The 72,089-nt window shown below is 43.6% G+C and overlaps 4 protein-coding genes across 7 annotated transcripts in view; 3 read left to right on the top strand and 1 right to left on the bottom strand.

Annotated features, from left to right (window-relative positions):
• Positions 1-13,445: 13,445 nt before the first annotated feature.
• LOC118393404 (forkhead box protein Q1-like) lies at positions 13,446-15,516 on the top strand. The gene has a single exon (XM_035786048.2). It carries the CDS (start codon positions 13,733-13,735, stop codon positions 14,789-14,791), a length of 1,059 nt encoding a protein of 352 aa, XP_035641941.1. The 5' UTR covers positions 13,446-13,732; the 3' UTR covers positions 14,792-15,516.
• Positions 15,517-21,482: 5,966 nt separating this feature from the next.
• LOC118393396 (forkhead box protein F2-like) lies at positions 21,483-27,038 on the top strand. Its single transcript, XM_035786037.2, has 2 exons — positions 21,483-23,035; positions 25,900-27,038. Exons 1-2 carry the CDS (start codon positions 22,063-22,065, stop codon positions 26,076-26,078), a joined length of 1,152 nt encoding a protein of 383 aa, XP_035641930.1. The 5' UTR covers positions 21,483-22,062; the 3' UTR covers positions 26,079-27,038.
• A 28,254-nt stretch (positions 27,039-55,292) lies between these two features.
• Positions 55,293-57,466, top strand: LOC118393387 (forkhead box C1-A-like). Its single transcript, XM_035786029.1, has one exon. It carries the CDS (start codon positions 55,531-55,533, stop codon positions 56,944-56,946), a length of 1,416 nt encoding a protein of 471 aa, XP_035641922.1. The 5' UTR covers positions 55,293-55,530; the 3' UTR covers positions 56,947-57,466.
• A 7,337-nt stretch (positions 57,467-64,803) lies between these two features.
• Positions 64,804-72,089, bottom strand: part of gmds (GDP-mannose 4,6-dehydratase) — a 273,238-nt gene continuing 265,952 nt past the window's right edge. For all 4 annotated transcript variants that reach the window (XM_052461433.1, XM_052461429.1, XM_052461437.1 and 1 more), the window contains 2 exons: positions 66,075-66,143; positions 64,804-65,448 (listed from right to left, as the gene is read on the bottom strand). In XM_052461433.1, coding sequence (XP_052317393.1) covers positions 65,386-65,448; positions 66,075-66,143 — 132 coding nt within the window. In that variant the 3' untranslated portion in view covers positions 64,804-65,385. The remainder of the gene's footprint in view (positions 65,449-66,074; positions 66,144-72,089) is intronic.

The following is a 72,089-nucleotide window of genomic DNA, read 5'->3' as shown; positions in this document are numbered from 1 at the left end:
TTAGTTGTTTCTGTGTCTGTGTTGCACCTCAACAGAGCCATTTATAAAGGCCTATATAACTCTCTTACACACAGGTGTCAGGATATTTGCCTTGCATTGGCATATAGACACAAGCACCACATATTATAAACATTTTAAACCATAATGGCTGTTCAAGAAGGGGAGCCATGAAACCTTTAGGCTAATCAATTTGTCACTTCCCCCTCCTACTCATGTTAGGTCAAGAGCCCTGCTGTTAAACTGCACATATATATGGACAGAGAGAGGGGGGATACTAAGGTGAAAGGGTGTGAATAGTTAACGTACAGGGAGGCAGGTAGAGATTGAGAGACAGAGAGAATAGGGAGTAGGAAATGGATTGTAAAAGGGGCCAAGAGAGATGCCTATACATCTGAGCTATAACACGTATAGAACATGTATCCATACCGCTGGTACTAAACACCAGGCTTAACCTGGTGTTTGGTACTGGCGTAGCAGTAGGACGTGTGTATATGTCTTTGTCTTATCCTGTGTCTAAACCCGTGTAAATAGCCGGTTCTTTTTGAGTAATATCTTAATCTCACTTTCTATCTACGAAGTAAATATACTTTCCTGCAAACCGCCTCACACAATGTGGTACGGATCGGCTATTTTTATTCCTTATAACTGGAACTTCCATCAGGAGCTAGCCAGCTAACTAGCGACTAGTCTTTGTTAGCCACGACAAGCGGTCTTCAACTTTTTCCCTGTCATCAGCTAGCCTTAGTTCGGACAACACCTGCCAGTCTGCACAGCGCGATATCAACCCAGAGCATATCGGACTGCTTTTCTCTACCATATCACCAGATTCCTGCCGCTCCGGATTATTAGACTGGATCATCGCAGCTAGCTAGCTGCAAACGAGTGGCTACTGTTAGCTAACGCCTCTGTTCCGAAACAAGCACCAACACCAGCTAGCACCAGTGTAACGGATGTGAAATGGCGAGCTTAGTTAGTGGTGCACGCTAAGTAGCGTTTCAATCGGTTACGTCACTTGCTCTGAGACCTGAGACCTCTGCTCTTGTGGAGCGATGGGTAACAACGATGCTTCGTGGATGACTGTTGTTGATGTGTGCAGAAGGTCCCTGGTTCGCGCCCGGGTATGGGCGAGGGGATGGTTTAAAATTTTACTGTTACACCAGCTAGCCTTGAGCTAGCCTCGAGCTAGGCCCATATACCAGCTAATTCTAGGGCTACAATGCCTTTATTGTTGACACAAAGCCCCGCCGATCCATCACGACTGGACTACCGATGTGATCGCCCGATATGGTCTCAACAGGCTATTCTTTTACGAAGAACCATTTACTAGCCCCGGCCCGATAGCTTTTCTGAACACTGTGTCCCCTGCTCGCCTAGCGTAGTAGTGACTACCGAACGGCACCCTGACTCACCTATTGCTGCTCTTTTGACCCTATGATCACTCGGCTGCACAGCTGATGTTCCCTGGACTGTTCCAATAATACGGTACCTCATTTTGTTTACCTGTCGGCCCCAGCCTCGTACTCAGGTCCTGTATGTATCTAACTGACCAGTTCTGTCCATTCATCACCATTTACCCGTTGTTGTCTTAGCCCTCCTGATCAACACCTGTGATTGCTTTATGCCTCTTTCTAATGTCAATATGCCTTGTCTACTGCTATCTTGGCTAGTTCTTATTGTTTTATTTCACTGTAGAGCCCTCAGTCCAGCTCAACGTGCCTCAGATAGCTCTTTTGTCCCACCCCACACACATGCAGAGACCTCACCTGTCTTAACTGGTGCCTCCAGAGACGAAACCTCTCTCATCGTCACTCAACGCCTAGGTTTACCTTCATTGTACTCACATCCTACCATACCCTTGTCTGTATGTAATATATTCTACCACGCCCAGATATCTGCTCCTTTTATTCTCTGTCCCCAACCCACTAGAAGACCAGTTCGTATGGCCTTTAGCCATAACCTTATCCTACTCCTCCTCTGTTCTTCTGGTTATGTAGAGGTTAACCCAGGTCCTGTAGCCCCAGTTCCACTCCTATTCCCCAGGTGCTATCATTTGTTGACTTCTGTAACCGTAAAAGCCTGTTTGTTTAAAAAAGTTTGTTTAATTCACTGCTTTAGCACACTCCGACAACCCTACTGTCCTAGTCTCCTGAATCCTGGCTTAGGAAGGTCACCAAAAAGTCTGAAATTTCCATCCCCAACTACAACATTTTCTGCTAAGATAGAACTGCCAAAAGGGGTGGAGTTGCAATCTACTGCAGAGACAACCTGCAGAGTTCTGTCATGCTATCCAGGTCTGTGCCCAAACAGTTCAAGCTTCTACTTTAAAAAATGTTCCTTTCCAGAAATAAGTCTCTCACTGTTGCCGCGTGTTAAAGACCCCCCTCAGCCCCCAGCTGTGCCCTGGACAACATATGTGAATTAATTGCCACCCATTTATCTTCAGAGTTTGTACTGTCAGGTGACCTAAACTGGGATATGCTTAACACCCCGGCCATCCTACAATCTAAGCTAGATGCCCTCAATCTCACACAAATTATCATGGAACCTACCAGGTACAACCCTAAATCCGTAAACTTGGACACCCTCATAGATATCATCCTGACCAACCTGCCCTCTAAATACACCTCTGCTGTCTTCAACCAGGATGTAAGCGATCACTGCCTCATTGCCTGTGTCCGTAATGGGCCCAAGGTCAAACGACCACCCCTCATCCCTGTGAAACGCTCCGTAAAACACTTCAGCAAGCAGGCCTTTCTAATCGACGGGGCTGAGGTATCCTGGAAGGATATTGAACTAATTCTGTCAGTAGAGGATGCCTGGTTGTTCTTTAAAAGTGATTTCCTCACCATCTTAAATAAGCATGCCCCATTAAAAAAATGTAAATCAAATCAAATAAAATTGTATTTCTCACATACACATGGTTAGCAGATGTTAATGCGAGTGTAGCGAAATGCTTGTGCTTCTAGTTCCGACAATGCAGTAATAACCAACGAGTAATCTAACATAACAATTCCACAACAACTACCTTATACACACAAGTGTAAAGGGATGAAGAATATGTACATAAAAATATATGAATGAGTGATGGTACAGAACGGCATAGGCAAGATGCAGTAGATGGTATAGAGTACAGTATATACATATGAAATGAGTAATGTTGGGTATGTAAACATTATATTAAGTGGTATTGTTTAAAGTGGCTAGTGATACATTTTTCATCAATTTTTCCATTATTAAAGTGGCTAGAGATGAGTCAATATGTTGGCAGCAGTCACTCAATGTTAGTGATGGCTATATAACAGTCTGATGGCCTTGAGATAGACGCTGTTTTTCATTCTCTCGGTCCATGCTTTAATGCACCTGTTCTGACCTCGCCTTCTGGATGATAGCGGGGTGAACAGGCAGTGGCTCGGGTGGTTGCTGTCCTTGAAGATCTTGAAGATCCTGGAGGGCAGGTAGTTTGCCCCCGGTGATGCGTTGTGCAGACCTCACTACCCTCTGGGGAGCCTTACGGTTGTGGGCAGAGCAGTTACCGTACCAGGCGGTGATACAAGCCGACAGGATGCTCTCGATTGTGCATCTGTAAAAGATAGGGGAGTGCTCTCACTGCTGTTTCCTGAAGTCCACGATCATCTCCTTTGTTTTGTTGACGTTGAGTGTGAGGTTATTTTCCTGACACCACACTCCGAGGGTCCTCACCTCCTCCCTGTAGGCCGTCTCGTCGTTGTTGGTAATCAAGCCTACCACTGTAGTATCATCTGCAAACTTGATGATTGAGTTGGAGGCGTGCGTGGCCACGCAGTCGTGGGTGAACAGGGAGTACAGGAGAGGGCTCAGAACGCACCCTTGTGGGGTCCCAGTGTTGAGGATCAGCGGGGTGGAGATGTTGTTACCTACCCTCACCACCCGGGGGCGGCCCGTCAGGAAGTCCAGCACCCAGTTGCACAGGGTGGGGTCGAGACCCAGGGTCGAGACTCAGGGTCTCGAGCTTGATGATGAGTTTGGAGGGTACTATGGTGTTAAATGCTGAGCTGTAGTCGATGAACAGCATTCTCACATAGGTATTCCTCTTGTCCAGATGGGTTAGGGCAGTGTGCAGTGTGGTTGCGATTGCGTCGTCTCTGGACTTATTGGGGTGGTAAGCAAATTAGAGTGGGTCTAGGGTGTCAGGTAGGGTGGAGGTGATATGGTCCTTGACTAGTCTCTCAAAGCACTTCATGATGACGGATGATGTAGAACTAAGAACAGATATAGCCCTTGGTTCACTCCAGACATGACTGCCCTTGACCAGCACAAAAACATCATGTGGTTGTACTGCATTAGCATTGAATAGCCGCAGTGATATACAACTTTTCAGGGAAGTTAGAAAGCAATATACACAGGCAGTTAGGAAAGCAAAGGCTAGATTTTTCAAACAGAAATGTGCATCCTGTAGCACAAACTCCCAAAAGTTCTTGGACACTGTAAAGTCCATGGAAAATAAGAGCACCTCCTCCCAGCTGCCCACTGCACTGAGGCTAGGAAACACTGTCACCACTTATAAATCTACGATAATTGAGAATTTCAATAAGCATTTTTCTACGGCTGGCCATGCTTTCCACCTGGCTACCCCTACCCAGGTCAACAGCTCTGTACCCCCCACAGCAACTTTCAACCTCTCTTTCTAATCTTCTGAGATCCCTAAAGATTGGAAAGCTGCCGCTGTCTTCCCTCTATTCAAAGGGGGAGACACTCTAGACCCAAACTGTTATAGACCTATATCTATCCTACCCTGCCTTTCTAAATCACCGACCATTTCGAATCCCACCGAACCTTCTCCGCTATGCAATCTGGTTTCCGAGCTGGTCATGGGTGCACCTCAGCCACGCTCAAGGCCATTGATTAAAGACAATATTGTGCAGCTGTATTCATCGACCTGGCCAAGGCTTTCGACACTGTCAATCACCGCATTCTTATCAGCAGACTCAACAGCCTTGGTTTCTCAAATGACTGCCTCACCTGGTTCACTAACTACTTCTCAGATAGAGTTCAGTGTGTCAAATCGGAGGGCCTGTTGTTCGAACCTCTGGCAGTCTCTATGTGGGTGCCACAGGGTTCAATTCTCGGACTGACTCTTTTCTCAGTATACCTGTATATCAATGATGTTGCTCTTGCTGCTGGTGATTCTCTGATCCACCTCTACACAGACGACCATTCTGTATACTTCTGGCCCTTCTTTGGACACTGTGTTAACAAACCTCCAGACGAGCTTCAATGCCATACAACACTTCCGTGGTCTCCAACTGCTCTTAAATGCTAGTAAAACTAAATGCATGCACTTCAACCGATCGCTGCCCGCACCCGCCCGCCCATCTATCATCACTACTCTGGACGGTTCTGACTTAGAATATGTGGACAACTACAAATACCTAGATGTCTGGTTAGACTGTAAACTCTCCTTCCAGACTAACATTAAGCATCTCCAATCCAAAATTAAATCTAGAATCGGCTTCCTATTTCGCAACAATGCTGTCCCGTTCTGACCTTAGTTCCTTTGTGTTGTCTTTGTTTTAGTATGGTCAGGGCGTGAGTTGGGTGGGCAGTCTATGTTCTTTTTTCTATGATTTGGTATTTTTGTGTTTGGCCTGGTATGGTTCTCAATCAGAGGCAGCTGTCAATCGTTGTCCTTGATTGAGAACCATACTTAGGCAGCTTGTTTTCACCCTTGAGTTGTGGGTGATTATATTTTCTGTTTAGTGTGTTTTGCACCTGATGGAGCTGTTTCGGTTGTGCTTTTTTTGTTTCTTTGTTTGATAGTGTTCAGTGTAAATAAATAACATGAACAAGTACCACGCTGCGCTTTGGTCCTCACCTTCTTCCACCGACGACCGTTACAAAAGCATCCTTCACTCATGCTGCCAAACAGGCCATTGTAAAACTGACTATCCTGCCGATCCTTGACTTCGGCGATGTCATTTACAAAATAGCCTCCAACACTCTACTCAGCAAATTAGATGTAGTCTATCACAGTGCCATCCGTTTTATCACCAAAGCCCCATATACTACCCACCACTGCGACCTTTATGCTCTCTTTGGCTGGCCCTTGCTTCATAGTCGTAGCCAAACCCACTGGCTCCAGGTCATCTATAAGTATTTGCAAGGTAAAGCCCCGCCTTATCTCAGCTCACTGGTCACCATAGCAGCACCCACCCGTAGCACGCGCTCCAGCAGGTATATTTCACTTGTCGTCCCCAAAGCCAACTCCCCCTTTGTTCGCCTTTCCTTCCTGTTCTCTGCTGCCAATGACTGGAACGAATTGCAAAAATCACTGAAGCTGGAGACTTATATCTCCCTCACTAACTTTAAGCATCAGCTGTCATAGCAGCTTACTGATCATTGCACCTGTACACAGCCCATCTGTAAATAGCCCACCCAACTACCTCATCCCAAAATGTGTATTTATTTTTTGCTCCTTTGCACCCCAGTATCTTTACTTGCACATTCATCTTCTGCACTTCTATCACTCCAGTGTTTAATTGCTCAATTGTAATTATTTTGCCACTATGGCCTATTTATTGCCTTTACCTCTCTAATCTTACTACATTTGAACACACTGTATATAGACTTTTCTATTGTGTTATTGACTGTACGTTTGTTTACTCCATGTGTAACTCTGTGTTGTTTGTGTTGTACCGCTTTGCTTTATCTTGGCTTGGTCACAATTGTAAATGAGAACTTGTTCTCAACTGCCGTACCTTGTTAAATAAAGGGTAAATAAAATATAATAATCTGAACAGTGTAAATCTGAGCTCTAGGGGCTGTGTTAGCTTTAGGTAATCGCTCACATATACAACACACAGCAAGTGTGTTTGTGTATGTATGTATGTATGTATGTATGTATGTATGTATGTATGTATGTATGTATGTATGTATGTATGTATGTATGTATGTATGTATGTGTGTGTGTGTGTGTGTGTGTGTGTGTGTGTGTGTGTGTGTGTGTGTGTGTGTGTGTGTGTGTGTGTGTGTGTGTGTGTGTGTGTGTATGTATGTATATATATGTGTGTGTGTAGGGGGGTCAGAGAGACATAATATGACATTTGAATTGTCTTTATTCCTTTGGAGCTTTGGTGAGTGTAATATTTACTGTTAATTTGTATTGTTTATTTCACTTTTGTTTATTGAGAGAGAGGGAGAGAGAGAGAGAGAGAGAGAGAGAGAGAACTATGGTAAAACAAGGTTACTCTGTACCTCAAAATATCAATTATTTCAGTGAAGCTGTATCTTGTGTGAGGCAAATAGCAATTTTCTGAGCTGTATATTATTAATATATAATCAATCTCAATGCTCTTTCAAGGAAGGCTGCTTAATCTTATCCTGATAGCATTTTTGCTTGAATTAGGCTCTGTAAGTTTACACTGACCAGAAACATTCTCTAACTGTAAACAGCTCTGTTTATGTATGTTGTTGGCCCATTCACTCAGAATTGCTGGAAACAATTTTGTTTTGGAAACACAACCAGAGGGGAATTATATACCTGGAGCAGCTGTAACTCTATCCAGACATTATGCTACAGCCATGTATACTGTACTGTGCGACTGGCTCCAGTTTCAGCATAGGCCTATTCCTACTGTAAACCAAATCATGAAACACACTGCATATTATTTGAGTTAAGACCATCAAACCAGACAAACATTTTCAATAGGATAGGCATGTTTCCCTTGATATAGCATACCACGTTTGAGAAACATGGATGAACGTCTAATTCTGACATGAGACTGTAAAGGCTATAGTTGCAGCCGAGATCTAGAGGGACTGGATGAGATGTATCTAGGAGTTGGAGTAATAAGATATGTATAATGATATGTGAATTGATATAGGCCTACTGTGGTGGATAAGTTAAAGTATTCTGTTAACATCGTTCAGAGCTATATTTCTCTCCAATACACAAATATTCGCTTTGCACTGTTGCCTATAGGTTTTCGAGTAGATAGGAATGTTATGCGTCATTTTCTGTACGTTTACCGGTGGATTGGAACGTTAATTAAACCGTATATACAGATTACTTAGATGATTTACTATAGACCCGGTGTATGGGAGTAGGCTAGGCCTATGCCACCATGTTCGGACGTTCCCGGGTGAATACATTTAACCCTGACAGATTACCGCCTTCGCAAATGAGCAGTAGCAACAAGGTGGATTTATTGCGAGGAAGAAAATTACCTGGGAAATATAGAAATAGAAATACATAATCTACTGTTGATATAGGCTACTGTGATGTTATTTTCCAGAAGGAGGAAACAGGGCACGTATAATTTATTAACCTCCATCAGGAACTTATTAAATCAGACGAGTATTGTGTTTGGTTCCAGCGCGCGTGGCACGTAGCCCGGTGTCCCCTCTGTACCCATGGGTCGTGGAAGGGTCTGATCGTGACTTATAATGAGTCGAGAGAAAGTCTGCTAAGGAGAGGTATGCTAAGGAGTAAGGTCGGGGGTGAGATAACGGGCAATGGACATCAGTGGCCGCTGTCTGAACGCAACGGTTGAGATGCGCAAACTTGGTCAGGTTTTTATGGAAAGGAAGGGAACATCTTTCTCCAAGAAAATATCAAATATTGCGCGCTGCTTTGCGTATGTGAGAAATAAACAGGCCTAAGTGGTATCAAAGGGGTAATCATTGAACCACGTCTCGCTCACTCGCTCGCTTTCTCTCTCTATGTATATATATATATTTCGCTCTCTATTAGACACACATACGACGTGAAACAAACAAGACACAGAAACACAGCATCCAATACAGTCTATTTAGTATCCTCAACACAACAGACCAGACTCCACAGGTGCATCTTTTGACTTGAAGCCAGGTGCTCAGAGTCGCTGTGTTCCGGGTACTGCACCTCACGCATGCCGCGTCTTGCGTGCCCAAGGTGATAATTACGCACTGACTACGTGTTTACTGAAGTCTCGAGCTATCTCCTGACGTGGGAAAATGTCGACGTGTGTTAAAGAATGCAGACACATTAAAAATAGCGTTCCAGAATGCGTTCATCGTTCTATCTGTTTGGTAGTAGGCTGAGGTAGGAGTCTCATGGCACGGTCAGTGTCAGGCCTACTGACAAGTGATTTTGGAGTGAGGCCGTGAGAGAAAGCCACAGCAAACATACAGGACTGTGTGTGTGTGTGTGTGTGTGTGTGTGTGTGTGTGTGTGTGTGTGTGTGTGTGTGTGTGTGTGTGTGTGTGTGTGTGTGTGTGTGTGTGTGTGTGTGTGTGTGTGTGTGTGTGTGTGTGTGTGTGTGTGTGTGTGTGTGTGTGTGTGTGTGTGTGTGTGTCAAATGTGCGCATCCAGCCAGCAGAACCAACCGCGGGTCGCGCGGGCTTGTTTGCCTGCCCGGTGAACCCGGTAACTCACACAGGCAGGCAACGGAGCGCGAGGGAATATTTCACATTCATCCTAAGTCCAAATAACCTCCGGGCTGCGAAGAGGTGTGGCGGAGAAGACAGTTTAATGATTATCACTCACCCCGGGCCAAGCTCATAACTCATGTAACTTTCCGACCTTTTGCTGCGTCGTTACCCCTGCTTAGAGAGAGAGAGATTGAGATTTTCACTTTTGTACTTTAACTATTTGCACATCATGACAACACTGTATATAGACATAATATTACATTTGAAATGTCTTTATTATTTTGTAACTTTTGTGAGTGTAATGTTTGCTGTTCATTTTTATTGTTTATTTCACTTTTTTAATTTTCTATTTCACTTGCTTTGGCAATGTAAATATACGTTTTCCACGCCAATAAAGCCCTTAATTGAAATTGAACTGAGAGAGAGAGAGAGAGAGAGAGAGAGAGAGAGAGAGAGAGAGAGAGAGAGAGAGAGAGAGAGAGAGAGAGAGAGAGAGAGAGAGAGAGAGAGAGAGAGAGAGAGAGAGAGAGAGAGAGAGAGAGAGAGAGAGAGAGAGAGAGAGAGAATTCTGAGAAGTGATAAAATGAGATAAATAATGCTGATATAGGCTATAGGTCAAGAGTTAAAAATCTCAGACCACCCATGTCGCCAAGTGGTCTCATCACTCTCCTGGTCTCGTTGGTATAAACTACCTCATGTCAAGCACTAATCCACTGGGCACAAACTTCAATTCAACGTTTTGTTTCCCTTTCATTTGAACTTCTGTGCCATTCTGTGAACTATACATGACCTTTCAGGTAATCCTCGCTTTGCAAATGCAGGCCTTGCCTTTATTTTAACCAGAGTTGACATATTTCATTACTATGGAGCTAACCTAATCCCATCTATTTTTACTGTGTTGTCATCTCGGTATTGACTCAGCAGTACTTCCCCTTTCCAGAGAAGTCATATGTTGATGGAGGAGGCCCCAACACCTTGTATTATCATGGGGCCTGAACTTAAGAATGTCAAATGTACTTTAAGATTAGGCTACAAACTGTGTATGTGTGTGTGTATGCATGTGTGTGTTTAATGCACAACCTTTGATATAGCTCTTAAGCTTTGTGGGAGGGGGGTGTTATTGTCTGGAAGGAACTTTCAGAGCTCCTAACATTAAAGACAGATTAAGATGCCTGATAGACACATAACAGAAGAGGGGATGATTCAAAGACTTCTTTCCTCTTTTGTTGATCTTTGGTTTTTTTCAAGAGTCAATTTGCATACGAACTTCCGTCCACTTTCTGTGAATGGTGCAGGATAGTTTCTTGGCTTTGGAACATTCTCAACACATTTAAGGAACTTGACAAAAAAACATTATTTTCTTGGTATTTTATTACTTCAAACATGGTTACAATTAATTTCAATATTGGTAATGTTCTAGGAACGTTCTCCACTGGTGGGAATTTCAGTACTTCAGCATAAGGATTTCCTACAGGTTTCCTCATGGGTCTATTGAAATGTAATTGTTTCGAGAACGTTAAGAAAACTTTCCATGAAAACCACAAGAAAACTTGAAAAGTTATAAGAATGTTATTTAAAAACATATACATTCCGTTCTCAGCATAAACAAAACTTTTATTTTCTACCTTGTTGAGTATGTTCAGGTGTGTTGGCGGGCCCACTCAATGGTCACACCTGATCTTAATGACTGCTTGTTTCCTTTGAAATGGGGTCTGTTTGAATAGACTAAAATGAACAGCGTTGTATGACTTTAAAAAACATGGCACGCTATCTCCATCCTGGTTGTGCAGTGGTCTAATTCCATCGATAAAGAACAGAAGATCATAAATTCGAATCTCACTGACACTGTGTGACAATAAAAAATACATGTGTTTGCATGATTAATGCCTAAACAAATGAATTTCCTTGTGTCCTATCTGTGCTTGCAGTTAAGAACAGTTAACCCAAACTAAGCTACACTACACGACCAATGTGGACACCTGCTTGTTGAACATGTCATTCTAAAATCATGGGCATTAAACATGGATTTGGTCCCCCTTTGCTGCTATAACAGCCTCCACTCTTCTGGGAAGGCTTTCCACTAGATGTTTGAACAATACTGTGGGGACTTGATTCCATTTAGCCACAGGAGCATTAGTGAGGTCGGGCACTGATGTTGGGTGATTAGGCCTGGCTCGCAGTCGACGTTCCAATTCATCCCAAAGGTATTTGATGGGGTTGAGGACAAGGCTCTGTGCAGGCCAGTCAAGTTCTTCCACACCGATCTCGACAAAACCATTTCTGTATGGACCTCGCTTTGTGCACAGGGCAACATGCTGAAACAGGAAAGGGCCTTCCCTAAACTGTTGCCACAAAGTTGGAAGCACAGAATCGTCTAGAATGCTGTAGCGTTAAGATTTCCCTTCCCTGGAACTAAGGGTTCTAGCCTGAACCATGAAAAACAGCCCGAGACCATTTTTCCTCCTCCACCAAACTTTACAGTTGGTACCATGCATGGGGGCAGGTAGTGTTCTCCTGGCAGCCGCCAAACCCAGATTTGCCTGTCGGACTGCCAGATGGTGAAGCCTGATTCATCACTCCAGAGAACGCATTTCCACTGCTCCAGAGTCCAATGGCGACAAGCTTTTACACCACTCCAGCCGATGCTTGGCCTTGCCTATGGTGATCTTAGGCTGGTGTTGGCTAGGCCATGAAAACCTATTTAATGAAGCTACCGACAAACAGTTATTGTGCTGACGTTGATTCCAGAGGCAGTTTGGAACTTGGTAGTGAATGTTGCAACTGAAGACAGATGACTTTTACGCTTTACGTGCTTTAGAAATTGCCGGTAACGTTCTGTAAGCATGTGTGGCCTTCCACTTCACTGGTGAGACGTTTTTGCTCCTAGACGTTTCCACTTCACAATAACAACACTTACAGTTGCAGGGCAGCTCTAGCAGGTCAGAAATTTGATGAACTGACTTGTTGGAAAGGTGACATCCTATGACGTGCCACGTTGAAAGTCACTAAGCTCTTCAGTACATTCTATTGCCAATGTTTGTTTATGGAGATTGCATGGCTGTTTGCTAGATTTGATACACCTGTCAGTGACGGGTGTGGCTGAAATCGCCGAATCCACTAATTTGAAGGGCTGTCCACCTACTTTTGGCCAGCAGTGTTATAAAACGTCTTAATGAAATATGTTCTCAGAACTTTAAGTACTTTCAAATAACCTATCATTTTCATTCTCAGAATGTTAATTAAACCTCCCATGAAAACTTTCAGAAAACCATAGTAAAACGTAGTACATAGTAGAACCTCCTTGCAACCTAAAAATGTTTGTTCGCAGAACAGGCAATATTTTTACTTCCATTCTCAGAATGTTTAAAATTCTTTCCATTTTATGTTCCCAGAACTTCCAAGGAACCAAATGTGCTAGTTAGGTGGTTATTATGCAAAGGAACGGAAAAGTTAGATTAGACCTCGAGCAAGGTGTTTTAGTTCAGAACCTCCGTAAATGTATCGATTAAATATAACTGTAAATCAATTCAAGAGTGACCTGAGATTCTCTACAAACATAAACATTACAAACGTAAACACATCTGTGTGCCTGTCTGGTAAATGCATGCCATCTAAGGCGAAACTATTTTCTGGTACACAATCTACAGTCACGCAGGTGAGTCACTCACTCAGGTGTGTGTGTGTGTGTGTGTGTGTGTGTGTGTGTGTGTGTGTGTGTGTGTGTGTGTGTGTGTGTGTGTGTGTGTGTGTGTGTGTGTGTGTGTGTGTGTGTGTGTGTGTGTGTGTGAGAGAGAGAGAGAGAGAGAGAGAGAGAGAGAGAGATTGGAGCTCTTTAAAATATATGAACAATACACATAGTTCTTCTACCCTCCTCCTTCTAACTTTAGCTTTCTATATGTTTATGCTTGTTTTACATACTCCTGTGTGGCACAAAGGAGCGTGCAATCATAAATCCCTCAATCGCTTCAATGGATTTGAGATTACTCTGAGTTTGAGACGCTAGACCACGCCCCCCGTGGGCTGTCCCTCGCGGAGGGATTATATTATAACAGGGCGCGTGTGTCTCCGGAGACAAATCTACTTTCAGCTGCTAAACAGGCACGAGTTTGGGTGCCTCCTGTTCCTCTGTACATCGGAGCTCCTCGGACCGAAACAGACAGACAGGTGCACTGACTCCACCACTGAAACAGACTCACTGGCTACACCTGCGCCTCTCTAAAGAACAACAACAGACAGACAGATTTTCTTACTTTCTGATTAGGAGAATCGCGCTGTACTGCAACGAACTCTGTCAGCTACACACTGACAGGTGAGAGGAGAAGGGGGAAAGCAATAAATATAAAAAATGAAACTTGAAGTGTTCTCCGCAAGCCACTTCGTTCAGAAGCCTATGGAGGTTTGCAGTCACAGTGATGCGGAAGGTAGCGTCCCCTCTCCCCTATCCGGGGACGAGCTGGGCTCAGACGGGGACTGCGTGGCCAACAGCCCGGCACCTGCTACCCCGAGCAGCAGCGATGGCAAGGGAAAGCCCTACACCCGCAGACCCAAGCCGCCCTACTCCTACATCGCACTCATCGCCATGGCCATCCGGGACTCCGGCAGCGGCCGGTTGACTCTGGCCGAGATCAACGACTACTTGATGAAGAAGTTCCCGTTCTTCCGGGGCAGCTACACCGGGTGGAGGAACTCAGTGCGCCACAACCTGTCGCTGAACGACTGTTTCCTCAAAGTGCTCCGGGACCCTTCCAGGCCATGGGGCAAGGACAACTACTGGATGCTGAACCCGCACAGCGAGTACACCTTCGCTGACGGGGTGTTCCGTCGCAGGAGGAAGCGCATCACTAAGGGCCGGTCCGGTGGTTCCAATAAGGACACCGAGACCTCTGACATCCAGACGCCAGGCGAGGAGACTCGCATCTCGGCCCCTGCTTCTGTTCCCTCCCGGGAGGAGAGGGTGATGGGGGCCAAGTTCTCCAGCTCTTCCAGCTCCTTCTCCATCGATAGCATCCTCAGCAAGCCCTTCATACGTAGGGAGGACAGAGACCACACCGATAGAGACAGTGCACAACATGCCAACCCCGGTGCCCACCGGCTCTACTGGCCCGCGGGTTCTCACCACATGCTGCCCTACACACTGGCCTACCCACCGCTACCCGCTGTTATGGCACACGCACATGCACAGCACTCTTACCACCAGGTCAGCGCCGGCGCGTCACACATGTTGAACGTGTACAGGTGCAGCCTCGCTGAGCACGCAGAGCACACCAGGGACCCACTTACAGCTCTCCACATGACGTCGCAGGGCCACATGCCAAACTCCGAGGCTGCTTTCTCCCCTGTGAAAATGCCCACAGCGCGAGTTGGCAGCTGTCATCCTTTCCAGATAGATTCATTGCTCTCCTAAAGCCAACGTAACAGACGATAATGTAATTATGTATCTTAAATTTGCCATGTGCACTTTCCTATGCGCTCTACGTTTTTCGAATGTCTTAAAAAAGGCATTTCAGTGCATTTAACTGTTTCTGATTATAACAAGTCGTTTAGTGGTGATGAATAACGTAATGTGTTTTTGTTGTCATGACTTTATTTCTATCTGGTTACTACTAGGACGAAGCAAATGAGTTGCAATCTGACATGCCTTTCCACTGTGTGTGTGTGTGTGTGTGTGTGTGTGTGTGTGTGTGTGTGTGTGTGTGTGTGTGTGTGTGTGTGTGTGTGTGTGTGTGTGTGTGTGTGTGTGTGTGTGTGTGTGTGTGTGTGTGTGTGTTACGTGGTTCTTAGGTCATTTCTAATGTAAACGACGGCTATCATGTGCCAACGATTTGAAAAATATAGTAATATGTATGTGTTGATGTAGTTTTGTATGACTTGCTGAAAAATATTGTGTTTTAAAATATTTGTTGGATTGTTGATTACTCCATGTAAGGAGGCTGCACAAAAAGAAAGGAAATACACTGTCTGTTTTCCTAAACATTGATTCATGCATGGACAATATTTTTTATGAGAGAAAATAAAAACTCATTGGGGAAAAATTATCGAAGCAAACCAGGAGTATTTAATTTGTTATATTGCTCTTGCCTTATCTTTACCTAAAGGAAAATAAAGCATAATCTATATTTTTCCATTAAATATAGGCCTACTTGAAATGTGTTTGGAATCAGAGGGCGGAAAAAGTTTGCATGGGTGATTGATCAGAGGAAGATCCGATATCTATCTGCCTGGAACTGGAAAGGCGTAGCGCCTGGCAACACTGGCGCTGTTTTGGCATCCTCACCACGTAAACGAGCATGCTGAAGTACCAGAGGAATGAAGAAAAAGATATACAATCATTTCAGACATCTGCCTACTCTGCACGGCAAGGCACAATTAGGAAACAGCAGTGTTAGGCACAGAGAGGGATATACATTCACAGATTTACAATACTTACATCTCACCCCTCTGTCTTCCTCTCTGCCTGCACCGCACGGAACAGCACAGCTAAGGAAGCAACACTGTTAGGCACAAATTACAGCTCGGTTGAGCTATTTCTAAATATTTAAGGGTGGTGAGATCCGTCCCAGAATGGGGAGTGCTGAATTATGTCAAGTAAATCATAGAATCTGACGCTTTACACGAAGGATCATTAACTTTAACTGCAACACACGTCTAGGAAGGTTGTTCCGAGTGAGGGGGTTTGAGTTTTAGCTGCACAATAGCAAATCATGTGTAGTTATAATGTACAGTATCTATTAAGCACAGTGAAAACATACACGTCTCCTCAAGCTCTTCTGTATAGGTTCGAGGATGAAATCTCAGACTTGGGACAAATGCACTCTCTCTAAATGTAAACTATGGTTTATGCTTAAGTATAAATTGTAGGCCTACCATAGCATGCCACCCAAGCTATGGTGTACTCATTAAACATGATCTGTTCTGTGCCGTTCACACGAGGGTAAGAAACGTGCCTGCGATCTGGGTCTCCAATAAGCATTGTACAAACAAATATAGCTTGTTCAAATATGACATTTGAATTTACTCTGCCTTGTAGCTTGTTCTCGTTTCAAGTCACGCAATTCAACATGTCATACTGAAATAATAGGCTAATACATACTACTACTAATTATTATTATTATTATTATTACTATAAAACAGTGCATTTCATGTTTTTTTTTAATCACCAACATTTGAAAAATATATATTAGACCTTTTTCATCCTGCTATAGGCTATGTTGAGGATTTTTTTAAACACATGACAAACATTAAATAAATGTCCTGATTTTCTGAGTAAGATTTACAACAATATCTTTAGAATATAAAAAAGATGTGGGATGAATTGCGACATTTAGCTTACCTGTCCACAACAACGAAGACACAGACCTGCGTATGCTAAACGATAAGCTATACAAATAACTTTTACCAAAACAATGTTTCAAAATGAAATGACCAAAAGACAGGTTGGACTATTGTAAGGGTTTAATAATGAGAAACAATCATTTTGGCTGGCTACTTCATGCGCCAAGTCTATTAATGATCACAACACACTTCCAATAAAAACTAAATGATTAGACCTTTCAACACCGACAGGGGATATATGGGGGTTATCCATAGAAGCAAGGATGCAGTCCATACGCGATGTCTCGAGCTGTCCACTGTCCAGACGTCATCACATGTAGTGTTGCCCACATTAATTACGATTCCCGTTACCCTAACAATGTTAGGCCTAATGCTATTGACAAAGTTGTAGACTATCACTAGCAAGTGCTCTATCTAGACAACAATTGTAAAATAGTATACACAGAAAATATCGTGACTAGTACAATATTTTATTGTGGACCAATGAGAAATGAGCCTATAGGCTAATGAGAAAGACAATCTCAAAAATTGCTGAATTGATAAACGATCAAATCTGAAAAGTAAAAGAGTATGTGTTGATACATTTGCCATTTACCATTTGCATTTGACCCTGTCTTTCTTGCGAGGGGTTATCAGTCCCTCGTCGATCTGGGCACAAATAGAACGGAAGACATTCTTGCTTAGGCCCATACATGTTTCTACAAATACAATGCATGTGTACAAATATTTTGACATAAAACATTACCTGTCCGTCCTCCTCAATCATGCACATGGATGCATAGACCTAGGACTATACTATGCTAACAAAAATAAAAAACGTCACGATAGTTTTACTCAGCAGTCTGCAAACTCGGTCCTGGGACCCCCCTTGGATGCACGTTTAGTTTTTCCCCCTGTCACTACACAGCTGATTCAAATAACCAACTCATCATCAAGCTTTGTTTAGCTGTGTAGTGCTAGAGCAAAAACCAAAACGTGCACCCGGCGGTCTAGGTGACAGGTAAGAGGGTTGAGTCCCGTTCCAGGAACAATGCTGCAACCTGCAGGTGAAATCCCGGAACAGCACACCTGTATGTTACGCACTGGGCAGAGCACTAGCACCGACGGCAATAACAGGTGAACGCTCCATCAATGGAGGCCACCGTTATGTTTTCATTCTGTCGCCTAGGACTAGCTCTCTCTGGTGTGTGGAACAGGAACCAGTTAAAGATATGGCGTATCCTAATAAACTGATAACATGCCTGAATCTGAGAGCAGTAGATACTGTGCTCCGTTCAATCCGTATCGCCGAAGTATCCCGGAAGATCCGCGTTCAAATATCATTTCCGATTGAACCGACGTAGCAGTGTTTACCGTGAAAGCAGTCTCCGCCACCGCGGGAACATTGCCTTTAATTGTCAATCGCGATATATAATACGGATCTTCGGCGCTATTGATTGAATAGAAACCTAAATATTATGTCGTTCTGGAGCAGGGTTTAGGCCTGGAATCCAGGCACAATGTTAGGAAGTTCAAACAGTCAGTCACTCTGCAGGCCGCTGAACCGTGCCTGAGCTTCTGGAGAAAGAACCTGGTACTCTCAGCACAAAAGCCAGAGTTGAGCTGGACAGGAAGCGCGGCTGCTGGGGCGCCTGAAAGAAGACATAAAGACGCACATTGCCGTTAAAATACGCTGGAAAGAGCTATTTAAACTATATTTAAACTCTTCAAAATTAGTGAAAAAAATGTTCAGGCAAGATGTAGGCACTTGTCAAAAGAAGTGAGGAGTCAAAGTAGGCTATAGGCCTATGAGAAGGTGCAAAGTACTTCATTAAACATACTTGAAAGTACTACTTAACTTGTTTTTTGGGGTATCTGTACTTTACTATTTATATTTTTGACAACTTTTACTTTTACTTAATTACATTCCTAAAGAAAATAATGTACTTTTTACTCCATATATTTTCCCTGACACCCAAAAGTACTCATTACATTTTGAATGCTTAGCAGGACAGGACATGGTCCAATTCACACACTTATCAAGATAACAACACTCCTCATCCCTGATAAACAAGAGAATTGTGCCGTCTGGTTTGCTTAATATAATGTTTTTTTTTTTTATTATTCACACTTTTACTTTGACTTTTGATACTTAAGTATATTTAAAACCAAATGCTTTTAGACTTTTACTCAAGTAGTATTTTACTGGGTGACTTTCACTTTTACTTGAGTCATTTTCTATGAAGTTATCTTGACTTTTACTCAAATATGACACCTTATTTATTTTTCCACCACTGCCAACAACCAGCAGGCCTGTGTTTCGATGGAAAGAGTGTGTCGTTTTATGGCGTATCAAAACAAAAACAAAAAGTCAAACAATATAAAGCAACATTTTAATTTATGTAATGCACCGCTGCATTCATTTATTATTCAGCAATATCCTACATATTAAATACACATTCATAAACAGAATTCTGAGCCACATTTTTCATGAACTAATATTTGAATGGTGTAAGCCTTTGTATAAATAATCAGGGACGTTAAAGCAATATTAGCTATAATATTATAGTTGACACTTCAATATTTACCAAAGATAAAAACAACAATTTATATTGTTCAAGGCTGGTGTTCTTCAGGCTAAAAGGATCAAACTCGGACAGAAATGCCAAAGGATATCCATCACTATTAAAAACCAGAACCCATGTAAATATGTGATATAATTGTTGTTTACTAGATATTTCAAAATGGCTATAATAAGAGCTCCTATACGCGCTTTGCTGTGAACTCGTAAAAGCAGTGGCCAGTCTTCAAAGTGCTCTCGCGCAGAACAAAGTTTCCTCCTAGCAGCGGAGGCATCCTGATCACTGCGGGGGTCATACGTTCTGATGTCGCAGGAAATTCTAAGGCCATTAGGTTCCACAAACTTCTCTGTGTCACGGTGGAAAATGATTTTATCCTCACATCCTTTGTTGTGAAGTGTAAAGGTTATTGTTGATGGCCATTGTTTGAAAATCCTTTATATCTAAGGACTACACATGAAAGGACGGGGGTAATGTTAGACAGACACACAAATAGATGAGGAGCTGATTAGTTTATTACATATTTTATTTTCTGTCGACTTTCTAAAGCTCGACTATTCCAATATAAAATGCCCGTATCATAAATGCAGAAATGAAATCCCGTAGCCCCAGCTTGAACCTTCAATGATTATATTCTGATATGAGGTTTAGGCCTAGTCTACTGTATACAGTTGTTTACTCTTTCCTTCTAACTGTTTCAATTCAGCGGCATAAAACAAAATAAAGCTCAGTGTAAAACAAATCCAGGTGGTAGAAATGAAATGAGGGAGACTAGGCATACAAACAGAATGGGGTGATGTGATTTCGGTACAAATTAAGATTGATAATCTAAATTTTACGTTATATTAGTAATTTTTTGCCTATGACCAATTTTTGACAAATATTGTTTGTAGTCTTTTTGTATTTCTGTATAGCCTAGACCTACTCAACTGTAACAATGAGCTGTTTATTATAAACGTATACAACTACCAAACATAACAGGTCGGCTATTTACAAAGCATATACATACTGAAAAATGACTGAAAATGATTGCATTATTTAACTACTAGGCTATATAAACGAATATTTAGCTCAATATGTTTAAAAAATATATATAACATTAGGTAGTTGAATTGAAAACGAGGAAGTGTAGGCCCTATCAAATGCAGGCATAACAAAGGTAACCATAAAAGTCATCACAGTATAAATATTAAACAAGCTATCTGCATGATGCAGGCCTGCAATATAGTGTCATATAGTGTCAACCTTGTAACAGGATTAATACACTCTGAATCTGTAGGCAACGTTTCTGAAAAAAATCATATTTCTCTCGTTGTTATCATTATTGATCATAGGGCTTTTATCTTTTAAGACTAAATAATTGCATTATGTTGGACAAATCTGTATTATGGTCTGTCTTCATAGGGGAGGAAGCTGTCGACGCCCGCGCTCCTAATTTCGGTTCTCTCTCTAATGAACGCGGGGCCCAGGGGACGGCCTCGAGCCTAGGGCTGTAAACTGACACTGGTGCGCTGTGTGTGGTATCCAAGGCAGGCCGCTCTTGATGGAAAAAGCCTGCTTCCACTCATGTCAAAGTCATTTACTCAGAACCCCCCTCCCGCTCATGCATGCACCCCAGCGAAATACAACCACCTTTCCCCCGGTAGTGACTCTTACGGTTGGGTTCTGAGCGAACTAGGAAAACATGAGATAGGATTTATACTACGAGATTTATGAGCCTACACAGTTTGTTCTATGTGTCGCTTCTACAACACCGCCTTTACTGGATCGGTAGGCCATCCAACATGATATTGTTGCATGGCAACACAGAGGAGCAATTTACATTTTTTTAAGAGGCCTACTCTTATATATAATTGCCTATACTGGTATACCCTCATTATTTCATTACAGAAAATGTTTCCGTTATTCAGTATAATGACACTTAGCAACAGGCAACAACATGTAAGAAGAGTGTTGGAGATGGAGCTCTTTGCCTTGTGTGCTGGCGTGTGACGCTGTTGATTGGAATGTCTGGAGAGGTTTGATAGATGGCATAATTTCGTGTTTTTGAGATGTCAGAGAGCAGGGGAAAGAGGGAGGGGGTGCGAGATAGAGAGAGAGGGGCTTGACTCTGCTGCAGCGACTGGCGGTGGAAGGGGAGGGGAGGGGGGCTGTAGTCGTCACTGATTTCAGGGGGGGTTTGGTGATGGGGGGTCTTAGAGGAAAGAAAGATTTACGAAATGATAGGTGGTCGCGTTTTGTTTGGCTGAGCGGCCTCGCGCACTAAATTGAGGAGTCTTCGCGTTTCCTCCCCTTTAGGGATTAAGGCGGGCGATGGCCACCCGGTGCGCCGCAGAGCTGCACTCACCGCCACGGTGATACCGAACCGCACCGGAGCCTCTGTGTCGAACTGAACCTCCGCAAAACGCTGCATTATAGCGAGCGCTCCAGCCCTCACTGCTTACTCTGCTCTCATCTCTCTCCCACATTCTGACACTGCGAACTCGCTGCAGATTTTCTGCGTAATAGGAGAGTCCGGCAGAACGGAAGATAGTTTTTCCTCTCCAATACATTTTTTGTTGAATTCCGAAGACCAACGGCGTGTGTGATTTGTAGAGGACTTTGAGTAGACGTGACATTACTTGCTATCACCTTCTTTGAATCATATACGTCCCTTTTTCTTTCTCTAGATCTCTTGCTCAATCTCACTCTCCTCTTTCCCCCATCTCTCTTTCTCATCTTTCCCCCATCTCTCTTTCTCTCTTCACGTCACTGCTCAGCTACGCAGTGCGTCAGCGGAGCAGAGATGACGACCGAGACCTCTCAGCAGCAGCTGGACCAACCGCCTCCCCTGAGGTCCAGCCCGGCCTCCGGTGTCCTGCACCCCGCCATGATAAGCCCACAGGCCTCCATGGACAGTTCCTCGACCGGGGCCAAAGGCAAGAAGGCGAGTTCCGGACTGAGGCGACCAGAGAAGCCTCCCTACTCCTACATTGCGCTCATCGTCATGGCGATACAGAGCTCACCCACCAAGAGGCTGACTCTAAGTGAGATCTATCAGTTTCTCCAGGCCCGGTTCCCCTTCTTCAGAGGATCCTACCAGGGCTGGAAGAACTCCGTCCGGCACAACCTTTCCCTAAACGAGTGCTTTATCAAGCTGCCAAAAGGGCTGGGCAGGCCAGGCAAAGGCCACTACTGGACCATCGACCCGGCCAGCGAGTTCATGTTCGAAGAGGGCTCGTTCCGCCGCAGACCCAGGGGCTTCCGGAGAAAATGCCAAGCCCTAAAGCCCATGTACCGGATGATGAACGGGATAGGCTTCGGTACGTCCATTTTGCCGCAGAGCTTTGAGTTTCAGGCGCCGGGGTCTCTGGCGTGTCATAGCAACAGTTACAACTTGGACATGATGACCAACTCCATGGCAGGTGGCTACGACGGGCTTAGCGGCCACCACGTACCTCACATGTCCCCGAGCCCCGGGTCCACGTACATGGCCAGCTGTCCGGTAACGTCCAACGGGGAATACGGTGGACCGGACAGTAGTAGCAGCCCTGTGCCCTCGTCCCCGGCAATGGCCAGTGCGTTGGACGGTCACGGTCATTCTCCATATGCCAGTACCTCCGGACACTGGGCGTCTCCCGGCGGCTCCCCGTACATCAAGCAGCAGCCTCTGGCCTCCAGCAGCCCGGCGTCCTCTGGGCTACACTCTGGTATGTCCCCCTACTCCCTGGAGCAGAGCTACCTCCACCAGAACGCCAGGGACACCGCCGATATCTCAGGTAATAAACGTTGTGTAAATCAAGTCCTAACACGTTAATAAATAGATGTGAAATGTCATGCGTAATTGCAGGTTGACAATTTACTTGCTCTTTGGTCAGTCATGCTGTTTTCTGGAGGCTAAAAACACAACTTTACGCAATGCGTAATAGCCTATAAAATGGCTACATTTGTATTTGTGAAAATAATAGTTGGCCTACCTTACAGACAATATTCCGAACATCTTATAGACGGTCTTTTAGACAATCTCCTACATGCAGAACCAAATATAGTCTAGTTGAATATCATTAACAGTTACAACTTTGATATGTGTGACGCAGATGAATCAAAACTTTGGCAAATAAAATAATTAGACTAATATAAAAGTGAGTTGTTGCGACCTAAATATGTAATGACTTGCATTTGTAATACATCTATAAAACTATGTTGGAGATGCATATGTCTCTTAATGCATTTTCGATGTAATGTTATATTCATAGAATTTAATTAAAATGACTGGTTCACGTGGATGCATCTCCTTCACATTGCAGGTTGTGTTATGGCAAAATAGCTTCCCAATGTTATGGGTTAAAATAATTATATTGTATTTCTGATTATTAGTTTGCAACTATATTCTGTTGTGGAACTGAGGAAACAATTTGAATGACATAGGCCGAAATAATCCTATTTTGAGGGACTCAAAGACACAAATATGCATGCATTATTATAAGGACAATTCAGATGAGGTGGGAAATATAAGAGCAACCACAGCTTCTTACAACGGAAATGAATAAAATAGTTGAAAACTGTTCTTGAATATATAGGCTAGGCCTTAGGAAAAAATAATGTATGGGGCTGCGTTCTTGTTTACATAAATGTTTGGATAGGAGCTCGACGCAATGGGCCATAATGAAAACTGTAGCCACATTATACGCATTGCTCCGTAAGCCAGTTGACCACTTGTAATTTAGTTCATGTTCATCTGGTTTAAAATGCTTCTAATTTATCGAGGCTTTAACAAAAGTCCAAGGGATTTCTGAGAGCGGAATTATTCCTTCTAAAGCCTCGGGGGTTACCTAAACAAAGGCTGTGCGAGTCGGACCACACTGAAGAAGAGGATTTAAACAAGCGCATAGGCCTATACCTACCCACAGGAGACTTCAAGCCGTGTTAAACTTTACGCCACTTCTTGTAACTATTTAGAGGATAAGCTGTTATCTGTGCTAGCGGGGTCTAACACGCCTGGTGACGACTGTCAATCACGGCGGGTGTGTTGTCTCTGAAAATGGGGCGCAAAGGCTGCAGCGCGAGGCAGAACAATCAGGATAAATGCCTGCAGTCTCGAGGAGAGAAAACACCGCACACTGCGGGTACAGGCGTCACATCTGGAGTCCTTATGAACTTGACGAGGATCACGCTCTCTGTCACTCTCCCGCTTTCCTTCTCCTTACTCTCACTCTGACAGTGTAGCTGTCCTGATATATACATACATATCTATGACAGGACCTATGTTCTTATTTTACCGATTCAATTATTTGTCTGAAAAGAATTTTAGGCCGTAAGGCCTATAATTATGATGAATTAGCACGTGTGATGTTGCTACTGCAGATCTCGAGGATAAACAGTGTAATGTGTCTATATGGCCCTCAGGAGAAATGGACAATCAAGGAGGGAAAACATAAGCACACTGACCTAATTAATATTTCATACCTCTTTGTGAACGATATGGAGGCCAATTGGTGTAGAAAGCACTGAAACATAACGAGGCTGTTCGATTATTATATGCCTATCAAATCACTCTTAACTTCAGTCTAACCAGATCATGTTAAGTTAAAGACTAAACATTCTCGAGGTCAAATATCTGTGTACACATACTACAACAGTCACAAATGAGAGGGATTCACGCAAAATATGTGCACCAACTCAACTAAATTAAACAAACATTAGAGATGCTAGCATTGAGAATGCAGAGATTCAGAAGTCAAGTCATGATAGTGGTTTCCGTTTGGCTGATGTTTTAATTAAAGGAGACTGCTGCTCGAATGTATATTTAGCTCAGCATGAGCAGAGGCTACATGTCTAGGGTCTATGCATCTAATTTGCACACATCCAAATAACATATTGTATACAGTGAATGAATTGCATGGTTCAATTTGAATAATTCTGAAGAGGAAATAGGCATAACACACGCAGTATCTTTGGATTGATTGTTTTAGTGGCATTCTCCTGAAATGGAAATACTGCGGAAAAGGGCATTATTTGACCTATTCTCAAAAGGCCAGCAAATCCTTATTTATTCAGCAATTAATAATGTATTACAGGTCAACATAACATAATATAACATAGCCTAGTAAGATAACAAATTAACAAATGTCCCTACCGTGATCGATTAGGTTTAATATATAGATTCACTGAGAGTGATTTCTTATTTATTCGCGTGGTGTTATGGGACTACGTCTCCGCATTGTTTACTGGCCAAATTATTGGAAGATGTGTCAATTTCAAACCTTAAAATCTATATAAGAAAAATAGGCTACATAATACACTGAATAGTACAAAATATGTTTTACACATAGTCAATGTAATGCAAAAACGTCAGAGTGTTATTATCCTATATTCTGAAAGAAAACTTTTTTTTTGTTGTTGTTGAAAAGTCAAGCATTTACAATATATAAATATTTCTGAATAATACTAATATTTCTGACTGCTCCTCTATGCCACACACGAGTATGTAAAAACAATTATAGAAACTTAGAAGGAGGGGAGAAGAACTGTATTGTTCATATATTTTGAAGAGCTTCTCTCTCTCTCTCTCTCTCTCTCTCTCTCTCTCCCTCCCTCTCTCTCTCTCTCTCTCTCTCTCTCTCTCTCTCTCTCTCTCTCTCAGTGGGGATCCCTCGCTACCAAAGCCACTCCTCACCGGTGGTCGACAGGAAGGATTTTGTCCTGAATTTTAACGGCATCTCCTCGTTCCATCCCTCAGCCAGTGGATCGTACTATCATCATCATCACCATCACCACCATCACCAAAGCCTTTGTCAAGACGTCAAACCGTGCGTGATGTGAGCAGGAAATGTAGTGCGCGTAAAGGCCCAAACTGTGCTCTGGAGATGAGAATGAACACAAAATCGAGCAATTTAAACTGATTCTATACATGTCTGGCGACAGTTTAAACCCAAATAAATGGCCTGTCATCTTTCTGATGAGATCGAACAATGGGGACAGTAGCCTATTTTTGAGAGTCTGGAAAAACTTTTCAGTGGCCTTCGTCGTCTTGATTGGTCTAAATGAAGGACAGTATATTATGCACTAACTGTTTCTGAAGTGAAGGACCCACTGGGCACAGATGTCAGTTCAACCTCTAATTTTTATTTACATTTGTTTGAGTTGTCAACTATTGTGAACTCAACGGGAAATCCCCCCAAAAATCACCATGTCATTGGGTTCAGGTTAAAAGTTAGGGGGGGAAAAGACAAAACCCGCTTGGCACAGACATCAATTCAACTTCTATTCCATGTTGGTTCAACTTAATTTCATTGACATGATGTGGAAACAACGTTGATTCAACCAGTGCGTGCTCAGTGGGAAAGCCCTTATGTTGATTACTTTTTGCCAATCCAATGGGGTTTCCACGTTGATTCGACGTCATCACATAGAATTTTTTTGTTTGGTTGAACTGATGTGGAAACAACGTTCAACCCGTTTTTGCCCAGTGGGAAAGCACAAAAGCTTATGACAATGAAACCACTTTGCCTTATTCTGTTCTCTATTGGCCAACGTTTTCTTCTTCAAAAGAAGTTTCAAAACGATTTTAATTATGTGTTTGCTGTCATTACTTGTGCAAACAAATAGCCTATATTTTATGTAACTAGGCCTCTGTTCTGATCTATAAAAGTACATGCACATACACAAAGCTTTTTATAACAAAAATTGCAACAAATTTGCACTTATTGTATACCCTTTTTGAGATTAGCTTAATTTTCCTCGTTGTAAAGTGTTTCAATAAAGCTGATATATTTTCCGCTATACCTGCCTGCTTGTCTCTCAGAAATATAGCATGCTAATTATAGGCTTATCATTGGAATTTACTATATTATAGGCCTATTATCTTTGTTGATAATTTATGGTTATTTGTGATTCATAATAGATTTGAGTCGGTGTAAATTTGATTATTTGGCATTCACAGGCATACTTTTAATAACCAAATTCAACGTCTTTTTTTTCGATGATAACACTTTGTAACGTAAAAAAACGTGCTTAAAGAAGGTGAAGCAAAGGTAAATTTGTAAGTCGCTCTGGATAAGAGCGTCTGCTAAATGACTTAAATGTAATGTAAATGTAAATCAAAAGCGTGGATTCTTGGTCAATTTTAAAACAATCCCATTTAATAACTAGATATACATGTTGTGGAAAACGAATGATCATTTGAAGAGAAGCATTGTGTACTTTGAGCCACGGGGATAATTATGTAAGGATTTTTATCTTATGGTATAGTGAGAATGGGGGGAAATGAAATAAGGCGACGGCTACACAACTCGCTGCATGTCTTTATCGTAGACAGTGAGTTGCATTATCAATATTTACCCATAGACTTCGTGAGATCAAAGGCAGCTGGTGTTTAATACAATCTAATGTACTTTTTCCGAATACTTGGTGACTGTTAAGTAGAGTAGGCCTAGGTCGTTTATATTTACGTAGGCTTACAACAGTTTAGATTGTTTACAAACTCGACTGACGACGTTGGCGACTTAGGAATTGCCATGTTTTGTGTTGTCTCATTGCGCCATCTACAGCCTGGGCCAGCCTGCCTGGTTCTACAACGGAAAGTCTTCCGCGTCACCAGACCTCTACCCCCCGGCCTCGTAGCAGATTTTTCAGGATTGCAAACTTTTTAAGAACTTGTAAACAAACGTGCTGCAGAGGGCCACATTTATGGAGATGTGACCGCACAGTGTTTTTAGAACTGCAGTAAACAGAACACACGTATAGAGTAAGAAGCTGTTTTTTTTTTAGAAAAACAGATTAGAGAGAGACAGAGGGGCAGAGAGAGAGAGAGAGAGATAGAGGGGAGCGGGGGAAAATGCCCGAAACATTCTCACAAAGATGCACGGTGGAGAAATCTCCCCGCCATTTCCAGGTTGCTATAATTCTAATAGTTCGCCTAATTTCAGTTTATATGATACAACAAGCAAGTATAGTGTAGATAATCATTGTACCATCTAAACCACTGTGAAATATATTGTCAATAACCAAACATATTGTATTTTCAGCTCTTTGAAGCTGACGTACAAAACTGAAAGTAAAATAAGCAAAAACAAAACTTAAAAACGGGAAGCATAGAAATAGTGCACATAGAACAGATATACTGCCTCTTAGACTTGCTTTCAATGAGAATGATAGAACTCACCCTTTCTATATGAATTTTGTAGGGTCACCAGAAAAGTTACATATTGCAGCTTTAAGTGGGTAAATTATTTGAGTTTTCTGTTTGTGTACAAATATATCAACATCAACAATAACAATACAATAGCAGCAGATTTGGGATGCTCATTCTGTCTATGTCCCTGTCTTTCTCTCTCTCACTGGTCTGTGTGGTCTCTGTGATAGTTACAATTCATGTTGAATAAAACTGCAAAGAGAAACACTCATGCACGCACGTACACACACACACACACACACACACACACACACACACACACACACACACACACACACACACACACACACACACACACACACACACACACACACACACACACACACACACCTCATCACAGTTCATTCATCAGCTCCAAAAATATACATTTTTCGGTTGGATATATTATGATGGGTTTGGTTGCTCCACTGCTGATTGACATGTCGGCCTACTTTTAAGGTGGAAGACTGATATAAATGGACTATGGCTCCATCTAGTGGCCATCCTACCAGCTTGAGGTCAAATCAAATTGTATTCATTACATGCTTAATAAACAACAGGTGTGGACTAACAGTGAAATGCTTACTTATGGGGCCTTCCCAACAATGCAGTGAGAAAGAAAATAGAAAAAGAAAAGAAAAGCAAAACACGTAATAATTAAAGTAATAATAGATACACAATGAGTAATGATAACTTGGCTATATACACTGGGTACCAGTACAGAGTCAATGTGCAGGGGTGCGAGGTCATTGAGGTAGATATGTACAAACAACTAGGAATAAAGTGACAAATAGTAAATAGTAGCAGCAGCGTATGTGACGAGTCAAAAATGTTAGTGCAAAAAGGGTCAATGCAGATTGTTAAATAGTTTACCAAATATCTGCCCAAACTATTTGCAGTCTTATGGATTGGGGGTAGAAGCTGTTCAGGGTCCTGTTGGTTCCAGACTTGGTGCAATGGTACTGCTTCCCATGCAGTAGCGGAGAGAACAGTTTATGCCTTGGGTAGCTGGAATCTTTGAACATTTCTAGGGCCATCCTCTGACACCGCTTGGTATAGAGGTCCTGGATAGCCGGGAGCTCGACCCCATTGATGTACTGGGCCTTAAGCACTACCTTCTGTAGCACCTTGCAATTGTTAGCCAGCATACAAAATGGTGATGCAGTCAGTCAAGATGAGCTATTTGAGGATCTGAGGGCCCGGGCCAAATCTTTTCAGTCTCCAGAAGGGAAAGAGGCTTTGTCGTGCCCTCTTCACAACTGTGTTGGTGTGTTTGGACCATGATAGATACTTAGTGATGTGGACATCTCAGTGATGTGAACAGGGAGTACAGGAGGGGACTAAGCACCCCTGAGGGGCCCCCATGTTGAGGGTCAGCATAGCGATGTATTGTTGCCTAACCTTACCACCAGGGGGGCGTCTGTCAGGAGGTCCAGGATCCAGTTGCAGAGGGAGGTGTTCATTCACAGAGTCCTTAGCTTAGTGATGAGCTTGGAGGGCACTATGGTGTTGAAAGCTGAGCTGTAGTCAATTAACAGCATTCTCCTGTAGGTGTTCCTTTTGTCCAAGTGGGAAAGGGAAGAGTAGAGTGCAATAAAGATTGCCTCATCCGTGGATCTGTTGGGATGGTATACGTATTGGAGTGGGTCCAGAGTGTCTGGGATAATGGTGTTGATGTGAGCCATGACCAGCCTTTCAAAGCATTTCATGGCTTCAGATGTGAGTGCGACGGGCGGTAGTCATTTAGACAGGTTACCTTGGCGTTCTTGGTCAAAGGGACTCTGGTGGTCTGCTTGAAACATTTAGGTATGACTGGGTCAGGAAGAGTCTGAAAATGTCAGTGAAGACACTTGCCAGCTGGTTAGCCCTGCTGCCTTATGAATGTTAACATGTTTAATATTTTCATGTGTGAGTTCCAAATATCTCTAACTGTCCCCCCAGTGTGAGTTGTTCTATGCGCATGATGAATGCACACACGGTTCCAAAATGTGATTGTTATGCAACAGGACAGTTAACCCGTGCTGCTCTCAAACCAAGGCACATCAATTTCAAATGATTTTTAAACAGGTGTTATTTAACAACAGCAAGCACTTCTCCAGTCTCTTTCTTTTACTAGTGTCAGGAGGGGTATACTTCTAAGAAAGCTAGAAGGAAACTAAGATGTGGAGTCAAACTGTATTCACATTCCAGCCAGGCCTACAATGGTAGATATTACTCATCAGCCTGCCGCTAACTCTAGCAGGCTTGTAACTGCACGTGCATGTCGCTCGCATGTGGCTAGCTTAACGCTTTATTGACAAAATTCTGAAATATCAATCCATGGGAGAGTCAGTATTCAGTGCCACATTTTAAATTGTGCTGAAATCAAAATGAAAAAAAAAGGTTATCTTGCAAAATCAGCAGGCTATGGTGTGAAATAGGCCTTTTTTAGTGTTGCCTGTATTTTTATTGCTTATCTTTAATGCCGTCTTTGGTGTGCTTCTAAATGCAGGAGCACATTTTTCCCACTCCTATCGCTGCTTCTATCTGTGGAACAGCTTGTTGCGATGTGGCCATAGAAATATCATCCATAGAAGGATTTACAGCCTCAAAACCTTTGCAAATTGACTCATGGGAAGGGCTACTCTAGCAAAGGCTTGCAGTCTAGACTTGAATGGAAACTGCCATCTATGCATTATATGTCCATGTTTGGTTGCGGCTGTCACTTTGCCTTTTGCAAATTTCAAAATACAATCGCCTAGAAAAAGTACAGTTTGGAAAGCAAATGTTGTCATTACTAAATGTGTAATGCGATAGGTATCTTGACATTACTGTTTTTTTACACGCAAAAAGACGTTTAATTCATCAAATATTTCATCATCAAATGACAGCCCGGTTTCATACACTAGACCTAACACCGTAAATGTAAAACCCGAGATAGGTATTGTTACATAAGATAGATGGTTACTTAAGCCAAAAACAAAAGGAGGGTGGGTAGTGTCCCTTGAGTGGTGACCCTCGCCGCTAACCTTGGCCTAGGAAACCTAACAACGGGCCCCACTGTACTGAGGTAGCTCAGGACTGAGGGGAAGCTCGGGACCGAGGGGAAGCTCGGGACCGAGGGGAAGCTCAGGAGTGAGAGGAAGCTCAGGCAGGTTGATGGATCTACCAGATGGCTGGCTGGTGGTTCCGGCAGATCCTGGTTGACTGGCAGATCCTGGCTGACTGGCGGATCCTGGCTGACTAGCGGATCTGGCAGATCCTGGCTGACTGGCACTTCTGGCGGATCCTGGCTGACTGGTGGATCCTGGCAGACTGGCGGGTCCTGGCTAAATGGTGGATCTAACTGATCCTGGCCGACTGGCAGATTCTGGCCGACTGGCAGTTCTGGCGGATCCTGGCCGACTGGCGGATCCTGGCCGACTGGCAGATCCTGGCCGACTGGCAGATCCTGGCCGACTGGCAGATCCTGGCTGACTGGCAGATCCTGGCTGACTGGCAGATCCTGGCCGACTGGCAGATCCTGGCCGACTGGCAGTTCTGGCGGATCCTGGCCGACTGGCGGATCCTGGCCGACTGGCAGATCCTGGCCGACTGGCAGATCCTGGCCGACTGGCTGACTGGCGGATCCTGGCAGACTGGCGAATCCTGGCAGACTGGCAGATCCTGGCTGACTGGCAGTTCTGGTGGATCCTGGCTGACTGGTAGTTCTGGCGGATCCTGGCTGACTGGCGGATCCTGGCTGACTGGCGGATCCTGGCTGACTGGCGGATCCTGGCTGACTGGTAGTTCTGGCAGATCCTGGCTGACTGGCGGATCCTGGCAGACTGGCGGATCCTGGCTGACTGGTGGATCCTGGCTGACTGGCGGATCCTGGCAGACGGTCGGATCCTGGCAGACTGGCGGATCCTGGCTGACTGGTGGATCCTGGCACACTGGCGGATCCTGGCTGAATGGCGGATCTAACTGATCCTGGCAGACTGGCGGACCCTGGCTGACTGGCAGATCCTGGCCGACTGGCAGATCTGGCAGATCCTGGCCGACTGGCGGATCCTGGCAGACTGGCGGATCCTGGCTGACTGGCAGTTCTGGAAGATCCTGGCTGACTGGCACTTCTGGCGGATCCTGGCTGACTGGTGGATCCTGGCAGACTGGCGGATCCTGGCTGAATGGCGGATCTAACTGATCCTGGCTGACTGGCAGATCCTGGCCGACTGGCGGATCCTGGCTGACTGGCATATCCTGGCCGACTGGCAGATCCTGGCCAACTGGCAGATCCTGGCCGACTGGCAGATCCTGGCCGACTGGCAGTTCTGGCGGATCCTGGCCGACTGGTGGATCCTGGCCGACTGGCGGATCCTGGCTGACTGGCAGATCCTGGCCGACTGGCAGTTCTGGCAGCGCTGGGCAGACTGGCGGCGCTGGGCAGACTGGCGGCGCTGGGCAGACTGGCGGCACTCGTGGCGCTGGGCAGACTGGCGGCACTGGCGGATCCTGGCTGACTGGTGGATCCTGGCAGACTGGTGGATCCTGGCTGAATGGCGGATCTAACTGATCCTGGCTGACTGGCAGATCCTGGCCAACTGGCAGATCCTGGCCGACTGGCAGATCCTGGCCGACTGGCAGTTCTGGCGTATCCTGGCCGACTGGCAGATCCTGGCCGACTGGCAGATCCTGGCCGACTGGCAGTTCTGGCGGATCCTGGCTGACTGGCGGATTCTGGCAGACTGGCGGATCCTGGCTGACTGGTAGTTCTGGCAGATCCTGGCCGACTGGCGGATCCTGGCAGACTGGTGGATCCTGGCAGACTGGCGGATCCTGGCAGACTGGCGGCACTGGCGGCGCTGGGCAGACTGGCGGCACTGGCGGCGCTGGGCAGACTGGCGGCACTGGCGGCACTGGGCAGACTGGCGGCACTGGCGGCGCTGGGCAGACGGGTAGCTCTGGCGGCGCTGGGCAGACTGGCGGCACTGGCGGCGCTGGGCAGACTGGTAGCTCAGACGGCGCTGGGCAGACGGGTAGCTCAGATGGCGCTGGGCAGACTGGCGGCACTGGCGCCTCTGGAATGAGGGGCTCTGGCGCCTTTGGCATGAGGGGCGGTAGCTCTGACAGCGCCGGACAGGCGGGAGACTCTGGCTGCGCTGGAGAGGAGGAAGGCTCCGGCAGCGCTGGACAGGCGGGACGCACTGTAGGCCTGATGCGTGGTGCTGGCACTGGTATGCCGTGCATACTATGCCAAACCAACAGCTTTCTTTCTACTCTGTCCAATACATCCTCCACACTCTCAGACTCAGCACTCTGCTTCGCCGACAGCTCCAATTCCATCCATGGCTCCTTACGGTAAACAGGGGGAGTTGGCTCAGGTCTGACACCTGACTCTGCCACACTCTCCCTGTGCCCCCCCCCCCCCAAAACATTTTTAGGGGTGCCTCTCGGGCTTCCAGCCGCTCTGCCGTGCTAGCTCCTCATAATGCCGCCTCTCTGCTTTCGCTGCCTCCAGCTCGGCTTTGGGGCGGCAATATTCCCCTGGCTCTGCCCAGGGTCCTTTTCCGTCAAGGATCTCCTCCCAAGTCCATTTATCCAAATAGTGCAGCCTCTCCCACTGCTGCTGCTGCCTCTGTTGCTTCTCATGCTGCTGCCTTTGCTGCTGCTGCTGTTGCTCCTGCTGCACCTGTCGCTTCTCCTGCTGCTGCTGTTGCTGCTGCCTCTGTTTACCACGCCGCTTTTTCAGTTCTGCCCACAAATCTTTTATAGGAGTGAGGTCACGCTTTTTAATGGCCACTCCAATACCTTGACTTTGTTGTCCTTAAGTCATTTTGCCACAACTTTGAAAGTATGCTTGGGGTCATTGTCCATTTGGAAGACCCATTTGCGACCAAGCTTAAACTTCCTGACTGATGTCTTGAGATGTTGCTTCAATATATGCACATAATATTTCTTTCTCGTGATGCCATCTATTTTGTGATGTGCACCAGTCCCTCCTGTAGCAAAGCACCCCCACAACATGATGCTGCCACCCCCGTGCTTCACGGTTGGGATGGTGTTCTTCGGCTTGCAAGCCTCCCCTTTTTCCTCCAAACATAACGATTCTAGCAGTTCTATTTTTGTTTCATCAGACCAGAGGACATTTCTCCAACAAGTACGATCTTTGTCCCCATGTGCAGTTGTAAAACGTAGTCTGGCTTTTTTATTGCGGTTTTGGAGCAATGGCTTCTTCCTTGCTGAGCGCCCTTTAAGGTTATGTCGATATAGGACTCGTTTTATTGTGGATATAGATAATTTTGTACCTGTTTCCTCCAGCATCTTCACAAGGTCCTTTGCTGTTGTTCTGGGATTGATTTGCACTTTTCATACCAAAGTACATTAATCTCTAGGAGACAGAACGAGTCTCCTTCCTGACCGGTATGATGGCTACGTGGTCCCATGGTGTTTATACTTGCGTACTATTGCTTGTACAGATGAACGTGGTACCTTTGGAAATTGCTCCCAAGGATGAACTAGACTTGTGGAGGTCTATGATCTTTTTTCTGAAGTTGTGGCTGATTTCTTTTGATTTTCCCATGATGTCTAGAAAAGAGGCACTGAGTTTGAAGGTAGGCTTTGAAATACATCTACAGATACACCTCCAATTGACTCAAAGGATGTCAATTAGCCTATCAGAAGCTTCTAAAGCCATGACATAATTTTCTGGAATTTTCCAAGCTGTTTAAAGGCACAGTCAACTTAGTGTATGTAAACTTCTGATCCACTGGAATTGTGATACAGTGAATCATAAGTAAAATAATCTGTCTGTAAACAATTGTTGGAAAAATGACTTGTGTCATGCACAAAGTAGATGTCCTAAACAAATTGGCAAAACTATAGTTTGTTAACAAGAAATTTGTGGAGTGGTTGAAAAACTAGTTTAATTGACTCCTTGACTCCTAAGTGTATGTAAACTTCTGACTTCAGCTGTATATACAATATACAGTGCCTATAGAAAGTCTATAACCCCCTTGGATTTCTTCACATTTTATTGTGTTACTGAAAGGGATTCAAATGGATTAAATTGTCATTTTTTCTCAACGATCTACATAAAATATTCTATAATGTCAAGGTAGAAGAAAAATGCTAACATTTTTAAAGATGAATAAAAACCATCAATATACAGTTGCATGAAAAGTTTGTGAACTCTGGAATGACCTGGATTTCTGCATTGATTGCTCATAAAATGTGGTCTGATCTTCATCTAAGTATGAATAATAGACAAACACAATCTGACTAAACTAATAACACACAAACAGTTGTACTTTTCAAATTTTTATTGAAGACATTGAGAAATCATTCACTGTGCATGCTGGAAAAAGTAAGTGAACCCTTGAATTTAGTAACTTGTAGATCCTCCTTTAGCAGCAACAACCTCCACCAAGCGTTTCCTGTAGCTGCTTATAAGACTTGCACAATGTTGAGGAGGAATTTTGTTACATTCCTCCCTACAAATCTGTTTCAGTTCATCAGTATTTCTGGGTTGTCTTGATTGCACAGCCCTCTTCAGGTCATGCCACGGCATCTCAATTGGTTTAAGTTCAGGACTCTGCCATGTCAAAACAGGAATCTTCTTCATTTTCAGCCATTCTTTAGTTCATTTACTTGTATGCTTTGGGTCATTTTCTTGTTGCATCACCACTCTCTTAAGCTTGAGGTCATGGACTGCTGCCCGGACATTCTCCTGTAAAATGTTTGATACACTTTTGAATGAATTGTTCCTGTAACAGTTTTCTAGGTGTGAAGGAGAGTCGGACCAAAATGCAGCGAGTAGATTGCGATCCATGTTTAATGAACAAACGTAACACGAATCTAAATACAAAACCTACAAAACAATAAACGTAATGAAAACCGAAACAGCCTAATACTGGTGCACATACACACAGAACAAGGAACAAAGACACTAAGGACAATCACCCACGACAAACTCAAAGAATATGGCTGCCTAAATATGGTTCCCAATCAGAGACAACGATAAACACCTGCCTCTGATTGAGAACCACTCCAGACAGCCATAGACTTTGCTAGATCACCCCACTAGCTACAATCCCAATATATACACACCACATACAAAAACCCATGCCACACCCTGGCCTGACCCAATACATGAAGATAAACACAAAATACTTCGACCAGGGCGTGACAGAACCCCCCCCCCCCCTAAGGTGCGGAATCCCGAACGCACCTCAAAACAATAGGGAGGGTCCGGGTGGGCGTCTGTCCATGGTGGCGGCTCCGGCGCGGGACGTGGACCCCACTCAGTCAATATCTTAGTCCCCTCTCCTCGCGTCCCTGGATAGTCCACCCTCGCCACCGACCATGGCCTAGTAGTCCTCACCCAGAACCCCACTGGACTGAGGAGCAGATCGGGACTGAGGCAGCTCGGGACTGAGGGAAAGCTCGGGAGTGAGAGAAAGCTCGGGAGTGAGAGAAAGCTCGGGAGTGAGAGAAAGCTCGGGAGTGAGAGAAAGCTGAGGAGTGAGAGGAAGCTCAGGAGTGAGAGGAAGCTCAGGAGTGAGAGGAAGCTCAAGAGTGAGAGGAAGCTCAAGAGTGAGAGGAAGCTCAGGCAGGTAGATAGATCTACCAGATCCTGGCTGGCTGGTGGTTTCAGCAGATCCTGGCCGACTGGCAGATCCTGGCCGACTGGCAGTTCTGGCAGATCCCGGCTGACTGGCGGATCTGGAAGAGTCTGGTTGACTGGCAGATCTGGAAGAGACTGGTTGACTGGCAGATCTGGAAGAGTCTGGTTGACTGGCAGATCTGGAAGAGTCTGGTTGACTGGCAGATCTGGAAGAGTCTGGTTGACTGGCAGATCTGGAAGAGTCTGGTTGACTGGCAGATCTGGAAGAGTCTGGTTGACTGGCAGATCTGGAAGAGTCTCGTTGACTGGCAGATCTGGAAGAGTCTGGTTGACTGGCAGATCTGGAAGAGTCTGGTTGACTGGCAGATCTGGAAGAGTCTGGTTGACTGGCAGATCTGGAAGAGTCTGGTTGACTGGCGGATCCTGGCAGACTGAAAGATCTGGCTGCTCCATGCTTACTGGCGGCTCTGACTGCTCCACGCTGACTGGTGGCTCTGGCTGCTCCATGTAGGCTGACAGCTCTGGCGGCTTCTTACAGACTAGCAGCTCTGGCGGTTCCGTGCAGACTGGCAGCTCCTTGCAGACTGACAGCTCCTTACAGACTGACAGCTTCTTGCAGACTGGCAGCTCCTTGCAGACTGGCAGCTCCTTGCAGACTGGCAGTTCTGACTGCTCCATGCAGGCTGGCAGCTCTGGCTGCGCTGAACAGACGGGAGACTCCGGCAGCGCAGGAGAGGCGAGGCGCACTGTAGGCCTGATGTGTGGTGCTGGCACTGGTGTTACTGAACCGAGGACACGCACAGGAAGCCTGGTGCGGGGAGCTGCTACCGGAGGGCTGAGGTGTGGAGGTGGTACTGGATAGACCGGACCGTACAGGCGCACTGGAGCTCTTGAGCACAGAGCCTGCCCAACCTTACATGGTTGAATACTTTCTGTCGCCCTGCCAGTGCGGCGAGGTGGAATAGCCCGCACTAGGCTATGCAGGCGAACCGGAGACACCGAGCGCAAGGCTGGTGCCATGTAAGCCGGCCCAAGGAGACGCACTGGGGACCAGATGCGTAGAGCCGGCTTCATGGCATTTGGCTCGATGCTCAATCTAGCCCGGCCGATACGCGGAGCTGGAATATACCGCACCGGGCTATGCACCCGCACTGGGGACACCGTGCGCACCACTGCATAACACGGTGCCTGCCCGGTCTCTCTAGCCCCCCGGTAACCACAGGAAGTTAGCGTAGGTCTCCTACCTAGCGTAGCCCTACTCCCTGTGAGCCTCCCCCCAAGAAATTTTTGGGGCTGACTCTCGGGCTTCCATCCGCTACGCCGTGCTGCCTCCTCATACCTGCGCCTCTCAGCTTTCGCCACCTCCAGTTCTTCCTTGGGGCGGCGATATTCTCCAGGCTGAGCCCAGGGTCCTTTACCGTCCAGTTCGTCATCCCATGTCCATTTCTCCAGGTAGTGCAGCCTCTCCCACTGCAGCTGCTGCTGCTCCTGCTGCTGCTGCCTCTGTTGCCTCTCCTGTGGCTCCTGCCTGTTGACACGCTGCTTGATCCGGGTGTGGTGGGTGATTCTGTAACGGTTTTTTAGGTGTGAAGGAGAGTCGGACCAAAATGCAGCGTGTAGATTGCGATCCATGTTTAATGAACAAACGTAACACGAATCTAAATACAAAACCTACAAAACAATAAACGTAATGAAAACCGAAACAGCCTAATACTGGTGCACTTACACACAGAACAAGGAACAAAGACACTAAGGACAATCACCCACGACAAACTCAAAGAATATGGCTGCCTAAATATGGTTCCCAATCAGAGACAACGATAAACACCTGCCTCTGATTGAGAACCACTCCAGACAGCCATAGACTTTGCTAGATCACCCCACTAGCTACAATCCCAATATATACACACCACATACAAAAACCCATGCCACACCCTGGCCTGACCCAATACATGAAGATAAACACAAAATACTTTGACCAGGGCGTGACAGTTCCCCCAATCAAATCAAATCCAATTTATTTATATACCCCCTCTTACATCAGCTGATATCTCAAATTGCTGTACAGAAACCCAGCCTAAATCCCCAAACAGCAAGCAATGCAGATGTAGAAGCAGGTGGACTGGGGACAGCAAGGAGTCATCATGCCAGGTAGTCCTGAGGCATGGTCCTCCGAGAGAGAGAAAGAAAGAGAGAAATAGAGAATTAGAGAGAGCATGCTTAAATTCACACAGGACACCGGATAAGACAGGAGAAGTACTCCAGATATAACAAACTGACCCTAGCCCCCCGACACATAAACTACTGCAGCATAAATACTGGAGGCTGAGACAGGAGGGGTCAGGAGACACTGTGGCCCCATCCAATGATATCCCCGGACAGGGCCAAACAGGAAGGATATAACCCCACCCACTTTGCCAAAGCACAGCCCCCACCCCACTATAGGGATATCTTCAACCTGCCAACTTACCATCCTGAAACAAGACAGAGTATAACCCACCAAGATCTCCGTCACGGCACAACCCAAGGGGGGGCGCCAACCCAGACAGGAAGATCACGTCAGTGACTCAACCCTCTCAAGTGACGCACCCCTCCTAGGGACGGCATGAAAGAGCACCAGTAAGCCAGTTACTCAGCCCCTGTAATAGGGTTAGAGGCAGAGAATCCCAGTGGAGAGAGGGGAACCGGCCAGGCTGAGACAGCAAGGGCGGTTCGTTGCTCCAGAGCCTTTACGTTCACCTTCACACTCCTGGGCCAGACTACACTCAATCATATGACCCACTAAAGAGAGGAGTCTTCAGTAAAGACTTAAAGGTTGAGACCGAGTCTGCGTCTCTCACATGGGTAGGCAGACCATTCCATGAAAATGGAGCTCTATGGGAGAAAGCCCTGCCTCCAGCTTATTTGCTTAGAAATTCTAGGGACAATAAGGAGCCCTGCGTCTTGTGACCGAAGCGTGCGTGTAGGTAATGTACGGCAGGAGAAAATCAGAGAGATAGGTAGGAGCAAGCCCATGTAATGCTTTGTAAGTTAGCAGTAAAACCTGGAAATCAGCCCTTGCCTTAACAGGAAGCCAGAGTAGGGAGGCAAGCAATTGAGTAATATGTCGTCATTTAGTTCTAGTCAAGATTATAGCAGCTGTATTAAGCACTAACTGAAGTTTAATTAGTGCTTTATCCGGGTAGTCGGAAAGTAAAGCATTGCAGTAGTCTAACCTAAAAGTAACAAAAGCATGGATTACATTTCTGCATCATTTTTGGACAGAAAGTTTCTGATTTTTGCAATGTTACGTAGATGGAAAAAAGCTGTCCTTGAAACAGTCTTGATATGTTCATCAAAAGAGAGATCAGGGTCCAGAGTAACGCCGAGGTCCTTCACAGTTATATTTGAGACGACTGTACAACCATCAAGATTAATTGTCAGATTCAACAGAAGATCTCTTTGTTTCTTGGGACCTAAAAAAAGAATCTCTGTTTTGTCCGAGTTTAAAAGTAGAAAGTTTGCAGCCATCCACTTCCTTATGTCTGAAACACAGGCTTCTAGCGAGGGCAATTTTGGGGCTTCACCATGTTTCATTGAAATGTACAGCTGTGTGTCATCCGCATAGCAGTGAAAGTTAACATTATATTTTCTAATGACAAGTGCAGTCTCAGTGCTATGATGGGGTCTAAAACCAGACTGAAGCATTTCCTATACATTGTTTGTCTTCAGGAAGGCAGTGAGTTGCTGCGCAACAGCCTTTTCTAAAAATGTTGAGAGGAATGGAAGATTCGATATAGGCCGATAGTTTTTTATATTTTCTGGGTCAAGGTTTGGCTTTTTCAAGAGAGGCTTTATTTTAGTGAGTTTGGTACGCATCCGGTGGATAGAGAGCCGTTTATTATGTTTAACATAGGAGGGCCAAGCACAGGAAGCAGCTCTTTCAGTAGTTTAGTTGAAATAGGGTCCAGTATGCAGCTTGAAGGTTTAGAGGCCATGATTATTTTCATCATTGTGTCAAGAGATATAGTACTAAAACACTTGAGTGTCTCTCTTGATCCTAGGTCCTGGCAGAGTTGTGCAGACTCAGGACAACTGAGCTTAGGAGGAATACGCAGATTTAAAGAGGAGTCCGTAATTTACGTTCTAATGATCATGATCTTTTCCTCAAAGAAGTTAATGAATTTATTACTGCTGAAGTAAAAGCCATCGTCACTTGGGTAATGCTGCTTTTTAGTTAGCTTTGTGACAGTATCAAAAATACATTTTGGATTGTTCTTATTTTCCTCAATTAAGTTGGAAAAATAGGATGATCGAGCAGCAGTGAGGGCTCTTCGATACTGCACGGTACTGTCTTTCCAAGCTAGTCGGAAGTTTGGTTTGGTGTGGTGCCATTTCCGTTCCAATTTTCTGGAAGCTTGCTTCAGAGCTCGGGTATTTTCTGTAGAGCTAGTTTCTTATGAGAAATGTTTTTAGTTTTTAGGGGTGCACCTCCATCTAGGGTATTGCGCAAGGTTAAATTGAGTTCCTCAGTTAGGTGGTTAACTGATTTTTGTCCTCTGACGTCCTTGGGTAGGCAGAGGGAGTCTGGAAGGGCATCAAGGAATCTTTGTGTTGTCTGAGAATTTATAGCACGACTTTTGATGCTCCTTGGTTGGGGTCTGAGCAGATTATTTGTTGCAATTGCAAACGTAATAAAATGGTGGTACGATAGTCCAGGATTATGAGGAAAAACATTAAGATCCACAACATTTATTCCATGGGATAAAACTAGGTCCAGAGTATGACTGTGACAGTGAGTAGGTCCAGAGACATGTTGGACAAAACCCACTGAGTCGATGATGGCTCCAAAAGCCTTTTGGAGTGGGCCTGTGGACTTTTCCATGTGAATATTAAAGTCATCAAAAATTAGAATTTTATCTGCCATGACTACAAGGTCTGATAGGAATTCAGGGACCTCAATGAGGAACGCTGTATATGGCCCAGGAGGCCTGTAAACAGTAGCTATAAAAAGTGATTGAGTAGGCTGCAGATTTCATGACTAGAAGCTCAAAAGACGAAAACATCATTTTTTCTTTGTAAATTGAAATTTGCTATCGTAAATGTTAGCAACACCTCCGCCTTTGCGGGATGCACGGGGGATATGGTCACTAGTATAACCAGGAGGTGAGGCCTCATTTAACACAGTAAATTCATCAGGCTTAAGCCATGTTTCAGTCAGGCCAATCACATCAAGATTATGATCAGTGATTAGTTAATTGACTATAACTGCCTTTGAAGTAAGGGATCTAACATTAAGTAGCCCTATTTTGAGATGTGAGGTATCACGATCTCTTTCAATAATGTCAGGAATGGAGGAGGTCTTAATTCTTGTGAGATTGCTAAAGCTAACACCGCCATGTTTAGTTTTGCCCAACCTAGGTCGAGGCACAGACACGGTCTCAATGGGGATAGCTGAACTGACTACACTGACTGTTCTAGTGGCAGACTCTACTAAGCTGGCAGGCTGGCTAACAGCCTGCTGCCTGGCCTGCACCCTATTTAATTGTGGAGCTAGAGGAGTTAGAGCCCTGTCTCTGTTGGTAGATAAGATGAGAGCACCCCTCCAGCTAGGATGGAGTCCGTTACTCCTCAGCAGGCCAGGCTTGGTCCTGTTTGTGGATGAGTCCCAGAAAGAGGGGCAATTATCTACAAATTCTATCTTTTGGGAGGGGCAGAAAACTGTTTTCAACCAGCGATTGAGTTGTGAGACTCTGCTGTAGAGCTCATCACTCCCCCTAACTGGGAGGGGGCCAGAGACAATTACTCGATGCCGACACATCTTTCTAGTTGATTTACACACTGAAGCTATGTTGCGCTTGGTGACCTCTGACTGTTTCATCCTAACATCATTGGTGGCGACGTGGATAACAATATCTCTATACACTCTACACTCGCCAGTTATAGCTTTAGCCAGCTCCATCTTCAGATTAGCCTTAACGTCGGTAGCCCTGCCCCCTGGTAAACAGTGTTTAATCGCTGGGTGATTCTTTTTACTGCAGGTAATGGAGTCGCCAATGACTAGGGTTTTCAACCTGTCAGAGCTAATGGTGGGAAGCTTCGGCGTCTCAGACCCCGTAACGGGAGGAGTAGAGACAAGAGAAGGCTCGGCCTCAGACTCCTACTAGCTGCTTAATGGGGGAAACCGGTTGAAAGTTTCTGTCGGCTGAATGAGCAACACCGGTTGAGCATTCCTACAACATTTCCCTCCATAAGCCATGAGAAAGTTGTCCGGCTGCGGGGACTGTGCGAGGGGATTTATACTGACATTACTGTCTGTACTTACTAGTGGCACAGATGCTGTTTCATCCTTTCCTACACTTAAATTGCCCTTGCCTAACGATTGCGATTGCGTCTGAAGCTGGGATTGCAGCACAGCTATCCTCGCCGTAAGGCGATCGTTCTCCTGTATATTATGAGTACAGCGACTGCAATTAGAAGGCATCATGTTAATGTTACTACTTAGCTTCGGCTGTTGGAAGTCTTGACGAACCATGTCCAGATAAAGCGTCTGGAGTGAAAAAGTTGAATAAAAAAAAGTTGAGTGAGGGAAAAACTAAAAATATAAATTGAAAAAAACGGGGGAAAAAAACGGAAAATTGTCAGGTAGCAAAGTAAGGTTGGCAACAAAACGTACAGCAACACGTAAACAAGTCTGCAAGTTGTGACTGGAAATGACGAAATGACGAATCAATGATTGCAAGGCGTCCAGGCCCTGAGGCAGCAAAACATGATGCTCCCTCCACCAGACTGGTCTGGCCATTCCATGAGGAAAATAAGGTTTTGACTAGAATTCATACAGCTATTGTCAGATGTGACTTTTTGTAGCAGGTTAGGAAATGTTATAGCGGGTGTAGTGAAATGCTTGTGTTTCTAGTTCTGACAGTGCAGCAATATCTAACAAGTAATATCTACCAATTTCACACAACATGTACCCTATACACACAAATCTAAAGAAAGGAATTAAGAATATAGAAATATATGGACGAGCAATGTCAGAGCGGCATAGACTAAGATACAGTAGAATAGTATAGAATACAGTATATACATATGAGATGAATAATGCACTGAGCTTACACAGCAGGTTAGGAGAATTTGGTTAAGGTTAGGAAAAGGGTTAGCTAAAATGCTAAAAAAAAATCCCTTTTGGTGTCAATTTGACAAAAGATGTAACCTTTCTAACCATGACCGGAAAATAACCAGGACTCCTCCGATGGATTGCAGATTGTGTATCCTACAACTGGCCTAGAGGGCTGCATGCTTTCCCTGCCGGATAATCTCTCTCTCTCTCGCTCGTTTAGCTCCAAACCAATACCAGCCGGCAGACTGCACTGGATGAATTCTTCACACACGGGTGATTGGCAGTTATTTATTTGAACATCTATTTCAATAGGCTCTTTGGGTTTGTGTATCGGTTTGCGGATATGGGTGTTCTGAATATTTTGGAATCCTGCTGTGCTTAATTAACTTCTTTAATATAAACATAGTTGATGACTGAGTGAAGTGGAATTGCCCACAATGAAATTCACAATCCATGCCGACGAACTGGAGTTTGTTTGAATTGATAAAAGTGATCAAATTGATACAATGATAACATATTGTGAGGAAAAATGTATGTGAATTTCTCAATGGAAGGATGAGGATGTTTTTTGGGCTATATCTACTTAAAAGGTCTAATGCCAAATTTTTATACAGGAAGACTGCCTGGTTGCTCTATGTTTTTAACTGCCATGCATGTGCATCAAAATGACAATACCTGTAGATGGCACTGTAATGCTTTGTGAGTTTGTGTCATTCCAAAAGCCAAAAACACATGGTGTCTCGCTCTCGCTCTCTCATCGAATGGAGCAGGATAATCAACCAAATACTTTTGTGTGGTGAGGATGGGAGCCATGTTGTCAAGTGGCCTGTGACTAATGTTGTGAGTGAGGAGGAGATGGGAGGAATGGGAGGTGAGTGAGGACGGAGGGGAGTGAAGGGAAGGGAGGAAGTAGTGAGGGAGAGGGAGGGAGGAGTGAGGGGGAGGGACGAGGGAAGAAAGAGTGAGGGGAGGGAGGGAGGGAGGAGTGAGGGAAGGGAGGGAGGAATGCGGGAGAGAGAGGGAGGAGTGATATACAGTATGGGAGGTTGAGGAGACGACAGTGGTGGTGTCAGAGTGGGGCATTTTTAGGTATGTGTGTGTGCGTGTCTCTCTCTCTCTAACATTAGAGGGTGCCAAAGTGCTGAGAGAGATTGTACAGGATCACCTGGGAAGTTTTAATAGAATGCAACATAGGCATTAAAACACATGGTGGCAGTGACGCCTCACAAGTTGCAGTGGACTCAAGTCCTCAGTAAGATACTTAGCTGGGTCTCTCTTGACATGACGGGGGGGAGGGGGTGAAGGTCAGACATTTTTCTCAGGGAGTTGGTCAACCATGGTTTGCCAGTGCTGTGATAGAATATTGTGGAACATAATGAATTTCAATAATTTATCTCCACTGTATGTTAGCTAACCAGACAGTTTTAGAGGATGATTCCATACATTTGACAGATTAACTGCCAATATGGCAACATTCCATTCAAAGAATGCAGTCAATCCACAGCCAAACACTGGATCAGATCAGTTGATGATAGGACTTAGATATGTTGTAACTGCAACAAGTACTGATGTTGTATCATACATATAAAAGCAGTCTCAGCTTTCCAAGGAAACAACTAAAAATGTTGACTTTTATGGCCTGTTTACATATATTTTAGAGGCTATGTACACATAACAGTTTCATAAAACCTGTATAAACTGTATTTATGATTACAGTGTTTTCAGAAAGTATTCCTACCCCTTGACTTATTCCACATTTTGTTGTGTTACAGCCTGAATTGAAAATGGATGACATTTTTTTCTGACCAATGTACGCACAATGCCCTACAATGAAAAAGTTAAAACATTTTTAAAAAAAAACATTTTTGCTAATTTATTGAAAATGAAATGCATAAAAATCTAATTTGCATAAGTATTCACATGCCTAAGTCAACCCAGTTTCTGGTGGACAGCAGACTGAACCATGTTTTCCTCTGCTTAGCTCCATTTCGTTTATTTTTTATCCTGAAAAACTCCCCAATCCTTAACGACTACAAACATACCCATAACATGATGCAGCCACCACTATGCTTGAAAATATGGAGAGTGGAACGCAATAATGTGTTGTATTGGATTTGCCACAAACAGAACACTGTATTCAGGACAAAAGTGAATTGCTTTGCCACTTTTTTTGCAGTATTACTTTAGTGCCCTGTTGAAAACAGGATGCATGTTTTGAATATTTGTATTCTGTACAGGCTTTCTTCTTTTCAGTCTGTCAATTAGGTTTGTATTGTGGAGCAACTACAATTTTGTTGATCCATCCTCAGTTTTCTCCCATCACAGCCATTAAACTCACAGCCATTAAACTGTTTTAAAGTCACCATTGGCCTCATGGTGAAATCCCTGAGCGGCTTCCTTTCTCTCCAGCAACTGAGTTAGGAAGGACGCCTGTATCTTTGTAGTGACTGGGTGTGTTGATACACCATCCAAAGTGTAATTAATAACTTTACCATGCTCAAAATTACTTTTTTTCTCTCCATCTACCAATAGGTGTCCTTCTTTGCGAGGCATTGGAAAACCTTTCTGGTCTTTGTGGTTGAAAGTGTTTGAAATTCAATGCAATTCAGAGGGACCTTAATTAAAGAATATTGTATCTGTGGGGTACAGAGATGAGGTAGTCTTGCCATATCAAAGAAGTTGAATACTTATTGACTCAAGAGATTTCATTCTTTCATTTTTTATTAATTTGTAAACATTTTGAAAAACAGAGTTCTATTTTGACATTATGGGGTATTATGTGTAGGCAATTGAGAAACCCCCCCGAATTTATCCATTTTAATTTCAGGTTGTAACAACATAAAATGTGGAAAAAGTCAAGGGGTGTGAATACTTTCTGAAGGCACTGTATATGGCAATATATTTTACTAGATGCTGTTCTTCCACTAACCTCATTGCAACTCCCCTCCAAGTCTCCGACCACTACCTTGTATCCTTTTCCCTCTCGCTCTCATCCAACACTTCCCACACTGCCCCTACTCGGATGGTATCGCACCGTCCCAACCTTCGCTCTCTCTCCCCCGCTACTCTCTCCTCTTCCATCCTATCATCTCTTCCCTCTGCTCAAACCTTCTCCAACCTATCTCCTGATTCTGCCTCCTCAACCCTCCTCTCCTCCCTTTCTGCATCCTTTGACTCTCTATGTCCCCTATCCTCCAGGCCGGCTCGGTCCTCCCCTCCCGCTCCGTGGCTCGACGACTCATTGCGAGCTCACAGAACAGGGCTCCGGGCAGCCGAGCGGAAATGGAGGAAAACTCGCCTCCCTGCAGACCTGGCATCCTTTCACTCCCTCCTCTCTACATGTTCCTCCTCTGTCTCTGCTGCTAAAGCCACTTTCTACCACTCTAAATTCCAAGCATCTGCCTCTAACCCTAGGAAGCTCTTTGCCACCTTCTCCTCCCTCCTGAATCCTCCTCCCCTCCTCCCTCTCTGCAGATGACTTCATCAACCATTTTGAAAAGAAGGTCGACGACATCCGATCCTCGTTTGCTATGTCAAACGACACCGCTGGTTCTGCTCACACTGCCCTACCCTATGCTCTGACCTCTTTCTCCCTCTCTCTCTCCAGATGAAATCTCGCGTCTTGTGACGGCCGGCCGCCCAACAACCTGCCCGCTTGACCCTATCCCCTCCTCTCTTCTCCAGACCATTTCCGGAGACCTTCTCCCTTACCTCACCTCGCTCATCAACTCATCCCTGACCGCTGGCTACGTCCCTTCCGTCTTCAAGAGAGCGAGAGTTGCACCCCTTCTGAAAAAACCTACACTCGATCCCTCCGATGTCAACAACTACAGACCAGTATCCCTTCTTTCTTTTCTCTCCAAAACTCTTGAACGTGCCGTCCTTGACCAGCTCTCCCGCTATCTCTCTCAGAATGACCTTCTTGATCCAAATCAGTCAGGTTTCAAGACTAGTCATTCAACTGAGACTGCTCTTCTCTGTATCACGGAGGCGCTCCGCACTGCTAAAGCTAACTCTCTCTCCTCTGCTCTCATCCTTCTAGACCTATCGGCTGCCTTCGATACTGTGAACCATCAGATCCTCCTCTCCACCCTCTCCGAGTTGGGCATCTCCGGCGCGGCCCACGCTTGATTGCGTCCTACCTGACAGGTCGCTCCTACCAGGTGGCGTGGCGAGAATCTGTCTCCTCACCACGCGCTCTCACCACTGGTGTCCCCCAGGGCTCTGTTCTAGGCCCTCTCCTATTCTCGCTATACACCAAGTCACTTGGCTCTGTCATAACCTCACATGGTCTCTCCTATCATTGCTATGCAGACGACACACAATTAATCTTCTCCTTTCCCCCTTCTGATGACCAGGTGGCGAATCGCATCTCTGCATGTCTGGCAGACATATCAGTGTGGATGACGGATCACCATCTCAAGATGAACCTCGGCAAGACGGAGCTGCTCTTCCTCCCGGGGAAGGACTGCCCGTTCCATGATCTCGCCATCACGGTTGACAACTCCATTGTGTCCTCCTCCCAGAGCGCTAAGAACCTTGGCGTGATCCTGGACAACACCCTGTCGTTCTCAACTAACATCAAGGCGGTGGCCCGTTCCTGTAGGTTCATGCTCTACAACATCCGCAGAGTACGACCCTGCCTCACACAGGAAGCGGCGCAGGTCCTAATCCAGGCACTTGTCATCTCCCGTCTGGATTACTGCAACTCGCTGTTGGCTGGGCTCCTGCCTGTGCCATTAAACCCCTACAACTCATCCAGAACGCCGCAGCCCGTCTGGTGTTCAACCTTCCCAAGTTCTCTCACGTCACCCCGCTCCTCCGCTCTCTCCACTGGCTTCCAGTTGAAGCTCGCATCCGCTACAAGACCATGGTGCTTGCCTACGGAGCTGTGAGGGGAACGGCACCTCAGTACCTCCAGGCTCTGATCAGGCCCTACACCCAAACAAGGGCACTGCGTTCATCCACCTCTGGCCTGCTCGCCTCCCTACCACTGAGGAAGTACAGTTCCCGCTCAGCCCAGTCAAAACTGTTCGCTGCTCTGGCCCCCCAATGGTGGAACAAACTCCCTCACGACGCCAGGACAGCGGAGTCAATCACCACCTTCCGGAGACACCTGAAACCCCACCACTTTAAGGAATACCTAGGATAGGATAAAGTAATCCTTCTCACCCACCCCCATAAAAAAATATTTAGATGCACTATTGTAAAGTGGCTGTTCCACTGGATGTCATAAGGTGAATGCACCAATTTGTAAGTCGCTCTGGATAAGAGCGTCTGCTAAATGACTTAAATGTAAATGTAAATGTAAATTTTAGGTTGACAATTATATTACACAATTTATGATATCACATGCCTTTGTTTTATTTTCCTGCGTAAGTAAAACAGGATTATGCTTCTACTGCTATTTATTCCAATTAGACTGGTTTGGATTTATCCTTGACCAATATGGCTGCCATTTTCACTCCATTCTGGAACTTCAAGGATTTATGACATAACCACTTCCCAAATAGGAAATGAAACATCATAAGCCAAAACTGTTTAGAATAGCATGAGATTAGCTATAAAACTGCCAATTTTCCTCTCTGCCCCATGGCAATGTGTAGAATTGCAGGAAATTAGCATTAAAACAGAAACATTTTCTCTTAGCCTCCTTGCAAAATATGTAGAATAATATAAGATTAGCTATGAAGATGTATTTTTTCTCTCTTTGCAACATGACAAAATTGTAGGATGTTAGCTATTTGCCAACCTTGCGGCCCCGCAAAACTGCACTGGATGGGGGATGGGGGGGTTCATGTAGTTCATGACCAAGGCGAATTTAGAGTAGTAGAGTACCAATTTGTAAGTCGCTCTGGATAAGAGCGTCTGCTAAATGACTTAAATGTAAATGTAAAATGTAAATGTAGAGTATGTTGTAACATTAAAGGCTAAGCAGCTATCATCACCTTGACCTTCATCAACACCCATACTATTTTTCTGTCACTATTATGTACCTTTTGTCCTTAACAAAGGAGGAGCCACCCATATATAACATTAGTTTAGAACTTGTTTGCAGCCCTCTTGACTAGTTTGAGAGCTTCCTGTGGTTGTAAATTGCTCCTGGCCACCCACGTTGTGCATCCAGCCTACTTCTCTTGACTGACCCCATGCATCATGGCCATTACATTGAGAGTTGTGTGAGTTGAGAAAACAAATCAAGCAAACATTCCCCCAATAAAAAGGAATACGAGAATATTATCTTTAATACATTCTCTGTTATTACAGGCAATGTTGTGATTTCAGAGAGAGCTGGCACCATAGAAACAGACTTAGGTTTACAGCCCCTGATGTGACGCTCCTTGACACTGTAGTCCAGCGTTCCCCAAACTTGGTCCTCAGGACACCAAGGGGTGCACGTTTTGGGTTTTGCCCTATCACGACACAGCTTAATCAAATTATCAAAGCTTGGTGATTAGTTGATTATTTGAATCAACTGTGTAGAGTTAGAGCAACAATCTAAACTTCGATACCTTGGGGTCCTGAGAACTGAGTTTGGGAGGCTTACCTTTCCTACCTTTGGGGATTTTTGGAACTTGCTTCCATCTTTTCATTGAGGAGGGAGGGTGAACTGAAGTCCCATGGACCAAACATTTTCAGATGAGAATGAGCTTCCAAAAATCACCATCACTTATTTTCTGGCTTTTCTATAATGTTTCATTGGATCACTTTGTGGAGGTTTGAGTAGTGTGCAACATAGCTCAATCCGTTCATCAGACACTTCTGCCTATGCGCAATTAGCCTAGGGACGATGTTACTCCATTAAGGACATGCAGGCCCATGGCATTTATGGTCGCCAGGGGGCGCTAGGTGGCAACGAACCGCTGGCCCTCATAGCAGGTGGCTTGGCCAGTGGCTGGTGTTGAACGGTTTCCTTGTCATCGTAATGCTGGTCTTCACGACTCCCTCAGTACTTATGAAATAATGCCGACAAGGTCAATTCACTGCGTCGTATTGGTATATTTTACATATTTCTCTGTCTCACCCTCTTTGACTAATCTGTTCACCCTCTTTGGCTAATTCCCAATCTGGCCCTTAAACCATCATCATGGTCACCTAATAATCCCCAGTTTACAATTGTCTCATTCATCCCCCTCCTCTCCCCTGTAACTATTCCCCAGGTCGTTGCTGTAAATAAGAACGTGTTCTCAGTCAATTTACCCGGTAAAATAACGGAAAAATAATAAAAATAAAATCTAGACTAACATACCACGTCTATTTATTTGAACTTTTATGATTTAGTTCTGGGAACCCTTCCACCGTTTTAGTTCTAAAATATAGGAAGGGAACAGACTAGTAAAATGTGATTCATCACTACAATTATCCCGAGACACGAGCAGTAGTCAGTGGGAAATTCCTTCGATTTTTAGCTCCAAAAGTCTGTCAATGCCATCGAAATATTTCAATTTACACCATTACACCAATCGTCTAAATTGCAAAAGGAATGTTTTTCAACATAGCCTATATTATTGATAATATCGTAAAAAATTGTACGTGAATTTTCACAGAAAAAAAACAAGTAAATTCGATTCTACACAGAAAAAATATATAGCATATATATGTTATCTTTATTGAATCAAATAATAACAGCGCCATATATATTTTATGTGCAAAATAAATTCAAATATAGGCCATGTCAATAAAAACAAATGGACACAATATCATTGTTTTTCTAAATTGTACCCATGTTTTGTAGGAAACGGGACTGTAGGACTACCGGGGACTATCTATTTTTTTTAAATCTTTTTTAAATCCAACCAAATATGAATTCATAATTTAGCTATTTAATATTTAAAAAATGGTTTCTAAGTTTATACAATTCATCAATTAATGTATTATATAACATTTATCATAATTGACCTAATATCTCTCTCTCTCAATTTCAATTTAATTTCAATTTGAGGGCTTTATTGGCATGTGTTTACATTTGCCAAAGCAAGTGAAATAGATAATTAACAAAAGTGAAATAAACAATAGAACAGCAAACATACACTCGCAGAAGATCCAAAATAATAAAGACATTACAAATGTCATATTATGTGCAAATAGTTAGAGAAAGAAAGGGAAAATAAATTAACATAAATATACGTTGTATTTAAAATGGTGTTTGTTCTTTACTGTTTGCCCTTTTCTTGTCTCTCAATTCAATTCAATTCAAATTCAATTTAAGGGCTTTATTGGCATGGAAAACATATGTTAACATTGCCAAAGCAAGTGAACTAGATAATAAACAAAAGTGAAAAAAATCTAATGAACAGTAAACATTACACTCACAACAGTTCCAAAAGATTAAAGACATTACAAATGTCATATTATGTGCAAATAGTTAGAGAAAGAAAGGGAAAATAAATAAACATAAATATGGGTTTTATTTACAATGGTGTTTGTTCACTGGTTGACCTTTTCTTGTGGCAACAGGTCACAAATCTTGCTGCTGTGATGGCACACTGTAATATTTAATCCAATAGATATGGGAGTTGATCAAAATTGGGTTTGTTTTCGAATTCTTTGTGGATCTGTGTAATCTGAGGGAAATATGTGTCTCCAATACGGTCATACATTTGGCAGGAGGTTAGGAAGTGCAGCTCAGTTTGTGGGCAGTGTGCACATAGCCTGTCTTCTCTTGAGAGCCATGTCTGCCTATGGTGGCCTTTCTCAATAGCAAGGCTATGCTCACTGAGTCTGCACATTGTCAAAACTTTCCTTCATTTTGGGTCAGTCACAGTGGTCAGGTATTCTGCCACTGTGTACTCTCTGTTTAGGGCCAAATAGCATTCTAGTTTGCTCTGTTTTTTTGTTAATTATTTCCAATGGGTGAAGTAATTATCTTTTTGTTTTCTCGTGATATGGTTGGGTCTAATTGTGTTGCTGTCCTGGGGTTCTGTGAGGTCTGTTTGTGAGCAGAGCCCCATGAATAGCTAGCTTGCTTGGGGGACACTTCTCCAGGTTCATCTTTCTGTAGGTGATGACTTTGTTATTGAAGGTTTGGGAATCGCTTTGGTATCGGCCTAATTCTGCTCTGCATGCATGATTTGGTGTTTTATGTTGTACACTGAGGATATTTTTGCAGATTTCGGCATGCAGAGTCTCAATTTGGTGTTTGTCCCATTTTGTGAATTCTTGGTTTTAATTGTTTTTATTACATGCCAGTGTTTACTGTCCCGGGTATCTCGCCTCTACTTCCCGCCCCTCAGTTCCCACACAATAACACTGCTGTGACAGTTATTTAGATAGTCGATTGTAGATAGTATTTGCTACTATTTGGCTACTGATAGCCTACCTACTAATAATACTAATAGGCATACTAATAAAATAACTGAAACGGTATAAAAATACATTCACAATTGCAATGATATCCTCAAACACCATAGCCTATGATGAGTGTTGCATAAGAAATAGCCTAGGCCTAAATTCGAAAAAAGAAAGAATTCGGTCATATATGTTATACCAAAATTCACATAGGCCAACAACAATTATTACTTGCCAACAAAATATGTTAAATCTCCTAGCCTAATGTCTAATACAGGGATGGAACATGACTCGTTTTTAACATTAGTTAAACATTCTGCCTGAGAAAGTGGGTGATGCCTTACGAGCAAAAGCTGGAGGAATTTTGATAGCATTGTTAGCACCTTTGGACTGAGACTGACACATGCAAGGTCTCCGTGCGCTCCGTTTGGTCCCACTAAAATCGCATTCCCTCTCACACCAAGTCAACCTTTCTCACCTTGGCCGTTTCTTCTTCCTCGGCCAAATGATCTTAATTTAACCTTTAATTAGCTTGCGCATTCCGCCCTCTCGAGCTGCCCGGGCCGGGAGGGGAGCATGCCCTTTTGTCTCGCGCTGGGTGTTTATTTAAAGTTTAAACTGCAGTTTATGTTGATGAACTCAGCGTAGCGGAACCAAACGGCAGAGGAGAACACTGATTTCAACGCATGTTTGTGCCGATAAAAACGAGTGTGCCTTTTGATTCTTGTAGGCTCGTATGTGGTAGGCCGATAGTGAGACCAAAGTGTATTCTTCATTTGGCTATAAATAATATAGGCCTATATTACATTTTGACCATGAAGGCCTGTTATTAAAAAAAGCCTGTTTCCCGCAATGACAGTAACAAGGCAATAAAATAATAATCTCTCCTCCAGATTATAGCTGGTGATTTACATAATGTGGAATCTCTGACACCTCTCCATCTGTTGCGCCGTGCCCATCAGAAAAGATTACGGGCACGGACCACATGTAGGGCCCATTCTTTTAGTCAACATTTGATTTTGTGCTTTGAATACATTAAATTAAATTAATGTGTAGCTTATTTTGCATTGTTGTTGTTGATTGTATAATGTTTTATAAACCCATTTTTAACGGATGAGATTGAGAAATTAAAGTAACAATCGTGTAGCCTACCTCTCAGTTTTGTGTGTAGGCTTGTTCATCCATAATGATACAGAGAAAAACGAATTAAAATAAACATTTATCCGGTTTAATATTCAATTTAGGCTCATTATAATAATGCACATAAATAGGCTATTTATTTTAATTTTATTTATAAAGAAGTCATTCATTTCAAATGAGGTGATGTGATTGAAGACTTCTTCAAATGTTACGTTATAGTCCTTACACGATTTAATGTTTCACAATAGGTTACACATTTTAACACATATGATAGGGTATCTGAAAGTTTTTGATAAACTGCTAATATTAAAGATTAGATGTTAATATTTTAATGGTTTAATATAGCCCGAAACCATTGGCATTGAGCAATATTAGTCATACAGCCATTTTATCATTTTATGGGAGCAGGGAGTTCCTCATACCTCTCCTTATTTAATTGCTGTGTATGTGTGTGTGTGTGTGTGTGTGTGTGTGTGTGTGTGTGTGTGTGTGTGTGTGTGTGTGTGTGTGTGTGTGTGTGTGTGTGTGTGTGTGTGTGTGTGTGTGTGTGTGTGTGTGTGTGTGTGTGTGTGTGTGTGTGTGTGGCCAACACCACTTGGAAGGCTTTTTGACTGCTGTAACTTTGCTTTCTTTCGTGCACGCTCGGGTTGAGCTCCCATCCTATTAGATGTTGGAACGCATTCGGGGAGGAGCAGCCACAGGCCAAAACGTGAACAGAGTTTTAAAAAAAAGTGTCTCTGTAGTGACGGATGCTTGAGCCGTAGTTTTCCCAATGTTCGACACAGTAGACTGTGCGCAGCCTTCACTCCAGTCATCCTGGCGAGCCGTGGCTTAGGCTAAACATACTTCCCCAAACTCCCTTTGTAACACACAGAAAATAAAGGAAAGGAGGCTGAGGAGGAAACTGGAGCTACCCATCTCCGTGCTGCTGAAGCTTTTGGGAGAGTTCTTTATTATTTAAACTTTACGGGTCGAAGGCGAGGAGGAGATAATGCAGGCGCGCTACTCCGTCTCCAGCCCCAACTCTCTGGGAGTCGTGCCTTACATTAGCAGTGACCAGAGCTACTACCGGGCAGCGGCCGGTGGAGGGTACACCGGGATGCCTGCTCCCATGAGTATGTACTCTCACGCAGCCCAAGACCAGTACCAGGCCAGCATGGCGCGTGCGTACGGACCGTACACCCCGCAACACCAGCCCAAGGACCTGGTCAAACCTCCGTACAGCTACATCGCCCTTATCACCATGGCGATACAGAACTCACCCGACAAGAAGGTGACCCTAAACGGGATTTATCAGTTTATCATGGAGAGGTTCCCGTTCTACCGAGACAACAAGCAGGGCTGGCAGAACAGCATCCGCCACAACCTGTCCCTCAACGAGTGCTTTGTCAAAGTGGCACGGGACGATAAGAAGCCCGGCAAAGGCAGCTACTGGACTCTGGACCCGGACTCCTATAACATGTTCGAGAACGGCAGCTTCCTGAGGCGTCGCAGACGGTTCAAGAAGAGTAATGTCCAAAAGGACAAGGATGACAGGCAAGGCAGGGACCTGTCAGGGAGAGGAGCACCGGATATGGAGAACGAGCAGCCCGTGCAGGGCTCACAGCCCGTGCGCATCCAGGACATAAAGACTGAGAACGGGACCTCTACTCCACCACAGGCCGAGTCCCCCAGCCTGCCTGTGCCCAAGATAGAGAGTCCTGGCAGCAGCAGCAGTATGTCCACCGGTAGCCCTCACAGTGTGCCCTCTGCCCGGTCCCTCTCCATGGAGGGCCCCGAGCATCACCACCACGCACAGGCCGCGGCGCAAGGCTTCAGTGTGGACAACATCATGACCTCAGTCCGGGGGTCGCCTCAGGGCACCACGGAGCTCACGTCCCCTCTTATCGCATCTTCCAGGACAGGTATAACCCCCTCTCTATCTCTTAACTATTCCCCCAACCAGACGTCTGCTTACAACTCACCAAACTGCAACCAGAACTCAATATCTACAAACTCTAACGCGACGTACCATTGCAACATGCAAGCCATGAGCTTGTACGCCGGGGACCGAGGAGGCCACCTTGCGCCCTCCACCACCGTGGACGAGACTCTGCCCGATTACTCCATCACCACTACGGCCACATCCCCGCTCGGGCATGGCAACCTGAGCGCGGGACAGGACAGTGGTCACCACGCGAACCAGGGCCGACTTGCGTCCTGGTACGGAGACCTGGGACACTTGGGCACAAGCTACCCGGCACAGCAACAGAACTTCCACTCGATGCGAGAGATGTTCGAGTCTCAACGGATCGGTTTGAATAGCTCTCCGGTTAACGGAAGTAATAGCTGTCAGATGGCCTTCCCCTCCGGTCAATCCATCTACCGTACCTCCGGAGCTTTCGTTTATGACTGCGGCAAATTCTGAAAATAACAAAAACAAAAATGTTTTTTTAAACGAATAACTTTAATATATATATTTCCTTATTTTTGTACTTTAACCTCCCTCATTCCGGTCCTTTATTCATCCCCAAATGGACTAAACAGAATGAGAGTGGTGAGATTTGTTCTGGTGTGTATGACAGACAGAGGCGCGTGTTACAACATCGAATAACACGTAAGTTTTTATCTCTCTCACTTTGGGAACTTTGTTTTTAAAGAGTGTTGCTTTAACATCCAACATGTTATTCACTTGTTATTCACTGTAAATTGCATATAGTAATTTATTATAGAAAGTAAGGGAGTATAGTTGGATGTTGTGGACCAACCACCAAAAAAGTGTTTCCAAATTGAGGTGCCTTAAATTGCGCTCCATATTGTTATTTTATGAAATAGGAGGGGGACTTGTATACCGACGTACTCTATATATTTTTGTTCCATATTTGTTGAAATTATTATGAAGGCATTGCATTGTTTGTCTAATAAATTGACATTCTATTTGATTTAAATTTGTCTGGTTTATTAGCTCTCCGTGGAGGCCTATAGGCTCCGACATGCTTTAGAATATGGGACACAATGCAAAATAAAAGTTTGGTCTATTATTGCAAAATAAGATTGCATAGTGTCTTCCCTGGTGGTGCTTAGACAAAATTAGTGTTTAGGCCTAATGCTTCAAATCATTTGTGATTTTAAACGGCGGCGGTATATTTGCGTAAACCTCACTCTTCCGTATTTATAATGTAATATCTATAACACAAACTATTGCACAACACACCCCACACAGTGTTGACATGATTTACGGTGGCTATTTAGAGTAATAAAGGGGTTCTGTTTCTTGTCTTGATGTTCTGTTCTGGGGCCTTATGACCCTGCTACAATAACCGGGGCACATACACAGTTTTGCCTGGCAGCACACGTTGCAGGACTGTGGTGAAATAAATGTAAAACATATACAGTTTAAACGATGTGACAATCTTATGAGTTCTGGAGTTATGTCTAGGTACTTATAGGTGTATTTAATATTACATCGTAAAGCAATACAACACACACAAGGCTGCAGCCACTAATGTGATGTTCTGCTGTATTGAGTGTGTGGTAATCTGATAGGATGCTATATACAGGCTTGCTGCTGGGCTGGTAGTGTATTATGCAATATATTCAGTGTGTATGATATATGTCCATGTAATTGTTAGTTATTATTGTAACGGATAGGCTATTGTCATGGTAAGGTAACACATGTTTCAACATACAGTATCTCTCCTTAGGCTATGTGGGATGTGCCATCGAGGAAAGTATGCATGTTGGGTCCAAAACCTCAAAATTAAAATAATGATTAGCAAGTTTTGTTTCTAACTTTAGGACAGGCCTATCTTCAATACAGGTTGTGCAATATTTGGGCATTTTACTTTCTTATAACAAAGCTAAAATAAAATGTAGGCTACTGAGCCTACTCCTCTGTCTTGGCCCATGTTTGTGTAGTCAGCACAAATGAAATGTTCCACTGAGCTATAGCACGCAATCTGAAACAGAGGGGGGGGACTAAGGACAGGAAGAGAGTATAGATTTACACAACGAGATTTAGTATTTGTGTAAATAAGAAATCACACTATTTGATATCATGAAATAATTATTGACGAAGGATATGGAGTACATTTGGTGACAACAGAAGTAAGGTCTAAATGCATTGCTTGGTTTGTTTTCGCTGAGACGAGACCCTTTGTCAATATCCTCACCTCCAGGCCTTTAGTTTAACAGGTCCTTGATGTAGAGCGAGCCGAGAGCCAAACTTTGTATCACGGCTTATTGATGGAGGGGTAGGTGGCTGTTTACTAGCTCGGTGGTGCCAAGGTATCCGGGTGTTGTTTGGAGTGACCACGTGTGTTTACGGACGCTTAGTTCATACCACGCATGTCTGAAATATTCTCTTTGCCAGATGTTTGGTTACTGCAGCAACTGATTAAAGATGAAACAAAACAAGCAAACACAGACACATAGATTAATTAAAATGAAGTGTACTTAATTTACTATTTAAAAATAAATCTAGACAATGCAAAAAAAACATCAGTCGCTTTCAAGAAAATACATTGAAACATGATAGGAGAAATATTTGTTGTTTTGAAACTCTCCTTTTGCAGGCCTATATTATTATTATCGTCATTATTATTAATATGTCCTATTAACTCATTTGTATCGTTTAAAATGTGTAAACGAGTATCGCTGCTAAGATATTATAGTAGCTTAAATGTTTAAATTGCAGATATAACACATTTGCAGTTAAAACAAATTCACAACCAAATTCAAACCACTTCATCAAACATTTGGAATGTTTTGTATCGGCGGCGCGTGTGTGTCGGTCTCGATAGTAACAATTGGTAGTCATTACAGCTTGTTAATTGAGTGTACAGGGGTTTACAGAAAACATCTGCTTGCTTATTGTGTTAACTACATTCTCTGTCCCTTCCTCCGGGGCCTCTAAGCATGCGGCCCTCGGTCTGACAATTACACGGACTGACTGACTGGAGACTGCCCTTCGCAAATGGCACCATATTCCCTGTATAGTGCACCTGGTCAAAGTTAGTGCACTATATAGGAGCATATGGTGACATTGGGGACGCAACCTGGGGCCCAGTCAGACGTATGAGAGTAATGAATGTAGCCTATGCATTATATGGTGTTGTTATATGACATACCTCTGCGCTGAGTCTTGCTGATGCTGCCTGCTGCCTGCTGCCTGCGGCCCTGGGCTCCGTGAGTTCAGGAACAGGGGGAGAGGAGATATTTTTACTCTCTGACACCAGTGCTTTGCTGAGGCCCAAATCTTGTGCAGGTGTGTCCGTGGGGCAAGTAGGGGAGGCAGGAGGGGTAGGGGACGCAGAAGGGGGTAGGGGGTTGACTTCTCCCTGGTAGGCATTGAAAATGTGTCTTTGTTGTGATCGCTTGCACTCGTGAAAGTATTGGATTGAGAATGTGAGCAGGGAACACTACACCGCAGCACAAATGCTCCCTTGAGTAAAGCCTGCTTGACAGCACAGGCAGCACAAAGTCAAGTTGTTCCAGTCAGTCACTCTGCGTTTCGGGTAAGCCTAGGCCTAAACAAAGCCAACATTGCTTATTAACCTGGAGATTTTTATCTACATTTTAAAATTGAGCATTAACTATTGGTGTATAGGTAATGAAAACAAGAACCTTCTAGTTTATTGGCTAGAGGCTTTAGCATACCATTTACAGTTTTCCTTTTGACAACAAAGAAAAGTAACCACTATAGGTCTATGCATTGGCCTAGTCTGCATCACACCAATACAAATAGGTTTAGATTTAAATCAAATAGTGGCCTACCAATAATTCAATAAGCATATATTTCAAATGTTGATCCTCTCACTCATAGATGCCTAGCCATAATTGCGCTAATAGCAGTCATCAGATTCTTTCCGAAGTAATAAACACACGTCACGTCGGCGCACAGAGATTGATGGCGCTATCTCTAGCTGGCCAGGTCAGGAAGGAATAAAATTCAATCAGCTGCAGAATCATTCTTCATTCTACGGAAAAGGCAGAGCGCGAGGCGAAGGTCAATGGGGAGGATGTCAACAATGCTTCATGAGAGGGCAAAGCGACGAGCTGCCACTATATGAGCACGCAGTCGCTTTCTAAAGATGCCTATAGGCCTATATCTTTCCTGGCCTAACATACTCTCATGCGCTGTTCACAGAAACTACGGAATACATTATGGATATTACTGTTGACAAGTTAGAGATGACTAATCGATTAGTTTACTTGGACACCCTCCTCCACACGCACCAAATTGCACTATTACAGCTTACACACTATAGCCTACTGTAAGCCTCTACACAAACATAGATCATTATGTGGAGACAGGCATCTCTTTTAAATAAAGGTCAACTGTGTTCTATTCATTTTAACTTTAAAGTTAAAGTGAGGGGCGTGCTCGCCTAAAAATAAGGCTTGTCCATTTTTCAGATCAAATAAGGCGTTCTGCAGCTTAACACCTTGTCAATATTGAATATTGCATGTAGCCCAGAATTAAGTTATTAAACGTGAATTAAACATGGTTAGTTGTTAAATACCAATTTTATTAACAAGGTTAAGGCGAGGTGTTCTGCTGCAATAATGATGACAGGAATCGTCATACCTTTTGATTTAATAATACCAAAATAAGAACCAAATTAAGGAATTGCACTTACAAACTCTTGGTTATGCGTTATAGTTATGACAATGAATAATTAAAACAAATAGTAACATTCCCTCAAACATGCTGACTTTGCAGGCAATAGTCTAATAGGCCCACATAGGCTACTTGATTAAAGTATTATGACAAGAGATACAATGTTCTCAAGTATTCTATTTTATTAGGCAATTCGTTCGGTTTTTCACATTCCATAATGAGCTAAAAACAGAATTTGAAACTTCAAGAGTAAACGTGAGAATGGCATGAAACACAGACTAGGAGGGGCTGTATGAGCAAGAGCTTATCAAATCAATTTGTAAGTCAACAGCAATTACACACACACACACACACACACACACACACACACACACACACACACACACACACACACACACACACACACACACACACACACACACACACACACACACACACACACACACACACACACACACACACACACACACACACACACAACAAGAGGACGTGTAACGCGAAACTGAGACCCTCCCCTCGTCTTTAAATGAAGCTGTTAAGGCCTACAATCACAACAATTCCAGGCGCCTTCTAGACAAACCCACACGCCCCTCAATAACACGTCAACGCATGAATGATGTATAATATATAAATTCACTCTCGTTCAATCTCCGCTTTTCACATCTGTCTAACGCCTGTCTGATGCATTAAGACATATTTTACTCAGCACTGTTTAAGGTCCTGGTGGGGATAAATCTAACCACCGGAGTGTCAGTGTGTCTGTCTCCCCGCCCAGGTAGGCCCTGTGGGGGCAGGCCCCGGGGCCAGAGCCGGGGGAGACATGGACCTGGGTAGGTCAAAACGCTTGAAGGCGCGCCATTTTCCAAAGCCCTCGGAAAAGTCAAAAGTAATGGTGAAGGTTGCCACTGCCTCGCGGGGACGTTTAGTTCTACGACACGAGAGGTTCTATTACAGTAGTGTAATTGAGCAAGGCTATAACTCTCTGCTAACATTAGCCTATCAACTGTCATTAACCGATACGCCCAACACCAATTAAAGGATTATGACTCAATATGTTGGCAATAAAAGGAGAACATGAAACAGTAGGCCTAATTATCAATTTGTAAACTATGAACTTAGGCTAGACCTACTCAATACAGTATTGCTATAAGTGACAAGAGAATGAAAAGGTGTAATCATTTGTGCGAGTTCTCACATTGTATTATGTGATTTGCCACAATATAAGCGAGACTTTCTCATGGTTCTCTATTCGCTCGTCAGCTGGTGCCAGTCAGCCTATAGCACACTAAATGAACTAGGATAAAGCCAAACAAAATATTCGATTAATTAATGGTCATACCAGCATCAGCATTTGGGGCCCTTTCTGATGGTAATCTGCATCTGGTATGTTTTATTAGAGATAAATCCGATTGCAGAGTTCCACTTCCTAACCAATCTCCCATTTACTTGTTTATTTATCCGGGCAGTTGAGAATGTCAGAAATGCTAAGCACTAACAGGGTTCAGATGACTTATATGGGCGCCATTTCCGCTGTAACTGTCTCTCTATTCACTCTCTCACTTTTCTTTTAGTCCGTTTAAAAAGTATAGGCGTATAGAGATGGTCTATCTTTTATTTGAAAGATTCACTCTACCTTTTCGACTCTGTTGCTTATAAAGAACAATTGATAGTTGATTTTAAACGATGGCCTACACCATGAAACGAACAAACAAAATGACATTGAAGAACATTCCAAACTGAAAAGAAAATGATTTGTCTCAAGAAATTGTAAGCCTGCAGATATCAAATTGTGAACATTTTGATCATATTTATAAAACCGAATAGTCCTAAAATCATTGCAAATTTGTAATAATAAATCGATGTCATCCCCGTAGGCTAGATGATAATACGTATATGGCTCAAATAACAGTTTAATTAGGCCATATATTAAAATTAAGGCAAATATGTGAACCCTTTTGCTATTATGCCTGTTTTTATAATGAGGTGTAACAATAAGAACACGACGGTGGCAATGTCCATGTCTCTTGAAAGCATGAATCTCCCTATTTGTTACTCCAGACCATAGCCCTATTGAGAGAGCCAAATGCATATGATATAAATAATCCATTTTATTTTTTAATTCTGGTAAAACAACAAAAGTAGTCTGTAGGTCTTTGCTATAGCCAACCCTCTATGTCCAAAATTAGGAAAAGCGTAAGGATAAAGAACAGTGAGCGAAAATAACATCTATAAAGACAATTTCAGGAGATTGTTTGATTATTTCAGTTTATTTTGCTCTCCTATTTTACTGTAAAACGTATTAAGGTCTTTTTTTGTTAGCTTGTCATAGCCAAAAATGTGGTGGCACACACTCCTCTCCTTTCTTCTCTGTAGTAACTTACGCCTTGAACTGGGTGCCTGCATTTATGTTCCCGTGCGTTCTGAAAGCTGAGCCTAGAGCAGCACAGGGCTGCTGCAGTTAGTGGCGGCGCGCGACTGGGCCCGTGCACCTGTGTGCGGCTGGCCGGCGGGCGCGAGGGAGACCTGGCACAGTGGAAACTGGTGTGTTTTCGCTCGCACCCGGGTTCCAGGGCCAACCTCAAAGCGCCATCTGTTACCAATTATAAGTCCACACAGATGCAGCGCTGTCTCCGACGGTCAAACTGCAATGTTCTAGGTGTTGAGGCAGACAGGCAAACCCACCCTGTTTGTTCCCTCTTCGCAAACCTACTTTGAAACCCTCCATTTTCTATTTAAAACGTGAAACGGATTTTTCATAAAAAGATCCCACGACGGTTTTCATTTGATTAATGTAGACCTACACAATTGATACATTTCTGGGGCTATAATCTTTTAAAGTCTGGATGTTGATTCCATGATATTCCATAAGAAGCTCCGTAACAACCTAACTTCCTTTCTAAGCTATTGTTCTGTAACAAAACTATTTTACAAACCATTAAAGTAAAATTATGGTGGGACGTCTCTTGGCCTCTAAAACAAAGAGGTTCGAGGTTAGGGGTTCATATTCCAGCAGAAGTCAGAGACAAAACGATAGAGGTCTTTACGCAGAGAAGAGGCAGCCTCCAGTGCGCGCTGGGCTTGGATTGGGCACATAGTCAGAATGTCTCGATTGAGACACATTCTGCAGGAATGGGATCCAGGCTCGAGGAAGCGTATTTCCTGAGGAATGAACAGGGTTAGTGTGCTCGCGGGGCAAACCAAGGAGAGCTGTGCGCGAGGAGGGAAGGGAAATGACAGGGGCTGAGGCTCACGCGACCTCTGAGCAACCTGGGCGCGCTGGCACGAGGAACCTCTCAGACAACATTACTCTAGTCTTCTGACTCGACTCAAACTTGAGGTTTTACCTCTAAAATACCTTTTTTACAAGATTTAACCAAAGGTATAACATCTCTCCCCTATTTATAAGGTACACATTGTACACGTGTCCTCCAGTCTAGACACATATTTGTGGAATAATGGCGGGGAGATTATGCAGTGCCAATTGGGTGACATAAAATAGCCTATCTTCATAAATAGTTAAAATTATGTTATTTAGGCTACATATATTATATGTGGTGCTATTTGTCTATGTAATTATCAATATATTTATAACAAACAATGTATATTAAGAGAAGAAGATTGTGTATGAAAAGTCAAGAAAATAATCACATATATAGGGCCAACTAATGTATCAAAATAACAAGTTTTATTGTACCAAAATGCTTATATTCTGAATTAAATATGTCAGATGGAAATACAAAAGATTTCACAAATGCTGAATAACATTTAAAACAAATTTGTTGGTCATCTTACAATAACACATAATTAAAGTTATACTTATTTTTTTTCTAAAAGGACAAACTGCAACCTCTGACCTATATGCCAGGTGATTAAAACACACAAACACAAGACAACAATTACAATCCCATATTGCCCAGAGACAGTGTCGAATAAAAACAATTACAAGTCCTATCACCATATTAGGCTACTAAATCATGATCAGTGAGAAAAAAATATATTAAGATTAAAATCAAAAATAAGGAATGGTATTATTTAAAAGGCATCGAATAATCTTCCCCTCACCATAGCAAAAGGCAAAAAAACAGACCAAGTAACTTTGTTTGGGACAGCAAAGTGATGAAAAAAATGATCCAGACTAGTTTTATATTCTTTTCACCGCATGGTGCGACTGTTGAGTCACAGTGCACTCTGGTCAGGAGTGCTCAGACAATTCCCTAGGATTGGGTTGATCCACGGGATGTGGTTTTATGCGTTAGGGTTATTCTTCATGAGATGGATGTCAGCATCAACCATCTCTTTCACCAGTTCCTAAAGAGTCAAATAGAGGTTTAGTTTAGACACAGATATTGTCTACTCTAAACCTAACATAGCAGCCTAAATATTCATTTCCAAACACTGATAATCAAACAATTTGTATAGATTCAGGAAAATAGGTTTAACCTAATAAAATTATTGGTCCGAATCGAAAAATCCCTAAGACAAAAAATATGGAAATAATGGAGAAACAACATGTGTTGTGTACATCAAATCTGTTCAGAGGACTGCGGCCTCTTTATTGAGTCATGTTGATGTACTGTGGTTGGTAAGTGGGAGATTAGTCCAACTTGGCTTGTTAAATCTCACTTAACCTACTTATTATTGTTCATATAAGGCTTGTACAGTATATGATTATAACACGTTATAAAACATTAGTTTAGCTACTTAAGAAGCCGCTTAACTTTCCAATTTATGTTGTGTTTACTGACAACACAAGAAGAGTGGAGAAGCTGGCTGGGAAGACTGTCATCGAAGAAGACCAGCATGCTGTGCATCTCCAGTTCCACCATGGGTTATGTGCACACAGATACGCACACACACAAACCCACACACACACACACGCACGCATGCACACAAGCACACACATGCACACACGCAGAGTAAAGTGCAACACCCACCTCAAAAGTGATCTTTGCTTTCCAGCCTAACTTTGTCAGTGCCTTGGTGCTATCACCTTGCAGGTATTCCTGGGGAAAGAGAGGGAGAAACAAAAACAACTCATCATTCATGGCCACTAGAGAATGGTGTTTAGAATAGGGTAATTTTACAGTCAGAGTTCAGCAGAAACAGTAGATTACAGTAGAAACAGTAGATATACAGTGATACAGTAGACTCCCTGTTATAAAGACTTTAATTCCACCACTATCTATCGAAATCAAACATATGCACAACTCTCTATAGGATGCCTATAGGATGTAAACAAATATTCAGATCCTTTGTCTAACTCTTTCTCTCACACACAGGTCAGTATCCCCTCTAGGGGAAAGGGAGGTCACAAAGTCTCACTGGCCATCAATCCCAGACTCCCCCTCCTCTCTCATCCAGAGGGTGCCAGAGCATGATGAATTGTGGGACTCCGGTGGTGTAACCTCCTTCCTCCCTCATCCCCCTCTCTCTTCTGTTTCCCTTTTGTGTTCTGCACTGGGTTCACAATCTACTGAGACCCTCTCTGAGACCACCAAAGATACAATCTGGAAAATACCTCTCGCTCATTATCATTTTGTCACCTCTCTCTCCCTCAGTTAAACAGTCAGCAATTTGTTGTTATCCAAAAAATCTATGCGTATCTTTGAACCGTACGCAAGTTTCTTGAACAACCCTGTTACGTTCACATACTCAGTGTCAAGATTTCTACAGTTGATTTAGTGGTTAGCTACATATTTCTTTCAGTAGAAGGAGAGTACGTATCAGTTACTCCCGATGTGCTCATGTCCATGGCTGAATAGAGATTTAAACTTATAAAGGCAGAGAGCTTCTTTTCTATCTGACACTAAAACATTTTAAAATGTCTGTTTCTGGGTGATCTTATTACAGAGGAACGCTACAGTAGCATTAGCCTAGCCTGGTGCTACTTCAGCCTTTACAGAACAGGGACCCACATCTCTGAGCTGCTCCACAGCCCTCAATCACACTGGCTAACACGCACACACACAAGCAAACGCACAAACTTTGTTGCAGTTGATTAAAGTTAACTACAAAACGTTTTTCATGTGTTATTTTTATTTGAAATGTAACCTCCAATCAATCTTCAAGTGCATTTTTAAATGTTTTTATTAGTACAGTCTTTAAATCAGCCATCAGACAAAAGCTTGTCCCTCCTTTAGTAGTCAGTTCACAAAGTCCATTTGCAGTTCTACGCTACATTACTGACATTCAGTTCTGTTCCAGGCCTATACACAGCCATATTTACAGAATCATTATTACAGCAATGGACGTCAATTATATAAAGTTACAGAATTATATTAATTATAGGAGTTATTAATGGAGTGACTCCATAAGTACATTATGTTACATTTTTAAAGGAGAACATTTCAAAAGTGAAATTAATATCAGGTGCTTTTGTCCCCAATAAAGGGGTTCCAATGTGAGTTCGCCTCAGCTCATTTATAACATTAAAAAGCTCTCGAAGCCTACTTAAACACATTATAACTAGCCTGTTAGCTGTTATAACACAAATAAACGTGTGTCTAGAACCAACATTCCTCAATGAACATAATAGATGAAACAACATTCTCAAATAAGGCAGTGAAATTGCATTATGCAACCATTCTTACAGCAATGTTGGGTTCAGAGCAAAATAATGCTGAATGTATAAATAGTGAATAAAGAGGGAAAAGACCTAATGGAATCCCAGCCCCTGCCATGGACTGACTATATTATTCCATGCAGTGGCAGTATGTGGCCAGAGATGGCACTGCTGAGTGCTACAAGCCATACAGAATCATCTTATGCCCCACCTCACCATGACAACATTACCTTCTCCGATCAACATAGCTCACTGAGGTGAGGTACACTTCCTGTTCCTGCATCTCTATGACTGGTCAGTAGTCAGATGTCCATCTATCTATAAGACCTGGAATACAGTGTATTTATACTGATAAAGACCTGTCAAGTCCTTAAAAAAAAACACACACACCCACATATATATATGTGAGAGATTAAAAACCTTCTAACTAGAACAGAGTCAACTCACCCCTCACTGACAGAGAATGTACTGAATTATTCAACAAGAACTGCTAACAGATGGGGAACAATATAATCTTCATATGGATCTGATTTGGTACAGAATCCAAGGTCGTGGTATATCCTGTTTAAAATAGTATTCTCCACATGTCTGGAAATATGCAACAGTGATAACAGAAATGGGTTCTAGAAAAGTTGCGATGTTGAGTGGATTGCTCTCTGAAGACAGAAGATTTGAGTAAATATTACATTTGTAGGGGCTTTAAAATTAGAGTGATAAAGCTATATCACACGCATCCTCAGATCTGTTCACAGTTCATAAACCACGCCATGCATCATGGGCAGTGTGTGTCATGTTGTGATGGTCGCAGAAGAGGGATCACATAGGGAGAGACAAAACGATGACATAAACTGACTGTATATCTGATCCCTACAGGTATATGGTAGTACTGATGAAACAGTTTCCCCTTTCTCTTCAGGTAGCCAGGAGCAGCAACAACACCACATCACACTACATCCTAAATAACCTCATTGCCACAGTTGCCAAACCATCATCAATATCATCGTCATCACCACCATTGTCAACATCATCATCGACACCTGAATTCTCCTCCCCCTCTTCCTTTCTAGCATTAAAGGTGTAAACCACTCTCTCAATGTGATCACGGTCAATAAAGCCCATAGGTGATTAAGGCACTCTGAGTTGGCATGTAACGATAAGGAATTCCAGTATCACTGAAAGTCCTGTCAATAAATCACAGCAACCCTTTCACACAGCAGACAGAGAGAACACTACAAACACAACCATAGCCAAAGAGCTCTTCGAGCCGTTGAACGGAAAGAAAGTTCAACATCCTCATAGAGACCTCTCTCTCTCTTTCCCTCTCTCTCACGCAGAAACACTCACAGGGGACAGGCTCTGAGGATCTGATGTGGTTTGGAGAGGCCATTGGAAGTGCCTCTGGTATTTGTATGACCATGGACATGAGGATGGATACAGACATCAAACAGTAGCAGCAATGAGACAACAGTAATTCAACTCAGTAAGTCTGGACCCCACAGCCTCAGCTGTCTGAAGGACACACAAGATTTCCCAGAAACCTTTGCCCTTTGTAAGGTCACACAGACGAAGACTGAGTGTGTGTGTTTGTGAGAATGGTTTGTTAGTGTTCTGGTCCAGGTGTGAGAAAGACGGGGAAGGAATGAGAGAGCCGGTCCAAGTATGCACATCCTTTCATTCCTCTCTTCCTCTTCCTCACACTTCTCTACCCACATCCCTCCCTCTCTTTTTCTCTGCCCACATTAACATACTCCCAGATTCTAGAACAAGAAACACAAAGACTGGGGAGAAAAGAGAAAATAGTGAAACAGAGAGGAAGAAAGAGCCTGCTGGTTTCTCCCCAGGACTTCTAGACAGTATTAGCCACTCCACTAAAGAGTTCAGGATCCTACCACTGAGAGATGGAGAGTTCCAGTCTGTGTGTATATATTCCTGTGTGTGTATATATTCCTGTGTGTGTTTATATTCCTGTGTGTGTGTATATTCCTGTGTGTGTGTATATTCCTATGTGTGTGTATATTCCTGTGTGTTTATATTCCTGTGTGTGTGTTTATATTCCTGTGTGTGTGTATATTCCTGTGTGTGTATATTCCTGTGTGTGTGTATATATTCCTGTGTGTGTGTATATTCCTGTGTGTGCATATATTCCTGTGTGTGTATATATTCCTGTGTGTGTGTGTATATTCCTGTGTGTGTGTATATTCCTGTGTGTGCATATATTCCTGTGTGTGTGTATATTCCTGTGTGTGTATATATTCCTGTGTGTGTGTATATTCCTGTGTGTGCATATATTCCTGTGTGTGTATATATTCTTGTGTGTGTATATATTCCTATGTGTGTGTATATTCCTGTGTGTTTGTATATTCCTGTGTGTGTGTTTATATTCCTGTGTGTGTGTATATTCCTGTGTGTGTATATTCCTATGTGTGTGTATATTCCTATGTGTTTGTATATTCCTGTGTGTGTGTATATTCCTGTGTGTGTATATTCCTATGTGTGTGTATATTCCTATGTGTTTGTATATTCCTGTGTGTGTGTATATATTCCTGTGTGTGTGTATATTCCTATGTGTGTGTATATTCCTGTGTGTTTGTATATTCCTGTGTGTGTGTATATATTCCTGTGTGTGTGTATATTCCTGTGTGTGTGTATATTCCTGTGTGTGTATATATTCCTGTGTGTGTATATATTCCTGTGTGTATATATTCCTGTGTGTGTATATATTCCTGTGTGTGTATATTCCTGTGTGTGTATATATTCCTGTGTGTGTACAGTGGGGCAAAAAAAGTATTTAGTCAGCCACCAATTGTGCACGTTCTCCCACCTGTTAAAAGCTGAGAGAGGTCTGTAATTTTCATCATAGGTACACTTCAACTATGACAGACAAAATGAGATATTTTGTCTCCAGATAATCACATTGTAGGATTTTTTATTAATTTATTTGCAAATTTGGAAAATAAGTATTTGGTCACCTACAAACAAGCAAGATTTCTGGCTCTCACAGACCTGCAACTTCTTCTTTAAGAGGCTCCTCTGTCCTCCACTCGTTACCTGTATTAATGGCACCTGTTTGAACTTGTTATCAGTATAAAAGACACCTGTCCACAACCTCAAACAGTCACACTCCAAACTCCACTATGGTCAAGACCAAAGAGCTGTCAAAGGACATCAGAAACAAAATTGTAGACCTGCACCAGGCTGGGAAGACTGAATCTGCAATAGGTAAGCAGCTTGGTTTGAAGAAATCAACTGTGGGAGCAAATATTAGGAAATGGAAGACATACAAGACCACTGATAATCTCCCTCGATCTGGGGCTCCATGCAAGATCTCACCTTGTGGGGTCAAAATGATCACAAGAACGGTGAGCAAAAATCCCAGAACCACATGGGGGGACCTAGTGAATGACCTGCAGAGAGCTGGGACCAAAGTAACAAAGCCTACCATCAGTAACACACTACGCCGCCAGGGACTCAAATCCTGCACTGCTGAGTTGCATCCAAAGAACACCATACCTACTGTGAAGCATGGGGGTGGAAACATCATGCTTTGGGGCTGTTTTTCTGCAAAGGGACCAGGACGAATGATTCGTGTAAGGGAAAGAATGAATGGGGCCATGTATCGTGAGATTTTGAGTGAAAAACTCCTTCCATCAGCAAGGGCATTGAAGATGAAACGTGGCTGGGTCTTTCAGCATGACAATGATCCCAAACACACTGCCCGGGCAACGAAGGAGTGGCTTCGTAAGAAGCATTTCAAGGTCCTGGAGTGGCCTAGCCAGTCTCCAGATCTCAACCCCATAGAAAATCTTTGGAGGGAGTTGAAAGTCCGTGTTGCCCAGTAACAGCACTTGTGTTATTGACCAAATACTTATTTTCCACCATAATTTGCAAATAAATTCATTAAAAATCCTACAATGTGATTTTCTGGATTTTTTCTCTCATTTTGTCTTTCATAGTTGAAGTGTACCTATGATGAAAATTACAGGCCTCTCTCATCTTTTTAAGTGGGAGGACTTGCACAATTGGTGGCTGACTAAATACTTTTTTGCCCCACTGTATATATTCCTGTGTGTGTATATATTCCTGTTTGATGGGAGACAGCAGGGGGGGTGTGAGTTATATCACAGGATTCTTCTGCCGTCTCCACGTGAGGCTCGGCCGACACACAACGTGGGTACTGAACTCCAAAGAGTGGCCCTGTCCCTCTCTTACACACACACACACACACACACACACACACACACACACACACACACACACACACACACACACACACACACACACACACACACACACACACACACACACACACACACACACACACACACACACACACACACACACACACACACACACACACAAGCATAATGTATATTTATATATGACAGAA

Source organism: Oncorhynchus keta, chromosome 1 (assembly GCF_023373465.1).
Source record: "Oncorhynchus keta strain PuntledgeMale-10-30-2019 chromosome 1, Oket_V2, whole genome shotgun sequence".
NCBI classification, from domain to species: domain Eukaryota; kingdom Metazoa; phylum Chordata; class Actinopteri; order Salmoniformes; family Salmonidae; genus Oncorhynchus; species Oncorhynchus keta.
The sequence above is the reverse complement of the archived record's forward strand: the minus strand, read 5'-3'. Positions and strand labels throughout refer to the sequence as shown.

Excerpts from the sequence above, each read along its gene's own strand:
- LOC118393404 (XM_035786048.2), top strand. The coding sequence starts at position 13,733 with ATGAAACTTGAAGTGTTCTCCGCAAGCCACTTCGTTCAGAAGCCTATG.
- LOC118393396 (XM_035786037.2), top strand. The coding sequence starts at position 22,063 with ATGACGACCGAGACCTCTCAGCAGCAGCTGGACCAACCGCCTCCCCTG. Across the intron at positions 23,036-25,899 it reads GGACACCGCCGATATCTCAG|TGGGGATCCCTCGCTACCAA; the intron begins GTAATAAACGTT and ends TCTCTCTCTCAG.
- LOC118393387 (XM_035786029.1), top strand. The coding sequence starts at position 55,531 with ATGCAGGCGCGCTACTCCGTCTCCAGCCCCAACTCTCTGGGAGTCGTG.